This window comes from Bufo bufo, chromosome 7 (genome assembly GCF_905171765.1).
Source record: "Bufo bufo chromosome 7, aBufBuf1.1, whole genome shotgun sequence".
In the NCBI taxonomy this organism is placed as follows: domain Eukaryota; kingdom Metazoa; phylum Chordata; class Amphibia; order Anura; family Bufonidae; genus Bufo; species Bufo bufo.
The window spans coordinates 144,100,811-144,172,899 of NC_053395.1; the positions used below are offsets into that span (position 1 = coordinate 144,100,811).

Sequence of the window (72,089 nt, forward strand, 5' to 3'; positions counted from 1 at the left end):
GAGATCCAGGGGGTTATTAAAAGATTAGTGGTTAGTAAATGCCCGGGTCCGGACGGCTTTACCCCTCGCTTTTATAAGACATTTCTAGACTATATATCTAACCCCCTTACCGATATGTGCAATTCTATATCAAAAGGCTCTTGCTTGCTTCCCAAACAGGGGAGGGACCCTTTGGTGTGTAGCAACTACCGCCCAATCTCACTGATCAATATCGACATGAAGATATATGCCAAAATCCTTATCGACAGGCTGAAAGTTCATATGCCGTCCTTGATTCATGCGGATCAGGTGGGCTTTGTCCCTGGGCGGGAGGCAAGAGACAACACTATTAGAACTTTAGCACATATCGCGCGGTCCACCTCTTCCGGATCCCCCCTATGCCTCCTCTCGGTTGATGCCGAAAAAGCCTTTGACCGGGTAGATTGGGTATTTTTAGAGGGGGCTTTGGAGGCTTTTGGTCTAGGTCCCAATATGACACACTGGATTCTTGCCTTATACCACAACCCCAGTGCACAAGTTCGGGTGAACGGTGCTCTTTCTGACTCATTTCCGATTCTTAACGGTACGAGACAGGGATGTCCTTTATCCCCTCTACTGTATATTATGGTCATGGAATTCTTGGCCAGGGCCCTAAGGGCCAATCCATCCATTCAGGGTCTTAGCATTGAAGCCTTAGAATCTAAAATAGCCATTTACGCTGATGACCTCTTAATATATTGTTCCGATCCGGTAGTTAGTCTCCCCAACATATTGAAAGAGTTCTCACTCTTCGGGGACTTAAGCAATTTCAAAGTAAACCTCCACAAGTCCGAGATACTGAATGTTAATATACCGCCCGCTACAGTCTCGTCCTTAAGAGCGTCATTCTCTTTTCAATGGAAAAAGGACTACATTACATACCTAGGGACTGCCATCCCGTCTCACTTGGCCAGCCTGCATCGGAGGAATTTTGTTGCCCTGCTGGAGGACATTAAGAAAGACTTGGCATCCTGGAGGAAACTCCCTCTGTCGTTTTGTTTGGCACCAAAAATGACAGAAATTCAGGCGGATCCAGCATGCATGTGGAACCTGCACTTTCTGAATTATTTGGTAGCCGTCATGGCACATAACAGGTAAAATTTAGTGTTAGGAACCCGTCTAACTAGAGATCGCCTTGCATATGCTGTGGAAGTGCGAGAGGCTAGGGAGATACTGGAAAATGATAACTCAGACTATACATGACGTATACGAAGTACGGATACCGCTGGACCCTAGAGTGTGTGTGCTGGGTTATGTCTCTGAACTGTCCACTAGTCAGGTACATAAAATAGCGATAGGCAGAGTGCTATATGTAGCTAGGAAATTAATTGCCTTGCATTGGATACAGACAGCGCCGCCCACCTTAGGTGAATTCTTAGGTGCAGTAGACACGATGTTAAGTTATGAACGGGTGGTATACCAGAAGCATAGATGCCCATCAAAGTTTGAGAAATTATGGGAACCCTGGCTGTCGTTTCAACGTCTGAATAACAATGGCTAATATTGTATTTTTATACTTCTGTGCTATAGGGGGGCGGGAGGGGAAGGGTGAAAATTAGAGTATTGCTGATTGTTTGGTAGCCTGATGTCAGCATTATAAAAGTTATGTCTGTATATCCCTTTTTTTTGTAAGATCTGTACAACAATGTATTTACATGGTAAACGCTCAATAAAAAAGATCTGATTCAAACTAGAGATCGCCTTGACGTGCGACAGACGGGCTCAAATAATTTTGTACAAAACGATTTGCCAAGCATCTCTAACTTATTAGTATAGCATTTGCAATTATGATGCAATTTTGTACTTTATTTGGTTTGCAGTGAGCTGTTGCATTGTACGTTTTGTTTAACAGTCTTGTTCTCAGCCATAGCAACGTGCCCCTGCGCTTTGGGATGTGCTGACTGACCCCCTTTTTCTTTGCAGCTTGTGCTGGTGGTGTGGCTGCCTCCTTAGTCGTGCACTCCTGACCAGCTCGTCTGCCCCATTAGCTGATTTTAATTAGTGTTAGTACATAGCTTGGCCTGATCCCCCTCACTCACTGAAGCCATCTGGCACCAGGAGAGAGATAGTGTGTGGACTTTCATTGCAGTCTTTGGTGACCTTTTGGCGCCAGGGGGGGTGTGGTGTGGAGTGGGCCCAGGATGCATGCTGGTAACTGCTTTCAGTGGATATAATGGAGGCCATTTTGGCACCAAAAATGACAGAAATTCAGTCGGATCCAGCATGCATGTGGAACCTGCACTTTCTGAATTATATGGTAGCCGTCATGGCACATAACAGATAAAATTTTGTGTTAGCAACCCGTCTAACTAGAGATCACCTTGACGTGCGGCAGACGGGCTCAAATAATTTTGTACAAAACGATTTGCCAAGCATCTCTAACTTATTAGTATAGCATTTGCAATTATGATGCAATTTTGTACTTTATTTGGTTTGCAGTGAGCTGTTGCATTGCACGTTTTGTTTAACAAACTCCCTCTGTCGTGGTTTGGGAGATTGCACACTTTAAAGATGAACGTGCTGCCTCGAATCTTGTACATCTTCAGAACCATCCCCATACCTGTGCCATGTGCCTTCTTCAGGTCCCTCAGAACGCGGTTCTTGGAATTCATCTGGGCCGGCTCGTCTCCTAGATTAGGGATGCGTTTTCTAACTAGATCCAAATTAAGGGGGGGGGGGGGATTGGAGTCCCAGATATGCAGCTGTACCATAGAGCGTCGATCCTCTCCTATGTGTTGGACTGGTTTCACAATATCTCCTCCAAGAGGTGGGTCCAGCTTGAGAGGCAGGAGATGGGTTTCCCGGTTCAGGACCTATTGTGGACTTCCAAGTCACATAGACCTAAACACAAAAAACGAGGATGACAGGCTAATTTACAAGATTAGACAGAGAGAGGCCAAACAAGTTATAAGAGCTTCTAAAGTACAGACAGAAGAGAAATTAGCTCAGTCAGGGAAAAAAGGCGATAAGGCATTCTTCAGATACATAAATGAAAAAAGGAAACTAAAACAAGGAATTACAAAATTAAAAACAAAAAGGAAGGAAGGTATATGGAAGAAGATAAAGAACTAGCTGACTGCCTCAATGAATACTACTGTTCAGTCTTTACGAAGGAAAATGAAGGAAAAGGACCTCAGTTAGGAAAGAAGACTAATGAATCTTTTGATGCATGTGTCTTTACAGAGGAAGAGGTTAAGTCAGCTGTTTAAAATCAATACAAATAAGTCACAGGGGCCTGATGGGATAAACCCAAAGCTATTAAAAGAGCTCAGCGGTGAACTAGCAAAACCATTAACAGATTTATTTAACCAATCACTGGCAACAGGAGTCGTCCCAGAAGATTGGAAATTAGCAAATGTTGTGCCGATTCACAAGAAAGGTAGTATGGAGGAAATTGGGCAACTATAGGCCAGTAAGCCTGACATCAATAGTGGGGAAATTAATGGAAACCATACTTAAGGAGAGGATTGTGGAACATCTAAAATCCCATGGATTGAAAGATGAAAAACAGCATGGGTTTACTTCAGGGAGATCATGTCAAACTAATCTTATTGATTTCTTTGATTGGGTGACTAAAACAATAGATGGAGGAGGTCCAGTAGACATCGCTTACCTAGACTTCAGTAAGGCTTTCGATACTTTCCCACACAGAAGGCTTATCAATAAATTGCAGTCTTTGGGCTTGGACTCTCATATTATTGAATGGATTAGGCAGTGGCTGAGGGACAGGCAATAGAGGGTTGTAGTCAATGGAGTATATTCAGACCAAGGTCTTGTTACCAGTGGGGTACCTCAGGGATTTGTTCTGGGGATATTTTTATAGAGAAGATTTTTACGGACGCGGCGATACCTAATATGTCTACTTTTTTATTTAGGTTTTACACTATATTATCCTTTTATAAACAAAAAAAAAAACATTTTAGTATCTCCATAGTTTTTTGCGGGATGAGAGGACTGTTTAATTGGCACTATTTTGGGGGGGCATATGACTTTTTTATTGCTTGCTATTACACTATTTGTGATGTAAGGTAACAAAAAAAAATACCCTTTTTTGCACAGTTTTTTTTTTTTTTGACCGTGTTCCTCTGATGGGTTAGGTCATGTGGTATTTTTATAGAGCAGATTCTTACGGACGCAGCGATACCCAATATGTCTACTTTTTTATTAATTTAGTTTTACAAAATAATATTTTTGAAAAAATAAGTTTGTTTTAGTGTCTCAAGTCTGAGAACCATAGATTTTTTTTCCCCGATTTTCAGTGGCTAAATGGAATTAAAATTGGGGAAGGGGATTATAAATGTAGTACTTCATGGAAGTGTGGTACTCCCTGCAAGCAACCAATAATGCAGAGGCCCGGATGATCGGAGCACGTGTCACACTGAGTGGTGGTGTCCTTCCGTATCCCCCTCCTGTGACACACTCTGCATCTTTTTTGGGTCCGTCCCTTCTTTGCAGTATGGGGGACAACACCTGGAAGGTGTTGGCCAGGGACAATCCGGGCGCCTCCAGTTCCTGAGGTACTCCGGCCTGCTCTTTCCCGGTCAGAAAAGATCAGGGCCTTGAGGACTGCCTCATAGAACTGGAGGAATTACCCTGTGTTGTCAGCGCTCCGGGACATCACAAAAGAGTTGTACAAGGCAACCTGTACCAAGTAGACCACAACTTTTTTGTACCATGCCCGGGTTTTGCACATGGCATTATATGGCTTGAGGACTTGATCAGAGAGATCAACTCCTCCCAAATACCGATTGTAGTCGACGATACAATCGGGCTTGAGGACCGTTGCCACGGTACCTCGCACAGGGACAGGGGTGATGCAGTTACCATGAATTATGGACAGTACAAGGACATCCCTCTTGTCCTTATATCGGACCAGTAATAGGTTTCCACTGGTAAGGGCACGGGTCTCACCCCTGGGGATAGGTATCTGGAGGGGGTGGGTAGGGAGGCCGCATTGATTTTTTCGCTCAGTCCCACAAGCGGACGTGTATCTTGCGGCGAGGGACTGGAACAAGGTGATACTAGTATAAAAGTTATCCACGTACAGGTGGTAACCCTTATCTAGCAGTGGGTGCATAAGGTCCAAAACAAGTTTCCCGTTAACACCCAGAGTGGGGGGACATTCTGGGTGTTCAATACGGGAATCTAGCCCCTCGTACACACGAAACTTGTAAGTGTACCCTGAGGTACTCTGACAAAGTTTGTACAGCTTCACGCCATACCTTGCCTGCTTAGAGGGAACATACTGGCGGAAAATGAGTCTCCCCTTGAAAGCAATGAGAGACTCATCAACAGCGACCTCCCTTTCAGGTACATAGGCCTCCAAAAATTTGGCCCCAAATTGATCGATGACCGGCCTGATTTTGTCCAGGTGGTCATAGGCAGGATCACCTTGGGGGGGGAAGGAGACGACGACGACGACATGCTGCATTATATGCATAATGCAGGCATTTCCGGATGGCCTCAAACCAGGTACGTGTCATGGCCGTACTTGTAAAGTGGGGTCTGGTAGAGGACGTCCCCACTCCAGTAATGCCTGACACTAGGTTTTTTTGACTAAGCCCATGTGCAGCACAAGGCCCCAAAACGTCATCTCGGCTGCACTGACCGGAGTCCAGCCACCGGCCCTAGCCAAAAAGGAGGCCGGGTGTTAAGCAATGAACTGTTGGGCGAACACGTTAGTTTGCTCCACCATCAGATTCACAAAGTGGTCACTGAAAAAAATACTAAAATAGTCATATTCAGTGAAGCCCACTGTGGGAATCTGGATTCCTGGTTGACCAACAAAATCAGGAATCGCAGACTCAAAATGCTCTGGGGTACACCATGCAAGTTCACCGGTAGGGGGCTCTGGTGGAGTTAACTGGTGGGCCGGGAAACTAGTACGAGCCCCAGAGCTTCTCGTACTAGTGTGGGCCACAGGGTCTGTAGCATGGCGGTCCCCTTGCTCAGCCGCCTTGAGGGCTCATCATCATTGCTAGATGATGAGGAGGACGCGGATGACAAAAGGAAAGTGGGGTCATCCTTGTCCTCACTGGGGCTCTCGGAGTCGGAGGCAAGCTGGGCGTATGCCTCCTCAGCCGAGAACATCTGGCGGGCCATAGGGGAGTGTGTGTGTGTGTGTAAATCTTTATTTATTGTGTGTGTGGGCGCACGGGTGTCCGCAGACTTTGCCCTAAAACAAACAGAAAATAAATAAATAAATAAATGGCTAAAAAATGTGGAAAAAGAAAGAAAATTCGAACTCACTGATCAGCCGTCCGAAGCTGATCAGTGGTGGGGTGTGCGATGCGCTAACAGTGGCCGGACGCTAAGAGTGCCGGCCACAGTCAGCGTACGCAGGAAAAAAAAAAATGCTTGCTCCCCCCAAAAAAAAATGGGGGGGGGGGGGGGGGGGGGCAGGCTGCAGCACCCCTGGGGGGCCTAGAGTCGCACAGCTGTGCTGTAGACCCCAGATTAGGGTGATGCAACAGTTAAAACTCCCTGAATATCCCTGCCTAACTTAAGCTGTCCCTAAATACCTTTTAGTGCCAGATGGCACTGTGGAGGGTCAGAAGGGGGTGCTGGGCACAGATGGGGGTACTGGCTTTGGAGATCAGATAGCAGGCTCCTCTCTCCCGGACACAGAAAAGAGGAGGAGAGGAGCGCTGCAATAATTTGAACCTCCCGCCCACCCTGCAGCCAATCGGAAGCGATCCTGAGAGGTGATGTCACCATCACCTCTCAGGATCGCAAGATGGTGATTAGTGGTGTATTATCACACCACCGATCACCATCCTGTTCCGGGTTATTGGGTCCCCAGAGTGGGATGGTAGACTTTTTGAGCAGTTACTTTCTAAGCCAGGGGAGTGTTGCCTCAATCAGCAAGTTTTCTTTATATAGCTCATCTTTGGGGGTATCCAGATGTTTTTGCTATAAGAGAGAACAAGAAGTGCAAGAATGTTTTCCCCCTAAATCCAAAAGGACTCCCTAGAGAAGATAGATGCTCTCTCTCCCCCTTGGCCCAACTCTCTGTCTTATTCCTTCTCCCACTGAATCTCCTTCCCATAGGTATTCAGAACTTGAGGCAGGAACAAGTAAGAGTTATTCTAATGGCCCCTTTATGTTAAGGAGGACATGGTTCACCTGGAGGATGTCCATATCAGATCCTTGGTTTCTTCAGAGATAGATAGCCTTCACTAACCAGCCTGGAAGTTGAGAGGATTATCTGATCAGGTCATTTCTATCCTATTAGCTTATAGACAGGCAGTCACCTTAGGATCTGGGAACCCTCGCTCCTGGCTACCGTTTGGCCTCATACAGTTTTGTGGTTTCTGGGCAGCAGATTGCTGTTCACACAGCACAATTTGCTCCCCAGAAACAATGGCTGAGATGTCTGAATAAAAAATGATTTTACCCGATGAATGAGTACTTATCAGTTGATCTGCGGGACGTTTTGATTATCAGGAATGACCGTTCGGAAACTAACTTCGTTCCCAACAATATTTTAGAAATTTTACTATAAAAGTGGTCAAACCCTTTAAAAATCATTCAGTGCTGCATTCAATATTTTATTTATAGGAAAATACAGTGTTTAAAGGAAAACTGCTGTACAATATAAGAGAAAAAAAAGGGAGCTAATCTAGTACACCATAGTTATTTTATGAAAAACAAAATACAAAAATATTACCAGTTTTGTTTGATGCCGCCATGTAATGTACTTCCATACTTGGTATTTATTTTTATTTTGGCTTTTAGAAAACGCCATGAAATTCATTTGGCTTTTTACAAGCTTTTTTTGGAGGTAGAGTTTTCAGTCATAAAACTTACTAGCTTTTTTTCCTCCAGACCTTTTTTCTTTTCTTCTATAGAGAGGTCCATGGGATAACGTGTTAAAAAAAAAAAAAAAAAGAAGGGAACTAAATAAAGTAATATATAATGGAGCACATTTCTTGGACTGAATACGCTCCTCTAAAATTGATCTAAATAAAAGGTTAAAGGGATTTTCCGGGAGTAGAATATTGATGACCTATCCTCATGGTACGTTAATCGATATCAACTCCCAGCACCCCTGCCGATCGGCTGTTTGAAGCTGTAGTGTGGCGTCAGAGTGCTGCAGCCTCTTCCTAGGCCACTGATATCACGTTCCTTGGTCACCAGACCCATGTACAGCTCAATCCCATTTACATGAATGGGCCTGAATGCCAATACCATGCAGAGCTGCTATACAATGTACGGCGCTGTGCTTCGTATGCTGTGGGCGCCACGGCCTCTTCTAACAGCTGATCGGAGAGGGTGTCGGGAATCGAACGACAGCCGATCAGATATTGATGACCTATTCAGAGGATAGGTCATCAATATTCTACTCCCAGAAAACCCCTTTAATATTAGACTTTAGATTTCAGCTCATATTTACAAAAGTAACTTTGGAAAATACCAATCTGATTGCTACAACCAACTGCTCCACTTTTCCCTTGCGTTCATTTTGAAAACTGGTTGCTAATATTCTGACCTGATGCATTATAACATGCTCATAATCAATGTTAACTGTTTGCCGCACAGCAGCCAATAGTGAATGCGATTTTTATGCAATGTACATCTCTCAAGATGCAAAAACTTAGAGATGCTCAGTACTATAACATCCACTTATGCACGCCCATATATTTGTAAGCCACGTTCTCCTGTTGTGTCACTAGCCTCCAAACCGTGTATCTAAAAATCACCGAACAGGTCCTCAAGCACAGGCTACAATTGACGCTCTTGTATCAACAGCACGTTCTTATCCTTCTTTGTCTTCCATATCCAGAAAATCTGTTAAGGTCCCCAAATCCAGAGGAATTAACAAATATTCCACTCCATCTGGACCCTGTCAATGATAATAAGTTTTATTACAAATTCATAACAATTACCAATATTTTCATACCATGATAGCAAGAAATTGCCATACAATTCATATGGAACTTAATTTAAAGATATTGTCCACTTTTACAGGACAGCCTATCAGTAGCTGATCAGCAGGGCTCCCACACCCTGTATCTCTGTCAATAAGCTGTTCTGTAGTAGCTCTGAAAGTCTGTGCCAAAACTATACAGTTCCATCAATTGTGCAGTGGATGGAGTTGGTTATTACAGTGCATTCACGAGAGAGAGAGAGAGAGAGAGAGAGAGAGAGAGAGAGACAAAACCCTGCAGTATTGCAGAACAGCTGAATGGAGGGGTGTCAAACTACCTCAAATCAGAGAGCAATGGCCTATCCTGAGGACAGGCCATCACTTGCAGGACAGTGGATAACCTCTTTAAAAAAGGTACAGCTAGTTTGGTGAACAAAACATTGAAATTTTGGGCCCATGGCCAGGAAACTCCCAAGATCTCAATCCCATTGAGGACCTTAAAATTAAGAAGCGGGTGTACAAAGAAACAAAAACACAAACATTGTGATAAACTCCAAGCGCTGATTAGGCAACAATGGGTTGCCACCAGTCAGGATTTGGCCCAAACGCCAATATCCAGTGTAAATTGCAGACGGCTTGAAAAAGAAGGGTCAACTCTGAAAATAGTGTCTTTCCACAAATGTTATAAAAGGGTTTTTCCAATAGCCTCCACAACAGCACTCACAGTAAGGTGTCCCCTCCCCCAGGACAGGAAACAAAGCAGAAGCACAGGATTTAAAAAACCTCCTACCCTTACCTATTCAGTCAATAAGAGAGAGGACACTGCAGTGATGCAAGAAAAAAATAATATATTAGAACACAAATAAATTACATAATTCTGTAAAGAAATAGGGAGGGAAAAACCCAGTGCCGTTGTGGAGACTATTGGAAAATCCAATTACCGGTAAGACTAATTAAGCCTTTTCCCAGGCGCCTCCACAACAGCACTCACAGGAGGATTCACAGAAAAATCAACTTTTAAGGAGGGAGAACAGCAGATAGAATTTTGCGACAAGTCCTGGTTCTGGAGAACATCCAGTTTATAATGATTGAAAAAGGTCATAGGGTTTGCCCATGTGGAGACTGAAGTAGACTCTTCCCAGGAGGCTGATACAGCCCGAGTAGAGTGATCTCTTATTCCAGCAGGAGGTTGAAGATTTCTCTGGCTGTAGGCAAAGAAAATCATATTTCTGATCCATCTCACTATAGTTGACTTGCTGGCAGCCTGACCTTTGTTGTTAGGTGCCTGGTATTGGATGAAGAGATGATCCAATTTTCTGAGGTTACTGGTGGTGTTCAGGTAAGTCCAACACACTTCTTCTAACGTCCAGTTTGTGTAATTTCCTTTCCTTATCTGTAGCTGGAGATGAGCGAAATAAAAGGCAAAGAAACTTCCTGTTGACAATGAAACTGGGAAACTACTTTGGGGAAGGAAGGAAGGACGAGAATTATGCGGTCATCCAAAATCGTTAAAGGTATGGAAATTTACAAGAGAAGGCTTGGATTTCTCCAATTCTTCTGGCGGTCATTATTGTTTTGTAGGTGAGAAGTTTTAGTGAAATATGTTCAATTGGTTCAAATGGGGGTTTCATCAAGACTGAGAGGACTAAGTTTAAATCTCAGGGTGGAATAATGGAACGGAAGGTGGGCAAGGGTCACTTGCCCAACTTAAAAAAAACGTTTGATCAGTGGTGAGCCTGTTAATTTTATATCCAAGAAGGCACTTGAGGGTCACAGGTCAGAGACCCTTATCCAATCCTGTCTGTAAGAAACTTAGAATTAATAGAATGTCTGGTAGAAGCAGATTACCTGAAAAAGACAAAAAAAGCATTCCAGGTTCTTAAATTTTTTTTGGATGTTATAGACTTCTGACTTAATATCATCGTGGATATTACTGCGTCAGACAATCCTTTTTGTTTTAAGGCGAGGCGTTAAACTTCGAGGCTTTTAGACTGAGTTGGGTTACCTTGTGATGGAATACTGGGCCCTGGTGGAGAACATCCGGGATTGATGGAAGTATCCAGAATACTCCTGCAGACAGCCTGAGCAGGAGAGGGAACCAAGACCTTTTTGGCCAAAATGGGGCAATAAATATTACCTGAGCTCCTTCTGCCACCTACATCTTGGAATCAGACTGAAGGGAGGAAAGGCATAAAGAAGGGTCTTCGACCACGGCTGGGATAACGCATCTACCCACAACGGCTGAACCAGTCAGGAGAGGGAGCAACATTTTTTTACTTGTCTGTTGCTTTTGGTAGAAAACAGATCTAGATTCATTTGTCGCAGAACTGTCAGAATATCTGATGGTTGAGGAACTATTCTGCTTCCTTCAATTTCCGGTGGCTGAGGAAGTCGGCTAATACATTGTTTACTCCCTTCACATGAACTGCCAATAAGGATACAAGATTATTTTCTGCCCAACAGAAGATGTTTCGAGATACTGCCACTAGGGTACGGCTCAGAGTCCCTCCCTGCCTGTTCAGATAAGCTACCACCGTGGTATTGTCAGACAGCACCTCTACATGTTTTGGGAGATTAAGTCGTGTGAAGGGAGGTAAAAACATTGTAAACGGCTGAGAGTTCTCTCAGGTTGGAGAAAACATTCAACATATCCTTGTCCCATAGGCCCTGAACTACCTTTTCTTCCGAGTGACCGCCCCATCCTAGGCTGCTTGCGTCTGTTTTTTTTATTTTTTTGCGCCAACAGACCCCGGTCTGCAAATTCGTTTTTATTCTCCACCACATCAAAAATTATTTCACGGAATGGGGTATGGGAATTCTTTTCTCCTGAGTGGATAGAGTTCCGTCCCAGGAGGACAAGAGAAAAGATTTTAGGATTCTCGTGTGGCTTTGGGCCCATCTGAACGACGGGATTGCTGCTGTCAGTAGCCCCAGGATGGTCATGACATTTTTGACCTAGAATTTCCTGTTTTTCTAAAGGCAAAAAGGACATCAGCTGGCGAGAATCTAAGAGAACCCCTAGGAAGGGCTTTCTCTGATCTGGGGTCAGGTCTGATTTTTTTAAATTTGTGATCCAGCCTAAGCCCATAAAGCATTCCTGAACCTGGGCAATATGGGATCGGAGAACTTCTAAGGGTGAAGCAATTAGGAAGTTGTCTAAATATTGAATTATTAAAAATCCTCTTAGGTGAAGGTATTTTGTGACTTGACATAATTTATGAAAATACTCTTGGAGCCGAGGAGAGTCCGAAGAGAAAGAGCTCCGAACTGGAAATGACTTAATTGATCCTTTATATAGACAGCGATTCTCAAATATTTTTGATGGTTTTGATACACTGGTCCATTGTCACCATAAAGAAGACCTGAGGGAGTAGGTTTATGGTGCATTTTACGGTTTCCTGTCACAGCTGTCATGGTCTGGTGGTAGTGGACAGTGACACTTTTGCCGTGCATGCTTGTTGCTAATGGCAACGTGTTGTTAGCATGATTTTACACTTCCCCTTTAAGGCTGGTGTTTCTTCCCATTTTGGTTTGTTTAGGGTTAAAGGAGTGTGCAAGGTGGAACTGGGTGTGGCCTCATGGCTCTTCTTATACTGGAGTTGTGAGCGTGAGGTTTGTGGTATGTCTGCCTTTGTATGAGGAGCTTTGCTCCTCTCTGGATGTGTCACCTGTCTGTTAGGGCCTCCTTGTGGAAAATCAAGGTCTTTGGCAAAGTCATCCCTATGTTTCCCCGTGTCCCCTTACCCTTCCTCACCTGTTTATGATGTTTGGTGTGGGTTTATGTACAGGGTATTTGTTGTATGTCATTTGGTGTTCCATGTCTGGTCTATTTGGCATTTATAGTCCAGCATGGTTGTCTGACATTTCCCCTGTCTGTCTGTTCCTGCATAAGTGGGCTCCATGGTTTCCCGAAGGGGTGAACCACAAGTCAGCAAGCTGTAGTTGTTCCACCCAGTCGTTGTGGCAGGTAAGTGGTGGTTGTTCCAGTGCGTGTCATTTGCGCTGGGCTTTTACCTGCCATATGTGTTTATGCTTGCTCTCTGCTCCTTTTTTGTTGCTAGGCCTGTGGGAGACTCAGATTCTTCTGTGTCTTGGAGGAACAGGTTGTCTCTTTCTCCTTACATTACCATCAAGGATCTTCAGGGCGAATTAGGGTCCAAGGTTCTGGGTATGTGCCCTCCCACCATCAGGGTTGGCTCATTGAGTCAGGAGGTCAGGTGTAAGAGATGGTCGTATAAAATGTCGATATTGTCATATAGAATATCTTTTGCGTTCATATAAAATGTTTAGTTATTGTGTAATGAAATAAGTGGACTATATCAGATTGGTAAAGTCATGGATGTAGCAGCTGAAAAGGTTCCTAATAAATATTCTTGGGGTCAATTGTTGTAGAGAAGCCTTTTGTAGTCCTAATCAGGACGTCTTCAGGAATGTTTACAATTATTTACATTTCGAAGGCATCCTGAGGGCAGAAGGACTCTCCCATTCACAACCAGTCGTGACGTCTCCATTCAGTGTGATCTCATCACAAGTGCAAATGGCGGGAGAATACAGCTGTCATAAAATGCAGTGTGTGGGAACATGTGACACCTTTTGTTCTCCTGGTAGAGATCAAAACTGGTCTTTGAAGTAGAAAATATTTGGTAAGGAGAGGGGGTAGTGAGTTTGAGGAGTACAAAATTAGTATAAAACTTGGGCAGAATTTGTCAAGAGGGGGTCAGAGAGAGAGAGCCTTCTGGGGAGAAGGAGGCATTAGAGTTCCAAGGGAACCTTATTCTGGTAGCTATACCTCTATGACTTTACATTATTGAATGGTTATTATGTCTTGTTGTTAGGCTGCAGAATATTGATGTGTTAACAGGTTGTTATTGCAATGTACGTTTAGTATTCTTTTGGTCAGGAATTTCTGAAAGTTTGTGATTTAATTGTGGCTTTGTCCCTAAGATTTATGTGAGGTTATGGTTGGTTAATATCGGTTTTATTGTTTATTGTGGTCTTTATGGTATTATAATTGGTTTATTTGCGTCGTATCAATTCTAATGTTGCGCATTTGACTCTGTATATAATATATTTTCTTATTTTTTCTTTTTCAATATACACTTTTGTTTGTGTGCTTTCTTTGCCGACCGTCCCCTAGAACTTACGTGAAAATATTTTTATTGTTCAATGTTATTGGCAATATTAACATTAAATAAGATGACAATAATCATATTTCTACACAGGGATTGTATTTAGGGACGCATAGGAGGTGACCTGCTCCCTTATCCTGGCTTCCAGGCCTAGTGGCATGTTCTATATAGACATTGTGTGGTGGGGCTTTCCCCCACTCCCCACCGTGACATTTCCATCTTTAATTTTTTGTACATGATGAATCCGTTTAGAAATTTGAGATTTATTATGAGACGGAAAGATCCGTTTGGTTTCTGCACAAAGAATAGAAGAAGAATAGAATCCCTGGTCGCATCCATTTTTTGGAACTTGAAAGAGCACTTTTTTGTCGATCAGAGTAGATATTTCTAGCTCTAGATTCTTTAGTTTTATTTGTTGAGGAAGTTTTTTGCTGATGACAAACCGATCTGTGGGAGGAGAACAGAATTCCAGTTTCAAGCCCTCTTTTACGTTTGTTAATAACCACGGAGAGGTTCTTATTTCTTCCCAGGCAAATGTTAAGCGTTTTAACCTGCCTCTCACCTGACTTATGGCGACATTGTGTAGTACGGGAGGCATTTGCAGGATTTAAGAAGAATCCTCTCCCTCTTCCTTTAGATGGCTGCCAATTTCAAGATCCTTCTTTCATCATTTGGTCCAGTCTAGTCTTTTTCGGATTGTGAAAGGAACGACTTTCAGAAGGAAATACTTTTTTCTTATCAGAAGCCTTGTTGAGAATGTTGTCCAAGACAGAGCCAAACAACCTATCCCCTTCACAGGGGATCGAACACAGGCGATTGCTTCCATCGCCCGACCAGGTGCGAAGCCAAATAGTTCTGTGGGTAGCCTTTGAGATGGCGGCTAACCTGGCAGAAAACTTAACTAAGTCTGCAGAGGCATCTGCTAGGAAATTAAAATATATACGGAACTGAGAATGCCTTTATGTATTTAAATTAATATATAACTTTTATTTTGTCATATAAAATAAGTGAGACAATTAGGTGTAGTAGAAACCTGCACTATAGAAGGTTGCCACTGCCACAAGAAAATAACAGACGCACAGCCACTGCATCCGGTGCCCTGTTAACCAATATCCCTGATGAGCTGAGTCCACACTTGGTGAAACGCGTTGGATAAAAGGTACAATTGATAATTATTAGGGAGGTAAGAGCATAGGGCTGTACAGCACAGGCCCGAGGTTCCTGAGGCTGGGGGTCGCCCTTATAAGGACGAGTGCCCCGACTACAGCCACTGAGGTAATCACACTCAGTAGACTAGGCCAAGTAGGGCAAGCACCTAGGGAGAGTTAGGGTCCTCATTAGTAGGCTCCTCCCCAGCATTCCCCCCCAACAGACTAGGATACTGGGCCTTATTTGCAACTACAGACCCAGTGCGCCTCCTACCTTCTATAGTGCAGGTTTCTACTACACCTAACTGTCTCACTTATTTTATATGACAAAATAAAAGTTATATATTAATTTAAATACATAAAGGCATTCTCAGTTCCGTATATATTTTATTTTGAGACCACTGAGATTATACACTGCTCAAAAAAATTAAGGGAACACAAAAATAACACATCCTAGATCTGAATTAATTAAATATTCTTCTGAAATACTTTGTTCTTTACATAGTTGAATGTGCTGATAACAAAATCACACAAAAATAAAAAAATGGAAATCATATTTTTTAACCCTTGGAGGTCTGGATTTGGAGTCACACTCAAAAGTAAAGTGGAAAAACACACTACAGGCTGATCCAACTTTGATGTAATGTCCTTAAAACAAGTCAAAATGAGGGTCAGTGGTGTGTGTGGCTTCCACGTGCCTGTATGACCTCCCTAGAACGCCTGTGCATGCTCCTGATGAGGTGGCAGACGGTCTCCTGAGGGATCTCCTCCCAGACCTGGACTAAAGCATCTGCCAACTCCTGGACAGTCTGTGGTGCAACGTGACGTTGGTGGATAGAGTGAGACATGATGTCCCAGATGTGCTCAATTGGATTCAGGTCTGGGGAATGGGCGGGCCAGTCCATAGCAACAATGCCTTCGTCTTGCAGGAACTGCTGACACACTCCAGCCACATGAGGTCTAGTATTGTCTTGCATTAGGAGGAACCCAGGGCCAACCGCACCAGCATATGGTCTCACAAGGGGTCTGAGGATCTCATCTCGGTACCTAATGGCAGTCAGGCCACCTCTGGCGAGCACATGGAGGGCTGTGCGGCCCTCCAAAGAAATGCCACCCCACACCATTACTGACCCAATGACAAACCGGTCATGCTGGAGGATGTTGCAGGCAGCAGAACGTTCTCCACGGCGTCTCCAGACTCTGTCACGTCTGTCACATGTGCTCAGTGTGAACCTGCTTTCATCTGTGAAGAGCACAGGGCGCCAGTTGCGAATTTGCCAATCTTGGTGTTCTCTGGCAAATGCCAAACGTCCTGTGGACGTCGGGCCCTCATATCACCCTCATGGAGTCTGTTTCTGACCGTTTGAGCAGACACATGGCAGTGCTCCTACTGTTCCTCCTTGCACAAAGGCGGAGGTAGCGGTCCTGCTGTTGGGTTGTTGCCCTCCTACGGCCTCCTCCACATCTCCTGATGTACTGGCCTGTCTCCTGGTAGCGCCTCCATGCTCTGGACACTACGCTGACACACACAGCAAACCTTCTTGCCACAGCTCGCATTGATGTGCCATCCTGGATAAGCTGCACTACCTGAGCCACTTGTGTGGGTTGTAGACTCTGTCTCATGCTACCACTAGAGTGAAAGCACCGCCAGCATTCAAAAGTGACCAAAACATCAGCCAGGAAGCATAGGAACTGAGAAGTGGTCTGTGCTCACCACCTGCAGAACCACTCCTTTATTGGGGGTGTCTTGCTAATTGCCTATAATTTCCACCTGTTGTCTATCCCAGTTGCACAACAGCATGTGAAATTGATTGTCACTCAGTGTTGCTTCCTAAGTGGACAGTTTGATTTCACAGAAGTGTGATTGACTTGGAGTTACATTGTGTTGTTTAAGTGTTCCCTTTATTTTTTTGAGCAGTGTATAATAGGAGGTCCACTAACTATAGATCCCTATTACAAATACATGCTAGGAAATTAGATGCATTTTTTAACATAGGTGCTCTTCTAATTGACTCAGCCATACAGATAAAGTTCTGGCCGTGCAGATAGACACAATACTGGGACGTAACATGGCTGTGTTAGTCTCCCAAGCCTTTTTCAATAGGCTGTCGCATTTCTTGTCCATAGGATCTTACAGGAGACCCATATCCTTGAACGGGAGAGCGCTTTTTTTTTTTTAGAAATGCAGGCCACTGGGTCATCAATTTTGGCGTCTTGTCCCATAGATTAGATCCAGACTCTGCAAAGGGATATTTCCTTTTGAAAGAATTTGTCACGACCGTTCTTTCTTCAGGATCTTTCCATTCTTTGGATATCAGGGATTTGATATTATTATGGATAGGAAAGACCCTTTTCCTTCTTTCTCCTAATCCCTGAAACATCTGATCTTGGATGGAGTGGGTTTCCTTGACCTCCTCAATATCCATAGTGGCCCTTATGGTTTTTAAAAGACCCTATGTTTCTTCAGAGAGAAACAATGGTTTACCAGAACCATCATCTGAGGAATCAGAGTCCAAGTCAGATACAAGTTCCCCCTCATCCAAATCAAATGCATTATCAGAAGAAACGGATTTATGAGAAGTGGATGGACACAGGAATTGTGGCGTGATTCTAGAGTCCACCGCCGCGGTAACTTCTTCCTTAATGATGGATCTAACAGTGTCAAGGAAGGATGGTGATTCCTCTGTAACCACTTTCTCAGTGCATTTTGGGCATAAGGGCTTTTTAGTTTTTGAAGAGAAGGTTTTTCTGCAGATAGCGCATATTTTGCGTCCTGGATCTCCCCTGGCTGGTTTAGATGTGACGGTCTCTCTGCCCTTAAAATTAAATAAGACTTTATAGGGCCTGATAATACAAAATGACACCATCACCTACACCAGGGGTGGATTAACAGAACAACCACTGCCACCAAGTGAGGGGTACAAGATAGGACATAAAACCATAAATCTGTCGAACCCCTATTTCCCCAATACAGGCACATTAATAGCTAAGAGCATAGAAATCTTCATAGCAGAGGAGGCTTACCAGGCTGAGGGCTAAGGTAGCAGGAACCCCATGCTTCCGTGAGGAGTCAGCCGAGTCCACTGGAGTTAGCATGTTTGCTGAAGCTGAGGGAAGGGCACAAAATATCTCCCTGCTCAGTTTTAAGCTTCCCCCTCTTCACATGCCACGCCATCCAAGGTCTCGCCCCGGAAGTAGACCTGCAGCAGAGTACGAGATTCCCGTGCTCAAGGGGAATCTCGCTTGATGTCATCACATTGGATCCCGCGCGATCTCCCCTGGGAGTATCGCGGGCCCAGGGAAGCCTGAACACAGGGCTTACTCCTAGGAACAGGTAAGGGAGGAGACACGTCTCTGTTCCCTGCACTAGCCCTCCCACCTCGTGGGGAATGAAGACCGAGGCTGGGCGATGGTAAATCCAGAATTCCTTTAACTCCAGGAGAGGCTTCCACTCACACCCGAGGACAGTAAACAACAACTGAATAGGTAAGGGGAGGAGGCTTTTTAAATCCTGTGCTTCTGTGTTGTTTCCTGCCGTTGAGGAGGCGCCAGGGAAAATATATGAAATGATTATATTTGTACTTCCGACATGAATACTGCATGAAAAAATATTGTACATTAACTTTTAATCCTTCTCCAAGACAATACACTGAAGAAGAAAAACAATGCTCTAGTGCACTAAAACAAGGACATAAAATATACCTTTTTAGTTCGTATAAGCTTATGGTCTCTAAACTCAGTCAGCTGAGCTCTTAGCGTTAAGTCGCTGTTGACCAGAAAAGATTCACGGCATTGCTGATAAAAATCTTGAAATGAGAGACCTAAAGAAATTATGTACAAATCACTGAAGTATAAATTGTATCAATGGGGACACCAGATAGAAACTAAAAGCTGTTTAAACATGCAAGCTTATGACCTCATAAATGACAAGGGTCAGTTCTCCATGAGAAACTAAAGCAGTATTCCCATCATAGACATTTATGATATATCCACAGGACATGCACAGAAACCACATAGTACTTTGAGCGCGACTGTTAACCTGGCCACCTCTACATTCAAGCACAGCCTAAATCAGGGTCGTGGGACCTCCATTCTTGGAATGAGATGCAGATCCCAGTGGGACCTGCATTTTTCAGGCATTTATGGCATGTCCTGTGATTATGCCAGAAATGCCTAAGGTGAGAATTTAATAAAGATGGCCATCTGAGAGGTCACTGCCACCATTTTGAGCCATGAGGCGTACTCCACTGTATACTATGGAACTTCTCTAATTAATAATCAGGTCATCACAGTACATATTGTACAACCAAAATACATACCTGTATATGAAGGGTTGTCTTTGTTGGCCATCTGATACTCTGCAAGCAGACGGAAAATGCCCCTAAGAGTAACATATTTTACAGTTATTTACTAGCCTCGTGTATGAAAACTGTCTAAGTGGAAAAATTATTTTGAAGTGTAACTGTCATGTTTTCATAAAAAAAAAATCTGCATCAACATTATGCATAAAGCAATCTTTAGTTTCTTCACATACCACTGTCCACTGTTTTCCTTGAGTTTTTTTCCTTAGTTACGGCTATTTTAACCTCTACAATATGAGGATCTTCTGAGGGTGGCTCCTCTGCCAGTTCTCAGAGGCCAAAACTGCCTTCCCTCACTTCCCATACACACTTGCTGTAGCCAACAGCTTCATGCCAGCCAATTAGACTGGATTACTGAGAGACACGCTTCCTTACTCTGAAGCCTAAACAGGCATGCAGTGTGGAGGACTGCCCTCTGTCTTCTGTTTACATTAAAGGGGTTCTGCACTTTGTTTAAACTGATGATCTATCCTCCGGATAGATCATCAGCATCTGATCGGCAGGGCTCCGACACCCCCGCTGATCAGCTGTTTGAGAAGGCAGCGGCACTCCAGCAGCGCCGCAGCCTTCTCACTGTTTACCGCAGGCCCAGTGACGTCACGACTAGTATCACTGGCCTGGGCGCGGCTAAGCTCCGTACCCTTGAATGGAGCTTAGCCCCGCCCAGGCCAGCTGATACAAGTCGTGACGTCACTCGGCCAGCGGTAAACAGTGAGAAGGCCGCAGCGCTGCTGGAGCACCGCTGCCTTCTCAAACAGCTGATCGGCGGGGGTCCCAGTTGTCGGGTCCCCGCCGATCAGATGCTGATCTATCCAGAGGATAGATCATCAGTTTAAACAAAGTGCAGAACCCCTTTAAGCTGGAGACAGAAAAGCCCTAGCAACGGTCTTTTAAAGGGACCAGTAGAAAGGGACAGGGGACATTAATGAAGGCTGTTATTATAAGGTAGTTACAGATCTTTTGACAGTCATTGACAGACTAACTCAGGTATACAAGCCTAGCTCTAATAAACTAGCAAATACACTTTAAACTAGTATCGGGCAATATCCTTTCCCTCACTGTTTGGACATGATCCATTATATATATATATATATATATATATATATATATATATAAATGACATGGACAAAAAGGACAGAGGCTGGTCGTATCTTGAACTATGTATACTACACCAGAAAAACTGGGATATTCCAGACAGGTCACACACACCGCATCTCCACCGGTCAAGCTGTTTGCATCAGCAACCGGTGTCAGAAACACAATGATGGATGGAGTCAGAAGCAGAAATCTCGTCAACAGTGTGGAGGCCATGCTGGCGTACTACAGCTCAGATCCAAACCAGGTCATTAAAAGCTGGAAAACCCTTTTAGCCATAATTAAGAATTAAAGCGATGGTCTTTCCAACAGAGAGAAAAAAAAAAAAGAAATCTTTGCAACAGGTTCCATTGCGAGCGGATTGTCACTTATTAGTAAACATCCGAAGAGACAGACTATTTCAGACAGCAAATTTTGATGAGAAAGAAGTTCTCTGTACCTGGCATTGGGTGTGAGACTGCGGAGTACATGAGTGAGCGAGCTGAGGGCCAGTGCTCCAGAGCGTTTCACCAGCAATGAATTTTCATAGGATGTCTCTTCTATGTAGGAACTATAAGTAGTCGTTTCATACCACAGCCAGTTATAGAGGCTTTGCTTTGACTGGTCCCACACTGGAGAGAGAGAAAAATAAAAAATAAAATAAAATATTTTATAGATAATAAGGCTGTCAGAACTAAAGCGGACCATGATTTATAAAAAAGCAACACATGTCCATCTATAGAACTCAGTATACTCCGCATGCAGCTTCTCCAGGATGTGGATTTATATGGAAATTAGAAGGACCTGTTCACATACGGCTTATTTGTCAAATGACACATGGCAGGAAAAAAAAGATCTGCGCTGATTGGGGGCTAGTCAAATCTTCCTTGCAGATATGGATGTAGGCTATGTACCGCAATGGTTTAGGGTGTAGTTTTATACCATACTCAACACCAGCCGTGTCCTAAAAAGAAAACAGTAGGGTGAATATTGGAAACTAGTATAACTTAAATGAAACCTGCCGCCAGCAGGCAAAACGCCTTGTAGGAATAGCTCAGCTGAATGTAGTTACACCTTTCACTTAGCAATCTGTTGGTTCATTTTGGAGAAAAAGTATTTTTAATCTATATGCAAATGAGCAGTTAAGAGCACAGAGGGTGGGCCAAAGCTTGGACCCTGCACCGCTTGGCTCCTTGAACTTCCTTTGCGAACCCCCATCCTCTCCTTGACAGACAGGATCAGGCTCCAACAGAAGAAGCAAAAAGGAGCAAGAGTGCACGGAGTGGCTTGGGCCTGATTGAAAATTTCAATCTTGTATAACTATAGCCTTATGGTCCTTTTACATGGACTGAAAATCAGGCCAATTATTGGAGATGAGCATTTGTAGAAAAAAAAAAGGTGCTGGCGACCAACCAATAGTCTCCGGTAGTCACCGTTTCTGTGCAGCAGATTGTCTTGCCTAAACAGGGATCTGCTGTCCAGAAACAATGATTTGTGATAAGGGATCTCGCAGCCGTAATACAGAAGCTAAAACGTGGTCACCTTACATCCAGCCTAAGGCCCTATGCATACAACCGTATTTTTGTTTCACTTTTGATCCGCATTTTTTGTAGATTGGATACAGACCCATATATTTCAATAGGACTGCAAAAAACGTGGTCACCGTGTGCTGTCCACATCCGTATGTCCTGTCTGTCCATTTTGCAGACAAGGATAAGACATTTCTATAGAAGGGAAAAAGAAAATGGCAGCACACACACAACCAGTTCCGACGTTTGTGGACTGCAAAACACACGATCGTGTACATGAGGCTTAAGGATGCTGCCACATGGTAGGTTTTTTTGATGCAGTTTTTGAAACCAAAACCAGGAATGGAATGAAAAAAGTGGAGCAGTTGTATCTGTCCTTAATACGGTTCTCTCCTCTTACAATCCATACCTGATTTTGGCTTCAAAAACTGCATCAAAAAGCCTGAACGTGGGGGGCGTGGCCAACTGCCGGCATGACCGCACGCACTTGAGAGCGGCTCCGGTCCCTAGAATCTATCCTGACTAATCCTGCCAAGCTGCATTCCTCAAACTCAGACTGGCAAGTGCAGAGGAGAAGGAGGAAACCCAGGCACCACGATATGGGTCCCAGTAAGGCGCAGTCTGCAGCCGATAAACTTAAAGAATATGCCCGCCAGGAAAACCAACATGGCGCCGCGGCTCCCGCCACTCCACGTGCAGCGGTGACGCGTGGGCAGGCCGCACAGCAGATAGAGAACGAAGATGCTGGCGAACCGGAGATAACGCTGAAAGCGGTCTCTGAGCAGCTCCTTACAGCTATATCCTCCTGCCAATCCTCCCTTACCTGCAAGATAGAAGTGCGCGTCGACCTGGGCCTCCTGAGACAGGACGTGCAACAGTTGAGGGAGAGAGTCAAGCACACTGAGGACCGGGTGTCGGAGCTGGAGGACTACACCAGACCGCTGGATTCGAGGCTGACGGAGGTGGAAAGAGCTGTTGGATTATGGCGGCAGAAGTGCGACAGCCTAGAGAATCGGGCCCGACGCAATAATGTGAGCATCCTGGGGATGCCAGAGAGAGCGGAGGGGAGAGATCCTGCCAGCTTTCTGGAATTATGGTTTAAGGCCCAGTTTCCTGCAGCCACGTTCTCTGCGGCCTATGCAGTGGAAAGGGCGCACAGAGTCCCCGCCAGACAACCGCCTCCAGGCGCACCACCGAGGCCCCTGCTCGCCCGCCAATTAAACTGGAGGGATAGGGATCTAATTCTCAGCCAAGCGAGGAGCAAGGGGGTACTGACGCACGAAAACGCCAATGTGTCGCTTTTCCCGGACTATTCTGCGGATCTGCAGAAGAAGAGGGCCACCATTGTTTTGGTCAAGAGGCGCCTCAGGGAATTGAACTTGCAGTACTCTATGGCTTACCCGGCGCGACTACGTGAAGTAGATGGTGTCCGGCCTATTTTTTTCACCGATCCGAAGGAAGCTGAGGAATGGGTCGCCAGACGTCCAAGGCTGCACTGACCTGAAACATCGGGACTGAGTTGCAAGTATTGTTGGTCCTGGAAAGGCACGATATGGATGCCTTGTCACTGAGTTAATTATCCTTATTATACGGTGCAATATTTAGCCTTACCTGCATGCAATGAGATGTTCTTTTGGATAACAGATTATTGTGTTCACAGATATAGTTCAGTTGCTGATATTGATCTATAGGAGGGCTGGATATACATATATGCACCTTATGAGGCTTAGTTGCATCTGCAGCTGCAATATTTACATTGACCGGGGAGTGTTCGGCTACCTGTGTGGGCATTACATCTTTTTCCCGCACTGGTCCTCGAATATATTGCCACGTTGTTAACACTATGTTGCATACACTGAATGTTTGTTCAGAGGTATTAGGAGTATACCTGTTATGTTATATGTTCATTAAGTTATTGAAAGCATGGTCACATCAATTGTTCAATAGGAGTGTGGTTGGGAGGCGAACCATTAAACTAAGTGAGGCCCCATCTCAATTGCCGGATGGCATCCGGCACTACTGGAGAGATAACCCTATGCTTGAATCATGGGACCTCTAGTGGTGATGTCCTGGAACGTGAGAGGCCTGGGAGATCCGAATAAGAGGATAGCGGTATTCTCGCATGTGCGACGCTATTGCCCTCACGTTCTGGGACTTCAGGAGACTCATCTGACGGCTGACACAGGGCATAGAATTGCTAAACAATGGGTGCAGTGGTCACTTCAATCATACGGTACATCAAATTCTAGAGGTACGGCCATATTAGTGCGCAAGGGACTCCTATGGGAACCGCAGCAGTCAATTGCTGACCCAGAGGGACAATAGTGTATGGCTTTATTGTTCACATCCCGTATGTTATAATTAACATATATAACCCAACCCCCCCCAGTTAGCCATTCATGATATACCATCTGGGAAGGCACCGGGCCCGGATGGGATCCCGATTGAAGTTTACTCCAGGTATAGTGAAATTCTCAGTCCCCAACTCCTTAAGCTGTACTCAGCATCATTCCAGCGCCATCAGCTACCTGAGACCTTATATGATGCCACTATTGTTGTCATATTAAAACCGCGTGTGGCTCTAACAGGCCGATTTCATTGCTTAATTTAGACTACAAAATTCTAACTAGGCTGTTAGCTTCCCGTTTAAATAAAGTAATTACGTCTATAGTTCATCAGGATCAGGCAGGGTTCATGCCGGGGAGGACCACCTCTGATAATATTAGGAGAGCCCAGGTCATTGCCCCAGATAGGAGTAGCGGAGGGTCGTGAATGGGCCATGGCGTCACTTGACACGGCCAAGGCCTTTGACTCTGTGGAGTGGCCTTTCCTGTTACGGATACTGAAGGAATTTGGATTTGGCCCGGGGTTCATCCGGTGGGTTGAGATTCTGTACCAGACCTAAGGCAAATATACTAGTAAATGGAACCCTGTCAGATTCATTTACTTTGCATAGAGGCACCAGGCAGGGATGCCCCCTCTCCCCCCTCTTGTTTGCGGTGGTAATCGAGCATTTAGCATTGCGGGTCAGACAGGATAGGACCTACATGGGGATTTCTAAAGGAGATAGGGAATAAAAGATAGGTCTGTATGCGGACGATCTCCTCCTGTTTATGGACGAGCCTGAGCGGACCCTCCCCAGAGCAATTGAGGCAATAGAGAAATTTGGCACATACTCGGGCTTGCTCATAAACTGGGCGAAATCAGCTATTATGCCTCTTTGGGATCATGGATGGCCGGAGTGTATACATAATTTACCGGTAGTAGACCAGTTTAAGTATCTTGGCATTGTGATCACAAAGGACCCTAGTGTGTCTGGGGCGAGGAATATAGAACCGATAGAGTCCCTATTCATTGATAAATTTAAGACATGGAGGCATTACCGATCTCGGTGATGGGGAGACTGAATTTAGTTAAAATGATTTTGCTCCCCAAGGGTTTGTACCTCCTGTCGCACGCATGCGCCCCGGTACCAAAGGCCTTTTTTGATAGGCTGCATTCCCTGGTTACGGCTTTTGTGTGGGGAAAAGCTAGGAGGAAGCTTTCACAGAAAGTGCTACAGAGGTCTAAGACAGGGGGGGGGGGCGGCTTTACCAGATTTTTTTCTATATTATCTGGCCGGCCAGCTGAAATATGTTGCGGCATGGGTTAAACAGGGGGAACTACCAGGGCCAGAATATTGGCTGAAGGAATATCTTGGTCTTTATACTCTGTGGCCTGTGCTGGAATCTCCAGGTTTGGTCCACGGGAGGTTACTTCCTGCTCATAGATTGCCTAATCAAGTGTGGAAAGCAGCCAAATTCAACTCATATGTAGACTTGCCAGATGCAACTCCGCTCTGGGATAATCCCATGCTGCCGCACTTGATAGCCTTGGAGGGCGCCGAGACATGGAAAGGATGTGGGGTGCTGACACTGGCTGAGCTGTATGTTGGGGGTGTACTGCGGACTCTACAGCAATTACAGGAGAAATTTGAGATTCCCCACTCTTTGTTTTATAGGTACCTTCAATTACGGCACGCCCTGAATGCTCAGTTTAGGGGGACGAATCGTAGTATTTCTAAATACCCATTGATAGGGGTGTTGAGATCACAGGGACCTAAAGGCATTATTTCTATATTGTATACATATTTATTGGGCGACCGCATGATTCTTCAACCATTGGAGGTAGAAGCGAAATGGAAGGCTAATATTCCAACTCTGGATGCTGAAGAATGGGAGGAGGCCATGTTGGTACCTACTAAGGTTTCCCCATCGGTAAATAATAAACTGATACAATTGTTCATACTGCATAGAAGCTATCTGTCCCCTCTTAGGTTGTATAAGATGGGGAGATTGCCTAGCACCAGGTGTCATAGATGTCAAGAGGAGGGTGCCGATTTCTGGCATTTAATGTGGGGATGTAGATATTTACAAGCTTTTTGGGGTCAAATTGTAGATGTTCTCTCCACAATGGTACCTGTTCCGATAGAAGTCTGCCCTAAAATATGTATCCTTGGGATATTAGAGGAGGAACAGTGGACACACTATCAGAGAGTATTTTTAGGGGAGGCTCTCTTCTTGGCTAGGAAGGCTGTAGCGATAAGGTGGATGGCGGAAAGACTCCCTACGGTGGGCCAATGGAAGACCTTGATGAATCATGCAATGAATATGGAAAAAGTGGTATATATACATAGAAAGTGCCCAAGGAAATTTCAGAAAGTGTGGGGAGAGTGGTGTTCCTCAACTCACTCCTTACAATCTAGGCATATGCACTCCGTGTTGGAAGACCCCACTGCGCTGGGTGTCTGAGTATTGAAAGGTAGGTCTGTAGTATCTTTGATGCCAAGCTGTTGAAATATTGCTGATAATTATCCAACGCACTTTATACCATGACTGAATTGTGTGGAGCTAGGGGCTCCCCTGCGTGGGATGCCACTGCTCCGAAATGTGATGAACCATGCTTGTTGTTAAACTTCAATAAAACGAGTTTAAAAAAAAAAAAAGCCTGAACGTGTGTCAGCAGCCTAAGGCCTAGTTTATAATTCAGTGTTTGGTCAAAGATTTCCATCAGTGATTGCGGGCCAAAACCAGGAGTATAGGCTATACAGAAAGAAGGTATAATGGGAAGATCTGCACCTATGTTTCTGACTCACAACTGTTTTTGCCTCACAATCACTGATGGAAATCACTGACCAAATCATTGAAGTGTGAACTAGGCCTAAGGTCACCTTTTAATAGTGACCCCTCCCTCTATTAAAAAGACAATTATGTATTCTTACAAATAATAATAATAATAATAATAATTTTTTTTTTTTTTTAAAGTGTCAGACAAGAACTGCTGTCCCAGTTACAGATATTGGGGGAGATTTATCAAGACCAGCGTTTTTTACTGCAGAAACTGGCATGAGCTATGATAAATCTGCTGAGGCCGATGACCTCGCCAACACCACACCCCTTTGGGAAAGTGAGGATAGAGGAACATCCCTCGGCGCAAGAAACCAACCAGAAGATCCAGATGAATGTAGATTTCCAATATTTATTTTGCAGATATATACAGGCTGAGGGATGTTCCTCTAGATGCAGATGAATGTTTTTACCTGATGAAGGGGAGGTAACTCCCCGAAACGTTGTATATATCTGCAAAATAAATATTGGAAATCTACATTCATCTGGATCACCTGAGGGGTTAACTACCGCAGATCGCAGCTACCGCTCATATAGGTCAGGAGCTGGCTATGTGATTCTGCAGCCAGCTCCCGCCTCCTGTATATGAGTAAGGCTACTTTCACACTTGCGTTCGGGGTTCCGCTTGTGAGTTCCGTGTGAAGGCTCTCACAAGCGGCCCCGAACGGATCCGTACAGCCCCAATGAATTCTGAGTGGTTGCGGATCTGCTCAGAATGCCTCAGTTTGGCCTCCGTTCCGCTCAGCAGGCGGACACCCGAACGCAGCTTGCAGCGTTCAGGGTGTCCGCCTGGCCGCGCGGAGCCAAACGGATCCGTCCAGACTTACAATGTAAGTCAATAGGGACGGATCCGTTTGAAGTTGACACAATATGGTGCAATTTCAAACGGATCCGTCCCCCATTGACTTTCAATGCAAAGTCTGGATGGATCCGTCTGACTAACTTTTACACTTAGAGTTTTTTCTGAAATATAATGCAGACGGATCCCATTGTTTGCATTATAGGAGCGGATCCGTCTGGGCAGACACGCAAGTGTGAAAGTAGCCTTAATGAGAGAGGTATCTTCATTGGTGGTGCAGTGGCCACAGCCCTTCTCCTTCTCTTCTCCTCCCTCCACTCATTGGTGGCAGCGGCCACAGCCCCTCCCCTTCTCTTCTCCTCCCTCCTCTCATTGGTGGCAGCAGCAGCACAGGGGGGAGGGAGACACTGCTTCCTTCTCCCCTGTGCTGCTGAGGGAACACAGAGCGCTGTCAGCAGCGAGATCCTTATTCCCCATATGTTATCGGAATATCGACAAAATAGATGCCGATAACGTCCAAAATCCTGAATATCGGCCGATAATATCGGTAAAACCGATAATCAGTCGATCCCTAGCCTGCATCACTGACCCTTTGGGAAAGTGGAAAAGGTGGCATGAAACTAACATTTGTGTAAAAATTATTGCACAAATGACATTTTAAAAGTTGCATATGGTGCTTGATAAATCTTTCCCATTGAGGACAACAGATTCTCAATATATCATGGGACCAGTATCCTACAGAACATAAACAGTTATGGCTGCCCATTAGCTGTTTCTGCTCATACAACTCATATATAGTACATCAAAGAAGAGGTAACAATGCCTGTGAAAACATCACACTTACTTAAGGGGGCGTTCATGTGGTCAATGGAAGCCAGAACATGGATATTGGCGATAGAAGCCAGCTGCCCTAGTACTTGTTGACTTTTGTCTCCTCTTAGCATATGACTGTCCAGATTATGGATAAGAAGATAAAGTTCTAGAGATGGTTCTGGAAAAAAATTGCAAGAGAACAGCCCATTAGCCACAGAACATACACAACATATCCATAAACTGCAAATCATCTCAATCCTTACTGCAGCACTTCATCTGAAGACCCCCTGCTGCCCATGGACTACCCATGTAAACAATGGACACGGTTGTCTCCATGTCCACGGCTCACCAGATGGGGCAGTCATGTCATTTATCCATGTGGTTGCTTTCCTAGCTGAGTGAATGTATTCAGCCCCTGAGCAGAGAAGGACACAGCTGTAAATTGTGTGCCAGCCACCATGTGGCGAGTTATGGATGCACAGACCACCAGTGTTTACATGCGGTATATTGTTATAGTTGGAACTTTATTTATGCATGAGATTTGGAGCTGTGTATCAGGACATAAAATAGATTTAAAGGGGTTGATCCAGCTGTATTACATTTTAATATATGGCTCACAGTGGATAAAAAATTAGCCAGCTTTCCACTTCCTGTTTCACATGTAGAAAGATGCCTGGAGAGGCTTGTTCAGCCAATCACTGGCCGCAGTAGTAACCAGTCTCCACCAGGAATTGGCTGAGCGGGCCTTTCCTGGCAATTTCTCTTAAACCTGGTGTGAGCCATATATAGAAATGTAATACTGCTGGAGAACCTCTTTAAACATAAAAAAATGTTGGCTGCCTCCAGCCACCACTAGAGCGTGCTTACTGCACACAATTGTAATATTCAATGCAGTATATAACAGTAAGTGAGCTCCCGGTTGTGGTTTTTGCATTAAGAAAGAATTCTATCTTCTAGCCATGTCTATGCAGGAAATTTGGAGCCGTATTCTCATTTGACGCTCCTTTGACTGGTCACAAGCTGGTGTCTGTAAAAACCAACCTCCTGCAATGACATTTTATCCCATGTAATCGGAGGTAAAGTTATGTAGGAAAATATTCCACAACGTGTAAATGACATTCTGAAAGCTACAGTATTATGCTGGGGATTTACCACACCGAAGTCCACAGGGAACTCTGCATGTAATATACAACGAACGCATGTGGCCTAAAGGGGCTTTCACTATGATAATGAGCGAAGCCATACTGATTAGTCCACTTGGTAAATTACTGAGCCCTCACACGAAGCATCCATATTGCTTTCTAAGGGTAGGCGGTGATGGTGAATTCACTAAAAGAGTTCAAGAGGGGTCTGGATGTATTTCTGGAGTGTAATAATATTGCAGGCTATAGCTAGATAGTAAATTACCTCCTGTTACTATGTTTTCTTTAGGCCCCATGTACACGACAGTATAATTTTTCTGCATCTGGTATGCATTTTTTTTCACATTCATTTCAATGGAGCAGCAAAAGATTAGGAAAGCACACAGTGTGCTGTCCACATTGGTTTGTCCATTCCGCAGCCCTGCAAAAAAATAAAATAAAAAAATAGAACATGCCCTATTCTTGTCCGTTTTGCGGACAAGAATAAGGCAATTCTATAGAAGGAAAAAAGAAAAAAAAAAAAAAAAAGACGGCATGCACACGATTGGACTGGCCATGGATCCTACAGGGAAATTTGCTTGTTGACTGGTGCCCAGGGGGCCACCATCCTCATGGCCACCAGCCAGGTACATTAATCAATGTAGGAGCATCAGGTACTTATGCACCTAGCCGGTGGCCACAAGTGGCCTCCTGAACTCAACTGCATTGCCGTCCTCCGGATGATGATATAGTTGAATACTGCGAGGGCGGCGGTATTTTGTGCTGCACTATGGGATTGCTGGCCCTGCCTACTCATGTTGTACCGTCTGACAATTTGGACCCCAGTGCTCCAGACTAAAAAAAAAAAAAAAAATACCTAGTAGCCATTGGCTCCTGAACTGAAAAATGTAGGAGCCAAATAAAATTTTTACTCGCCAAATCGAAACCAATTAAAAAATTTTGTATCGTGACAACGCTACGCCGATCAGATTGGCGTAGGGTTGTTTCGATACCAAAATTTGGATTCGCTTTCGACACCATAAAAACAAGATTTTTGTATAACTTACCAGTAAAATCTCTTTCTCGCTCTTCCTTGGGGGACACAGGAAACCTTGGGTATAGCTCAACTCCCTAGGAGGCGTGACACTAAGTGAAAACTGTTAAGCCCCTCCTCCAGCAGATATACCCTCAGCCTGGAGAGAGAGACTACCAGTTGCGTGTCCAAGTAGTGAAAGAAAGGCAATGACCAACCATATAAAACCAAACAAGTCAACTACCCGACAGGGGCAACTAAACCGTAACGGTAAACCAGAACAATGGGTGGATGCTGTGTCCCCAAAGGAAGAGCGAGAAAGAGATTTTACTGGCAAGTTATACAAAAATCTTGTTTTCTCGCCCAACTCCTTGGGGAACACAGGAAACCTTGGGACGTTCAAGAGCAGTCTAAGAGGGGAGGGACTACAGCCCAAGGCGAAAACCACCGGAGGTATCAAGAAACCACCACCTGCAAGACCAGGCGGCCCAAAGCAGCATCCGCCGATGCATAGGTGTTCACCCTGTACAACTTGGTGAAGGTGTGCAAGGAAGACCAGGTGGCCGCCTTACACAGTTGCTCAGCCGAAGCCCGATGCCTCTGAGCCCAAGAAGCACCAACCGCTCTGGTAGAATGAGCCGTAACACCAAAAGGCGTCTCCTTGTCCTTGACGCGGTAAGCCTCGGCAATAGCCATCTTGATGAAGCGGGCAATAGACACCCTGGACGCCGCCAACCCCTTGCGCGGACCTTCCGGAACCACAAACAGTCCGTGCGCCGAAAGGGTCCGGTGACTTCCAGGTAAATCTTCATGGCCCTAACAACATCCAGCCGGTGAAGCTCCCGTTCTAGAGGATGAGAAGGAGACGGACAAAGGGAAGGGAGGACGATGTCCTCATTGAGGTGAAAGGCGGAGAACACCTTCGGAAGGAAGGAACCGGACGGAGAACCGCCTTATCCTGCGCAAGAAAGTGCAGCAAATTCAGACACCCGTCGAAGGGACGTGATGGCCACAAGGAAAATGACCTTGCAGGACAAAAGGCGAAGAGAAACCCTCCGCAAGGGCTCGAAGGGGGTAGACTGGAGTGCTGTCAGCACAACATTAAGGTCCCAGGGTGGAATGGGAGAGCGAAACGGGGGAACAGAATGAGCGACTCCCTGGATAAAGGTTTTGACAGGCCCGAGAGGGGCCAGAGGACGCTGGAAGAGGATGGAAAGCACCGAGACCTGAACCTTTAACGAGCTGAGACCCAAACCCAGGTCCAGAGTTTCGCAAAAACCCAGGTAAGACCGCCAGGTCCAGTAATAAATCCTGGACAAGGCCGGCTTTCGTGCGCGGATCATGGTACGAACCAAATCCGCCGAAAAACCCTGTCTCGTTAAAACTGCGGTCTCAATAGCCATGCCGTTAAACGTAGCGACCCTAAATGCCGGTGGAAGATCGGCCCTTGAGAGAGGAGGTCTTATCTTAGAGGCAGCGGCCAAGGCATGTCTCCCAGGAGCAGCATTAGGTCGGCGTACCAAGGCCGGTGAGGCCAATCCAGGGCTATGAGAACCGTAGGCACGCCCTCTGACGCGATTTTCCGGAGAACCCGTGGCAGAAGATGGAGGGGCGGAAACACGTACAGGAGGGAAAATTCTGTCCACGGAAGAACGAGAGCGTTGGCACGGTACACCCCCGGGTCCTTGGACCTGGACAGAAAGGTGGGGAGCTTGTGGTTGAACCTGGAGGCCATGAGATCCACATCCGGACAAACCCAAGGAGGCAAATGGACTTGAACACGTCGGGATGCAGAGACCACTCGCCCGGGTTGATCGTCGTCCGACTGAGAAAGTCCGCCGCCCAGTTGTCCACCCCCGGAATGTAAATGGCCGACAGGGCCGGAACATGAGTTTCCGCCCAATGGAGGATGCGAGATGCCTCCCGCATAGCCGCTGCACTGCGAGTGCCCCTTGATGATTTATATACGCCACAGCCGTGGCGTTGTCCGACTGGACACGAACGGGATGACCCCGAAGTAGTGGAGTCCAATGCCGGAGCGATAGGAGAATCGCCCTCAGTTCCAGAATGTTTATCGGCAGTTTGGACTTCGATGGAGACCAAGTGCCCTGGACGGACCGGGGAGGAAACACCCCCACACCCCTGCAGACTGGAATCGGTGGTAACCACCAACCAGGTCATCGGCAGAAAGGATTTTCCCTGGAGGGGGGTCCGTAACGACCAGAGGAGGGAAGTCCGAGCATGGGAAGGAAGGGGGAAGGGCCGGTCCAGACTCTCCAGGGACTTGTCCCAAGCAGACAGAATTGCCGTCTGGAAGATGCGGGAGTGATATTGCGCGAAGGGAATCGCTTTGAAACAGGACACCATCTGTCCCAATACCCACATGCTGGACCGGAAGGACGGACGGCGGTGGAGAAGCAGGGTCCGAGGAGGAGCTGGCGCTTTTCCGGTGGGAGCCGAACCTCCGCCGCTTCTGTATCCAGTAACATCCCCAGAAGACAAGTTGTCTGGATGGGGTAAGCGAGGACTTGGGAAGGTTGATAATCCAACCGAACTGCTCCAAGGTTTGCAGCGTGAGGTTCACGCTGGTGGATGTCTGGGAACAGGAGGGCGCCTTGATGAGCAGATCGTCCAAGTAGGGAAGTAGAAAAACATCCCTGGAGCGGAGCAAGGCCTGGACAGGGGCAAGGATCTTGGTGAACACCCGAGGAGCCGTCGCCAGGCCGAAGGGGAGGGCGACAAATTGATAAAGGTCGTTCCCCACCGCAAAGCGAAGGAAACGCTGGTGACACTGAGCGATCGGGACGTGGAGGTAAGAGTCCTGGATGTCGATAGACGACAGAAACTCCCCTCTTTCCAGAGAGGCCACCACGGATCTGAGGGACCCCATCCTGAACCGCCGAAGACGGAGGAAACAGTTGAACCGCTTGAGGTCCAATATTGGTCTTACCGAACCTTCTTTTTTGGGGACCACAAAAAGGTTAGAGTAGAACCCCTTGAAATCGGTCCCTTAGAGGAACTGGAGTGATCACTCCTTTTTCCAGAAGGGTGCAAATGGCTTCGGAGAAGTCGGCCGCACACTGGGGGTCCCTCGGGACACGGGAGAGAAAAAAGCGAACCGGAGGGAAGGACACGAATTTGATTTTGTATCCGGAAGATACAACTTCGAGAGCCCAGGCGTCGGAGACGTGCGCCTGCCAGATGTCCCTGAACAGGAGGAGGAGTCCCCCCACCCCCACTAGGGGCGCACCCTCAGGCGGGGGTCTGCTTGGCCGTGGGAGGGCGAGCAGGCTGGGACTTACGCCAGGAGGGTTGAGTCCGAAAAAAGGGCTTTTTGCGCCTATCCTGGGAAGAGTTAGACGACGGACCGGACGCGGATCGAGGACCAGAGGCCCTGCGGGAGGACCTAAAGCGAGAGAAACCAGGACGGCCTCGAATGGCGCTCTTGGTCCTAGGCTGGGGAAGATGGGTGCTCTTCCCACCCCATCCTCCCCCCCCCACCTTTGTAAGACCGTGCTTTTGGACAAGCGGGCCACGGGAGGGTCAACCTTAGGCGAAGACGCCCAAGTGGAGATGCAATCCGCCGGGAAGGGATAACAGATATCCAACTTCTTAGGGGGGTAAAACGGGCATCAGGGCGAGACCAGGCCTTAGAAACTACCGACGAGAAGTCGGCATGGAGAGGGAATACTGTGGACGCCTGCTTGGGGCAGAAAAAGGACACACCGGCCTTGTCAGAGCTCGGAGGGTCATCGTGAATTTTAAAGGTGTCACGAATGTTGGTAATGAGATGGCCCACAGCAGAGGCCAGCTTGGACGGTAAAGCAGAGTCCATATCCCAATCCGAATCCACTAATTCTCCCTCTGAAGGCATGTCCTGTGAGGAGGAGGGGCCCGACTGAGACCGTACCCTTGGAGGTGGCAGGGATGCATCCGAGGATGACACGCACTCCGCCCTGGACCGCTTCTGGGGGTGCCGGGCCCTGGAGGCGTCGCTAGGAGCGAGGGACCCAGACGGGTCGGCCGAAGTAGCGGACCCGGAGGGTACGGCAGGGGGTGTATCAGGCTGCGTGGCAGGCTGTGTATTCGCAAGGCGGCCCACTACATTAGTGAGGCTTTCCACGGCCTGGGACAGGGATCTTGCCCATTCAGGAGGATCCAAGAGAACAGGGGGCGGCACAGCAAGTGGCGGACCCTGTATTGGGACCTGGCATGCAGAGCAATGCGGGTCTGATTGCCCCCGTGGGAAGGGTGCATCACAGGCGGTGCAGGTGTGATACCAGGGCCCAGAGGCCCCTGAGGGATCGGACATGTTGGCTAGAATGGTATGGCCGTCCAGGCTAGGGGCTGCTGGCACTAGGAAGGGGTTAGCAGTCCTACCAGACCGAAGACTTCAGGGCTGGAAGCACAGTAGACAGCAGGGACCGGAGCAGGAGTAGGCGCACAAGCACGATCTCTCCTCAGGGAAGGAGTTGCAGCAGAGATTGCTGGTCTCCTAGAATGACCGGAAGGCGGGAATAGAGAGGAGCGGGAAGCGAAGCTCCGCCCCCCCGCTAGCTTCGTTCGCGCGATTTAAATATAAATATAGATAGGCCGGAAGTGACGGCCTGCGACGCCGAAGTTTGCCGATTATTTCCATTCTTCCCCCCTCTATCTTATGGAAAAGGGGGCGGTATGCGGCGTAGCAATGAAAAGGTCGCCGCAGAGAGGTACTGGCCGTACCAGCACAAGAGAGACGCCGCGATCTCTGTGCGGCCGTCACGCTGCCGGTCGTCCGGTGCAGAGGCAGGCTTAGCCTGCCGGTGCTTTTTGGGTGCCGCTGCTGCAGTCCTTGCAGAGAGTACAGGGGACACTATCCCCCTGCGGGTTGCTCCGGGGATCTCAGTATTAACCCTTTAGTTATCCCCGCTGCAGAAGGAGCCTGGAGAGCGGGGGATTCGAACTCATGGCGCTGCGCCACCAATGAAGATAACTGACCTGTTAATACAAATACAGGCGGCGGGTGCCGGAATCAAATAGCCAGCACCCGACCTTTATGACAGGGAGATGCGATCCGCTGAAGTTAACCCCTCAGGTGCCGCACCTGGGGGGTTAACTGCAACGGATCACATCTCCCTGTCATAGAGGTCGGATGCTGGTTATTTGATTCCGGCACCCGCCTTCTGTTTTTGTATTACCAGGTCAGTTATCTTCATTGGTGGTACAGTGGCCACAGCCATTCCCCTCCTCCTCCCGTCTCTCCTCTTATTGGCGGCGGCGGCAGCAGCACAGGGGGGAGGAAGAGACTCCTTCTCCACTGCGCTGCTGAGAAGAACATCGGCGGTGGGGCAGAGAACTATCATCTCCTGTGCCCGACTAAAGACTAAAAAGTCTTGTCGCCATTTGTAAATTCTACCATTTTGGTCACCATCTGGAGCCCTGGACCCGGCAACAACATGGGGTCACTTTTAGTTTTTTTTCCAGGGCCACTTTAAGTATCCGATCAGGGACAGACTGGGAACTTAATTGGCTAAACCGGTTAAGGCCATGCTTAGCAAACCAAGGACTCCCTAGTGAATAGGGATTGCAGAATAAATAATTACAATATAAATACTCCTGTTTTACCTACATATCGGAAGGGATTTAAACATGCATGACTTGAGTAATAGCATTGCTCCAACACTGAAGCCAGAAGTACAGCTGCCTCACAGGCCAACAGCTCATTAAAGGGAACCTGTCACCGGGATTTTGGGTATAGAGCTGAGGACATGGGTTGCTAGATCGCCGCTAGCACATCCGCAATACCCAGTCCCCATAGGTCTGTGTGCTTTTATTGTGTAAAAAAAACTATTTAATACATATGCAAATTAACCTGAGATAAGTCCTGTATGTGAGATGAGTCGGGGACAGGACTCATCTCAGGTTAATTTGCATATGTATCAAATCGGGTTTTTTACACAATAAAAGCACACAGAGCTATGGGGACTGGGTATTGTGGATGTGCTAGCGGCCATCTAGCAACCCATGTCCTCAGCTCTATACACAAAATACCGGTGACAGGTTCCCTTTAAGCATCAATTCACTGTAAGTACAAAATGAACACTCATTATGGAAATGCCACTGATCACACAGGCAGCTGCCGTGGTTATGTAACTCCAAATGCTCTAAAAAAAAAAGTTGGTAACTATTAGGGGGATAAATTGCTTCTTGTACTGATTGTGCAATCACATCTGCAATGCAGATTAAATACCCTATATACACTGAGGCTGGAAAACAAAATGATCTTTGAGACTCATCCATCTGACTGCAACCAAACAACTCTAACACAGTCACAGGGTAAAAAAAAAACAACAAAAAAAAAACACCAGAACAAACAGAAGACCCTCTCTGGAGGTGATCAACAAGACACTCCATGTGCCATATCAATGAGTTCTGGGTGGTGCAGAAACAATTCTAATCGGTTTTCCATGAGTACAATATTAAAGAGAATCCATCACCCAGATGATGTACCATTACCTACAGTAATACATGAGTAGTACTGCAGATATGGAGCACAGGTCCCTATTTTTTATTTTCTTACTGCCCTCTGTTGCTCCGCTGTCAGCGCTGCGTTGAAATACGTTGTCATGACTGCCCTGCATGCGCACACGAGTCAGCACTGCAGCCCGCACTGTGTATTTCAGTGCAGTTCTGAGCACTGACAGCAGGGGAACCCGGGGGGATCTCGACTCCTTATCTGCACTACTATGCATGTATTACTGTAAATAATAGTCCACAACCAGGGTGACAGATTCCCTTCAATGACCCATCCCCGGGATAGGTCAATATCTAACTGGCCAACTCCCAGGACCCCTACCAATCAATTTTTTAAAGAGGCTGTGGCACTTGGTGAGCACTGCAGTCTCTTCCTTCGCTGGAGACATCACATTCATCAGTCTTGGTATTGTGTGCGGAGGCCTCTTCATACAGCTGATCGGCAGTGGTCCCGGGAGTCGAAAAAAAACCACAATTCTGATATTGATGACCTACCCTGAGGATAGTTCTTCAATATTATACTCCTGGAAAACCCTTTCAAAACACTGTCACCACTCCTCACAGCAAGACATGCAGTACAGTTATCTGGTATACTTTGCACAATATTGTGTATGGAGCGCTAATCTTCTAAGCTTCTGAGAAATGGAGGACATGCACTTATATTTAAATAAAGGAAACTGTCTGGCCACTGTGTTCTTGGCAGCTGAAGACATCTGTGTTGGTCCCATGTTCATACGTGTCCTCATTGCTGAGAAAAATGAAGTTTTAATATATGCAAATGAGCCTCTAGGAACAATGGCAACACCCACTTGTTCTTAAAGGCTCATTTGCATATGTTAAAACGTCATTTCTCAGCAATGTGGACACATATGAACATAGGACCAACACAGATGCCTTCAGCTGCCAAGTGCACATGTAAAAGGTCAGCCAGTGTCATAGGTACAAATCCCCTGTGGTAGTCTGCTTGGGTCACCTGGTAACAAAACTTAAAAAAAGTTTCACCCAATTGGGGCCTGTGCCAGACTGTAGAAATGACACTTTGTGATACTGTTATCTAGGTTTATCCAGCTATCAGTGGCCTAAAAAGCGGCATAAAATGTATATGGGTTAAATGAGCCAGATGCATCCGTTAAGAAAAAGCACCACTGGAGCTACAATACATGTAGTCCTGATCCATCTGAAGGCCTTCTGAAGAGGCCACCTATGGTCAAGCTTATCTTGGGTTTATATTTTCACTCCTTTCTAGGTCGGTTCTGTGTCCCATTCAAGCCACATAAATTAAGGCTCACTTCATTTACCCTCTTTGAACTTCTGAGCTATAAAGTTCATTTGATCCAATGGACTACGAAAAGTTCCAGAGTAACCAAGTGCCTCTTCTGTGATGGAGTTCAAGATCTGGATAGAAACACAAAGAATAGTTAATCTACATAGAATAAATACTAAATATTTCCATCCTATGCAACAACTCGTCGGAAGAGTAATGCCAGTTTCATCCACCTTTCCCACAAACAGCTACTGTTTGACAATGTGACCATTCATTAGGAACCATTAAGGGATATGGGCAGATTTATAAACTATTTTTTATTTGCTCTAATGCAGCTGAAATAAAAAATGAAGTGACTATTGTTTTGTGTACTTCCACTGTGTCTCCATGGATTACTAATATACCCCTGTGTGTAGTCATCAGCAACATGCAGGGTCAGACTACACACAGGGTTTGTTTGCAATCTGTAAACTCATCCCCTATCTGGCCATCCCCAAGAGTAATAATAGAAAACACAATATAAGGGTCCATTCACACAACCGTAGGCAGTCTGTGCATGTGCTGCAGACCGCAAATTGCGGTCCACAATGCACGGGCACCGGCCAAGTGAATCCCATATTACAGCGCGGACCCATTGACTTGAGTGAATCAGTGATCCGCAATATACAGCAAAACATAGGACATGGACCAAAATGCCCACGGAAGTTCTTCCGGGTGCTCCCATAGGCTTCCGATCCATGCCACCACTCTGCACTGTATCTTGCAGAATGCGGACCCATTCAAGTCAATGGAGCAGACGGCCTACAGTCATGTGAATGATCCATAACAGTAATACATGTACGGCGCAGGCTGATCGGGCGGGTGCAGGAGCTGCGCCCGCCCGATCAGCGGCACAGACCCGGCAGTCACTGACCTCCGCGCCCTGCTGCATACTCCGGCATCGGTCAAAACACAGATGCCAGCGTATTAACCCCTTGTATGCTGCAGTCAAAGCTGATTGCAGCATACAGAGGGTAAGGGTTCCCTCAGCTTCCCCATTGGATCCCCGCGCGGTAGAGAACGCAGCCCGATGCATTCCATAGGCATCAGGGCTTGCCTTCTAGCCTGTGAGATCCAGCCCCTTATGCTGGGTCTCACAGGCAGGCTCTCAGCATACAAGCAATACAGGATGTATTGTAATGCATTGCAGAGGGGAATCAGACCCCAGAAGTTGAAGTCCCAGAGTGGGACAAAAATAAAAAGTTAAAAAAAGAAGTGTTTTTCATAATAAAAAAATTATTTTAAATTTTTTTATTTTATTATTTTTTCCTTGAAACTAAAAGATATTGGGTATTGCCGCGTCCGTAACGATCGGCTCTATAAAAATATCACATGACCCACCCCCTCACCTTAACGCCGTAGAAAAAAATAAAATAAAAACTGTGCTAAAACAACCATTTTTTTGTCACCTTACAAAAAGTGCAACAACAAATGATCAAAAAGGCATATGCCCCCTAAAATAGTACCAAACTGTCATCTCATCCCGAAAAAAAAATGAGACCCCACTTAAGACAGTCGCCCAAAAAAAAAAAAAAAAGGCTTTCAGAATATGGAGACTGTAAAAAAAAAATATTAAGTTTCAAATATGCTTTATTTTGAACTACTGAAACAAACAAACAAAAAATCATATTTGGTATTGTCGTGTCCGTAACATCCTGCTCTATAAAAATAGCACATGATCTAACATTGAACATTGTAAATAACAAAAAATAAAAACTTTGCCAAAACAGCTATTTTTTGTTACCTTGCCTCACAAAGAGTGTAATACAGAGCAACCAAAAATCATATGTACCCTAAAATAGTACAACAAACCTGCCACTATATCAAGTAGTTTCCAAAATGGGGTAACTTTTTTGGAGTTTCTACTCTAGGGGTGCATCAGGGGGGTCTTCAAATGTGACATGGCAACTTAAAATTATCCCGGTGAAATCTGCCCTCCAAAAACCATATGGCGTTCCTTTCCTTCTGCGCCCTGCCGTGTACCCATACAGTTGTTTACGATCACAAATGGGGTGTTTCTGTAAACTACAAAATCAGGGCAATAAATATTGAGTTTTGTTTGGCTGCTAACCCTTGCTTTGTTACTGGGGAAAAAAAATTGGATTATAATGGAAAATCTGCCCAAAATATGAAATTCTGAAATATCATCTACATTTTTCTTTAAAGGGGTTGTCAGAGTTATGGGAAAAAAAAAAAAAAGATAGCACTGTAAATCTGATGGTCAGCAATATATAACTAAGCTAAGCAAGTTTTAGGCAAAAAAATATCTATTTCCTCATTTGCCTGGTTCTCTTCTGGGCCTGGCCCTTTGTTTGCTTGCAATAAAAACAATCTCTGGCCCTCCCCCTGCTCCGCTAAGGGAGTGAATACAAGTGCTGCCCTGAGTGACATGTCTGCCTGCTGGGAGACTCTGCAGCATGTTGTATGTGTAGGACTACAAGTCCCAGCTGTATAATGACACTGCTAAGGGAGTGAATACAAGTGCTGCCCCGAGTGACGTGACATGTCTGCCTGCTGGGAGACTCAGCAGCATGTTGTATGTGTAGAATTACAATTCCTAGCTGTATAATGACACTGCTAATACACACAGGATCTTCCCCCTACCTGCAATGCTCTGCAGAACTTCTCTTTCAGCTCCTGTGCCCAGCATTTGTCTCCTCACTGCCTGCAGCTACACCGTAAACACTTCAGCCCTGAGTCTGTGCAGCTGAAGGGGTTAAGATTCCTGGGAGAGAGCAAAAAGCAGCAGCCAGCAGTGCAGGGGGGCGTGGCCAGCACAGTGACGTCTGGTGTACAGGTTTCTCAGGCTTGTGCACGAACATTATCAGAGCAGGGAGAGAAGCTGACATCACAGGTCATGTAACCCTCTGAAATCTGATAAACTAGCCACTGGAGATAGTGAGTTAATTGGAAAGCGGTTATATTTGCCTAGTTAGAAACATAGAAAGAATAAAAAAATAACTCGGACAACCCCTTTAATTCTTGTGGAACACCTAAAGCGCTAAAAAAGTTTGTAAAACCCGTTTTGAATACCTTAAGGGGTGTAGTTTCTAAAATGGGGGCATTTATGGGTGGTTTCTATTATGCAAGCCCAACAGTGACTTCATAACTGAACTAGTCCTTAACCCCTTAAGAACTCAGCCCTATTTCACCTTAAGGACTTGGCCATTTTTTGCCAACTTTAAAACGCTTTGACTTATCCAGGCCATTCTGAGACAGTTTTTTTGTCACATATTGTACTTCATGACACTGGTAAAATGAAGTAAAAAAAAAATAATAATAATCATTTATAAAAAAAAAATACCAAATTTACAAAAAATGTGTAAAAAATTGCAAATTTCAAAGTTTCAATTTCTCTACTTCTATAATATATAGTAATACCTCCAAAAATAGTTATTACTTTACATTCCCCATATGTCTACTTCATGTTTGGATCATTTTGGGAATGATATTTTATTTTTTGGGGAGGTTACAAGGCTTAGAAGTTTAGAAGCAAATCTTGAAATTTTTCAGAAATTTTCAAAAACCCAATTTTTAGGGACCAGTTCAGGTCTGAAGTCACTTTGCGAGGCTGACATAATAGAAACCTCCCAAAAATGACCCCATTCTATAAACTACACCCCTCAAGGTATTCAAAACTGATTTTACAAACTTTGTTAACCCTTTAGGTGTTCCACAAGAATTAATGGAAAATAGAGATACAATTTCAAAATTGCACTTTTTTGGCAGATTTTCCATTTTAATAATTTTTTTCCAGTTACAAAGCAAGGGTTAACAGCCAAACCAAACAATAGTTATGGCCCTGATTCTGTAGTTTACAGAAACACCTTATATGTGGTCGTAAACCGCTGTACGGGCACACGCCAGGGCACAGAAGGAAAGGAATGCCATATGGTTTTTGGAAGGCAGGTTTTGCTGGACTGTTTTTTTTTTTACACCATGTCCCATTTGAAGCCCCCCTGATGCACCCCTAGAGTAGAAACTCCCAAAAAGTGACCCCATTTTAGAAACTACGGAATAGGGTGGCAGTATTGCTGGTACTAGTTTAGGGTACATATGATTTTTGGTTGCTCTATATTACACTTTTTGTGAGGCAAGGTAACAAGAAATAGCAGTTTTGGCACAGTTTTTATTTTTTGTTATTTACAACATTCGTCTGACAGGTTAGATCATGTGATTTTTTTATAGACCAGGTTGTCACGGACGCTGCGATACCTAATATGTATACTTTTTTTTTTATTTATGTAAGTTTTACACAATGATTTCATTTTTGAAGCAAAAAAAAAATAATCATGTTTTAGTGTTTCCATAGTCTGAGAGACATAAATTTTTTCAGTTTTTGGGCGATTACCTTGGGTAGGGTATGATTTTTGCGGGATGAGATGACGGTTTTATTGCCACTATTTTGGGGTGCGTGTGACTTTTTGATCGCTTGCTATTACACTTTTTGTGATGTAAGGTGACAAAAAATGGTTTATTTAGCACAGTTTTTATTTTTTACGGTGTTCATCTCAGGGGTTAGGTCATGTGATATTTGTATAGAGCCGGTCGATACGGACACGGCGATACCTAATATGTACACTTTTTTTTTATTTATGCAAGTTTTACACAATAACAGCTTTTTTAAAACAAAAAAAAAAGATGTTTTTAGTGCCTCCATATTCTGAGCCATAGTTTTTTTATTTTTTGGGCGATTGTCTCAGGTAGGGGCTCATTTTTTGCGGGATGAGGTGACGGTTAGATTGGTATTATTTTGGTGGGCAAACGCCTTTTTGATCGCTTGCTGTTGTACTTTTTGTGATGTAAGGTGACAAAAAAATTGTTTATTTAGCACAGTTTTTATTTTTTATGGTGTTCATCTGAGGGGTTAAGTCATGTGATATGTTTATAGAGTCGGTCGATACGGATACCCAATATGTATACTTTTTTTTCCCCTACTTTTTTCCAATTTTTTTTTTTACTTTATTTGGGGAAAATGACGTTTTTGTTTATTTTTACTTGAAACTTTAATTTTTTTGAGGGGAAAACTTTAATTTTTTCACTTTATTTTTTTGAGCTTTTGGAGGTCTAATCCCCTTTACAATGCATTCCAATACTTCTGTATTGGAATGCATTGGCGGCCTGTGAGATCCAGGGGGCTGGATCTCACAGGCACGTCACAGGAGGGGAGCGGCGATGCCTCAGGAAGGCATCGCGCTGCCTTCCATGCCATCAGGTCCCCCCTACAGCCGCATGGGGACCTGATGGCACCGCCGCCCGCCGGATAAGGTAAAACCGCAGGTCTGAATTGACCTGCGGTTTGGGACGATCGCCGATGCAGGGGGGGTCACATGACCCCCCCCCCCCCCCCCCGGCGTTGTGACAGGATGCCCGCTGAATGATTTCAGCGAACATCCTGTTGCGATTAACCCCCGCCGCACCGCAATGCCGTTTTAAAGTTAGGACGTACCGGTACATCCTGGGTCCTTAGGACGTACCGGTACGCCATGTTTGCCGAGTCCTTAAGTCCCTAAGGGGTTAAAAAAGTGGGTTTTGGAAATTTTCTCTAAAATTTCTAGATTTGCTTCTAAACCTCTAAGACTTCTAAAATCCCCAAAAAATAAACAGGCATTCACTAAATGATCCAAACAAAGTAGACATATGGGAAATGTAAAGTAACAAGTATTATATGAGGTATCACTATCTTTTTAAAAGCATAGAAATTGAAATTTGGAAAGTTGCGAATTTTTCCAACTTTCTGGTAAATTTGGGATAAAAAATAAATAGGAAAAATATTGACTGAAATTGACCACGAACATGAAGTACAATGTGTCACGAGAAAAAAAATCTCAGAATGGCTTGGATGAGTAAAAGCGTTCCAAAGATATTACCACATAAAATGACACGTCAAATTTCCAAAAAACGGCCTGGTCCTTAAGGAGGAATATGGCAGGGTCCTGAAAGGGTAAAAGCAGTTGTCCAAAGAAAAATATTGTACATTTTTCCAACCCTGAATATTTTTGTCATTGGATGTAATTAAAAATTTAATGTAGCCAAGGAGTTATTCTATAAAATGTATATGCATAGCACCACCTGCTGTTTGTTATTTTCCTTCTCTGTCCACCTCAGCAACATCGCGGAGGTGGATGCACATGCTCAGTTCCATCATTCAACTGCGACTTGCCCTATCTTGATAGAAGCTGTGACAGTTACAAAGAGAGCAGAAAGGCCGCGCACTCTGAGAAAGGCCACATCCCCTGGGCAAGAAAGACTCTGGATCCATGTGAGGTACAGGGATGGTTCTAGCATTATTAGAGATTCTCATGTGCTATAAGATCTGATTTTTTTTATTTTTTTACATACCCCTTTAATTACTTTTCTGTATCCTTGATTGTAATGAAAGGGTACCTCCAGTGACATCGCCCGCAGTAAGTGTAACACTGACCACAGGAGAACTGGCAATTCAGTTGTCTAAGTTACTGTAAATCTCCAAAAGCTTCTTCTGCAAAACTCCTTTGCACAAGAGACTATCTGTAGGTTGCCAAGGCAAAAACTACTCGCCCTCCTGCTGTAGCTTAATTCTGGTAGTAGATGCTGCTGCATTCATCTATGAATCCCTTCTTTGATAAAACCTTGATAAATGAAGAGTAAGCAGCTCAAAGTCCTGGGATGAACAATACAAAGAAAGCTACTTACAGATTTGATTGTGATGCTTGGGAAAAACCCATTGACAACAATGTGAAGAGAGTCTTGCAGTAACGTAGTCCGGAACTGTTCGATGAGGTTCCGTTTGGAGCCCAGACCAAAAAGGACAATGTTAAAGCCCAAGCTGAAAAACAGTAAGAAAAAGAAGCACAAAACAGTGAGTGAGACATTAGTTAAAGGGGTTTTATCATCTCAGACATTGGTACACCTATCTACAGAACGGACCGCCAATAGTGAAGGAGAGCACACCACGCATGTTCTTCATTCATTTATATAGGAGTTCCAAAAGCAGCCAAGCTAGCGCACTCAGCTATTTTCACAAGTCCCATAAAAAATAAACCGAGAGCACACAGGGTGTGTGCCGCTCCATTCACCTCTACAGGACTGCTGGGTGTAGCCAAACCAGTGCTCGGCTATTTTTGGAACACCATTACCTGCATGGGTCCCATTCTGGAGATAGGAGTGGTTCTCAGTGGTGGGACCAGCACCTATCGGACATTGATCCTAGTGATACTACACCAATGTCTGAGGCGAGACAACCCCTTTAAATCAATCCAAACCTAAAATGTGACTATACATGTCACATATAGTCAACGTATCTGCTGCACTCCATTTCTCCCATTATTCCTCCATTCTAGACTCACATTAATAGTGCTTGTCTATCCAAGGGCAGTGCAGGGAATACCTTAGACTTTCATACAGCAATCTGCATGCAGAAGTCCGACAGGGTGGTGGGCATCTTAAAAAGCAAACCAACGGGGGACCAGAGCAGAGGTAGCATGTGAGTAACAGAAGGCACCAGGTATGGTGACTATGCATGTGTCATGTATAGTCAAAATTTAGGTTTGGACAGAGGGTAACTTTAAAATAGTTTTTTCCCCACTTACTGAAGCTGCAGCATCCACTTATAGAAGAACGCCTCATGTTTTTCATTAAGATTGTGAAGATCATTGGCAAACACTGAGGGAGACTGGACCAGGAGCTTCCGCAATGTCTCCTATAGAAGTAACACAACAGAACACTGCAATATCCCCAAAAAACTGGCATATATGTCACTGTAAAAACCTTCATGACTAATTCAGGCCATGGAACCAACAGACTTTCTCTGAGCCAAGCAGTCGGTATTTGATAACTAGTCTTGCTGTGTTCTGCTTTAATCTATTCACTGCAGAGTGCCCTTGTCGAACCACTGCATTATTTGATAGACTGAATTGATGAAGATGATAGTATGCAAACTAAATTAGTGCTGTGCCTAAAGCTGTCCACATACATGATCTTGTCACAATCTGAGGTGCCAGGCACCCTTTGAACAGTCTAAGTAATAGATGTCTAGGGAAACGAGGATTAGAAATGTCAGATTTTAATGATTTTCCCTCCACTGCAAAAAACTTGAGTGCTTGGTGGAAATAGGCAGATTGGTGTAGACAGCCATTAGCTATTGTATGTGTATGGCCAGCTTAAAAGGCTATGTACACCTTTGGCGGCAATTTTTTTAAATTATTGCATTGTACTCATTTTCAACTAAAAATCTTTTTTTTCAGTTGGTCTTTATTAAAAATAGTGAGCCGTTTTCCCTGCACAGCTTTGAGTTTATTTAGTAGCTGGCTCAGATTTTTCTCTCTGCTCCATCAGGGAGCTAACAGGCTTCTTATCTGTGATCTTACAAACACTCATTATAGCTCAGTTCTTATCTTACTGATAAGAATTTGGCTTAAATAAGTGCTTATGACCCTTTAGTAATTTACAGATGACCAGCACAAAGTGAAAGTACTATTCACACAGCTAGAAAACTAGATTTTTGTACTCACCGTAAAATCTGTTTCTCTTCCGTTCATTGGGGGACACAGGCCTTGACCATGGGTATAGCTGTTGCTGCTAGGAGGCGGACACTAAACACACAAAGTGGAAGCTCCTCCCTCTTCAGCTATATCCCTTCATGCAGGGACCAAGCTAATCAGTTTAGTGCAAAAGCAGTAGGAGAAGCCAGACATAAGAAAATCACATTATGTGCAAACCCAGAACCACAAAGGCCCGAAAAGGCCCATAAACATTGAACGGAAGAGAAACAGATTTTACGGTGAGTACAAAAATTGAGTGCTCATCTGTTTTATTGGGGGACACAGGTCTTGACCCTGGGACATTCCAGAGCAGTCCCTGAGGGTGGGCTTAACTTCAACCCCCCTGTCAATCAGAGAACCGCTGTCTGCAAAACTGTACGCCCCAAAGAAGCGTCAGAAGATGCAAAGGTGTGCACTCTGTAAAACTTGGAAAAAGTATGCAAAGACAACCAGGTCGCCGCCTTGCACACCTGAAGGGCTGAAGCCCCATGATGCACCGCCCAAGAGGCCCCCACTGCCCGAGCCGAATGAGCAGTCACCTGGAAGTGCAGAGACTCGATCCGTAATGTTGTACGCTTGCACAATAGCCAAACGAACCCATCCGGAAATGGAAGTCTTTGACGCTGCCAGCCCTAGTCTCGGCCCCTCTGGAAACACGAACAGGGAATCCGTCCGCCTGAAAGATGCCGTCTGGGACAGATAGGAAGGGCGACCGACATGACAGAGCCGCGAGTTCCGACACTCTACGGACAGAAGTAATTGCAACCAAAAAAAGCCACCTTATAAGACAGGAAGCACAGCAACACCTGCTGCAAAGGCTCAAAGCAGAGAAGATTGGAGAGCGTTGAGCACTAGATTAAGATCCCAAGGATCCGATGGAGGACAGAAAGAGGGCGCCGAAAGTGAAGCTAAATTTCGCCTAAAAAAAATATAAAAAATAATGGAGAGAGCCGACACTTGCCCTTTGAGGGAGCTGAGAGCCAGCCCCAAGTCCATGCCAGACTGCTGGAAAGCCAAAAGTCGTGGCAAAGAAAAAAGAACGGGAGACAGCTGTCTCCACTCGCACCAACTAAAGTAGGACTTCCAGGTCCGGTGGTAGATTCTGGAAGACGCCGGCTTCCTGGCCCGAATCATGGTCTGGGCCACCGCATCCAAAAACCCACAAGCTTTCAGTAAGGCAGCCATGCCGTTCAATGTAGCAACCCTAAATTTAAGTGGAAGATCAGCCTTTGCGACAGCAGGTCCTCCCGGAGCGGAAGACGCCAAGGTTAGTCAGCGAGAAGGGCGACTAGGGACGGAATGAGAGGAAGAGGCGGGAACACGTAAGGAAACGTGAACAGTCTCCACGGGATCACCAGCGCGACACATGCCAGGGCCATGGGGTCCCTGGACTGCGCAACAAAGTCCTCGACCTTGTTGTTAAAGCGTGAGGCCATGAGATCCATATCCGGCTGACCCCACCTCTTGCAGATGGCCGAAAGACCTGCAGGTGAAGAGCCCACTCGCCGGGATCAAGATGCTCCCGACTGAGGAAGTCTGCGATCCAGTTGTATGTGAACTGCCGACAGTGCCGGAAAATGTTTCTCTGCCCAGCTGAGAATCAGCGCAGACGAAGAGCGGATAGTTTTTCTGGAGGCAAGAACACCTTGGCCTGTCAAGTGTCCAGTACCATGCCCAGATAAGTCAACCGCTGCGAAGACAAGACTTCTACCTGTTCAGGATCTATCTTAAGTGCTCCAGGGTGTCTAGAACAATGTTCAAGCTGTCCGCCGTCCCTGGAACAACGGACCCTTCACCATGAAATCGTCTAAGTACGGGATCGCCATGAACCCCCCAGCATGGAGCAAGGCCATGACTGCCACCAGAACCTTCGTAAAGACCCTGGGAACCGTGGCCAGACCCAACAGGAGGGCCACAAAAAAAGTAAAAATGGACCCACTGCGAACTGGAGAAACCTCTGATGACTGACGCATATAGGCACGTCAAGATAAGAGTCCTTGATGCCCATCGAGGACAGGTACTCCCCCAGTTCCATGGACGCAATGACCAACCTCAGTTTACTCCATCCAGAATCTGCGGATGCGAAGGAAACGGTTGCGCGCCTTGAGGACCATAACGGGAAGGACTGTCCCCTTTTTTTTGGGAACCACACAGAGATTGTAGTAAAACCCCTGAAAACGGTCTTGCGCAGGAACCGGAACAATCAAACCTTGCTTCAGCAGCGTGTGAATTGCCAGGAAAAAAAAAAAAAGGATCTGCAGCTGCGAGAGAGGCCAGAGGAGACGACCGAAAAAAACGGGACGGAGGGGAGGACTTGAAGTCCAGCTTGTAGCCCTCTGTAATAATCTCCATCACCCACACATCTGATACGTGAGCCAGCCAAACATGCCGAAACACATGAAGCCGGCCACCCACCTGAACAGAGGGCGCCCGGGAGCTGCCACTCATGCAGCGGAGCTATTAGGGTTAAAGGACTTGGAGCACTGTTGACGGAAATGCCAGGAAGGCTTGCGCTTCTGGCCTGCGGCCGACTTATCGGACGCTCCCTTGGGGCCGGAATCCGCTTTTTTGACCGCCCTCTGTTCTGTGGTAAATGGGTGCTCTTACCACCTGTAGCGTCTGAAATGATCTCATCCAGGCGTTTACCAAAAATCCTACGCCAGTAAAGGGAAGGGCCGTCAGGGTCCACTTTTGAAGCATTATTTGCCGCCCAGCATGAGAGCCATAGAATACGGCAAATAGCCACCAACAGGGCTGACGAGCGAGCCATAAACCTGGCCGCGTCCAAAGATGCTTCACAAATATATGCACTGGCATGCGAGAGCTGAAGGGCCACATCTGCAAGTTCCCCCGAGGGGACTCCCGAGTCGAGGCCCTGATGTAAATTCCTTGTCCACTCTCCCATATCCTTGCTCACCCATGTAGAGGCAAACACCGGCTGCGGCTCTGTGCCCACTGCTTCAAAGACAGATTTTGCAAACGTTTCCAGCTTCTTATCTTTGATATCAGAAAAAGAAGCCCCATCCGCCATTGGCACGGTAGTATGTTTAGCCAAGCGCGAAACTGGCGGGTCCACTATAGGTGGAGCCGACCATTTTGTTCGTCAAATCCTCTGGAAAAGGATATTCAAGCGTTTCACAAAAATCTCGTTTTCTCGCTGGTATCATTGGGGGACACAGGACCGTGGGATGTCCTAAAGCAGCCCACGGGGAGGGAAAAAAGTCCACGCCCATAGAGTAACACTCTCGAGAATGCTTAATGCACTACTGCCTGCGAGACCCGGCGGGCCGGAGCAGCACTGGCAATGCCTAGGAATCACCTAGCAAAAAAACTTGTGAACGCTCGCCAGGAAGTTAAAGTTACCAGATGAAGAGTCCAGGGCACCAAAAGAAGCTAGAGCATCTAGAGCACTGGCACAGTGGAGGTGCAGCATCTCAAGATGCTTAGTCATCCACCCATTAGCGATCACTAACGAAAGGGTAAAATAACAGTAAGCATGGAGATGTCAATGTGATTAAAGAAACAACCTCCAGTGGAAGTGCAACATTTCGCTCAAGGAAGGGGGTAGCGCAACCGTCAGAACCGTATCCAACGGTACAGGAAGTACCCCATCAATGGGGTTTGACAATGCCTACGTCGAGCACTGCCTCAGTGGTAGTGCAACAATTCCGCCCAAAAGGGGGAACAACGCATACTGCAAGAACTGTATCTCGAGGAAGTGTAAGCACCCCTCCTAAGGAAAAGAGTGATGCATGCTGCAGGAACGGAATCCAGTGGCAGAGAGATTATGCCACTTAAGGAAAGGGGTAATGCATATCGCGAGTCTAGTACCCGGAGAGAGTGCAATTACTCCACCTAGAGAGGGGTAATGCATACGGGAACACTGTGCCCTAACGCCACCTATGGAAGAGGCTAATGCATACGGTAAGTCTGGTACCCGTGGAACTGCAATTCCGCCACCAACAGAAGGGGGAACGCCTACCGCTGAAGTCAGCGCTAGTGCCGTTAGTCCACCTATGGAAGGAGGTAATGTCTAAGGCAAGTACCATATCCAGAAATAGTGCAAAAACTCTGCCTAAGGAAGGGAGTAATGCATACGACAATACTGCTGCCTACCGTGAACGCAAACTGGGAAGATTGCGCTGGGTAATGACAGAGTCCGAATCAGTGATCCCCCCACCCCCTCAGACGGAACCTTCCCAGAGAGGAAGGGTGTGTCTGAGCGTGACCCCTGGGAGGAAGGTTGGGGGTGCAGGAGTGACCAAGGAGGAATACATCCTGCTCTGGTCCGCTTGTGTGCAATCTTTACTCTCAGAGTCTTGTCCATGGCAGCCGCAGACTGTCCTGGTGGGATTTATCGACCAAACTACCCGGGGGGTGGAATGGGAACTTCCAGAGGATAACTTACCGGACTGCATAGGCAGTGTCTTATCAACCAAACTATCCCAGAGGGTGGATTGGGAAGGTACGGAGATCCTCCATTGGACTGAGCAGGCGGTGCTTTATCAACCAAACGACCCCGGAGGGCGAGTGGGAAGGTCCGGAGATGCTCCACTGGAGTGCGCAGGTAGTGCTTATTAACCAAGCAACCCAGGGGGTGATTGGGAAGGTCCGGAGGTCCTCCATTGGATTGCGCAGGCACAGCTATCAACCAAGCGACCCAGGAGGGTGATTGGGAATGACCGGAGATGCTCCACTGTAGTGCGCAGACGGAGGATATCAACCACACTGGAGGGTGAGTGGGAAGGACCTGCGCAGTTGGTGCTCATCAATCAACAACTCATAATGGTGGATTGGGAAAACACAGAGGTACTCCCCTATCCGGGATGCACTTAGTGTACATTATATTTATTTATGATAGCATAGCCGATTGCGTTCTTTTTCTCACTCTCTGCGCATTATTTTTATTTATTCAATTTAAAATGGATGCTCAGCCTTAAGTGGTCAAGAGGCAGGGAGGGGTTAAAATGACCAGTAATAGAATCCCTTGCACTGCAGACAGGATAATCATGTGCCAGCCTAAATGCAGTGGCTGGTCATTAAGGGTTAACATCCTGGAGGACCGGGAGCGGGACTCAGCGAGGTACTGGGGAAGGGGGGGCAGGCGGGAAGGATTCTGCCGGCCGGCCGGAGTACAGAGCGATTCAGAGACGCTGGGACCGGAAACCGAAGGGAGGTAGGGCAAAGTGAAGCCAGTGTCCGGTCTACCTGTGACTGCTTTAACCCTTCCGGAGCGGCGCCTGCTGCCTAGAGGGGTGGATACCAGTGCCTCCGCTCCCCTCCCTGCATAACGGTGGCCGCAAGGTCTGGGCTGCAGCAGCGCGAACAGCCGCCCACCCGCTGTGCCCGGCAGTGTGGGACGTGGCCATTAACCCCCTATGCGCCGTGAGGGGTAGTGGAGGGATGCCATCAGAAATCCTGGGCACAAAAGCTGGAGCCCGGCGTCTGCCAAGATAAAGTGGGAGTGGGGGTGAAGAGAGAGAAAAGGGAGCCGGTATTCGTCCAAAGAGGGGGGAGGGGGCAGGGAGAGGGTTAACCTACTTACCTAGTCCCGTGTACTCACCCCATCTTCCTCCTCTTCTCTTCACCCTCCGTAGCGGACCGGCAGGTCAGCTTTTCCAGCAGGGTCACCTCCTCAGTTGCTGGCGCCGGAGTGGCAGGAGACTGGCATGGCGGGAGGGTCTTCTTCTTTGGTGGACCTAGGTGACCCCTTGGCTGGCGGGAGCAGGGGAGCGAGGCTGCCCTGGTCCTCCTTTATCTTCTGTGGGGAGGTATGCGGTGGATTTTCTCACCGGTCTTGCTCCTTGGGATAACGGAGAGGCTGAGCAACTCTGTTTCCCAACCTAAAAGGAAAAATATAAAATAAAAAAAGAATCAAATAAGAAAGCCGCCCTGCATAAAGCAGGGAGGTCTGCCTCCTACGACACTAAGCTAAAAACTGACATGCTCTCTCCAGGCTGGAGGGGGGTATAGCCTGCAGGGGAGGAGCTAAGTCTTTTTTTCAGCCTAGTGTCGCCTCCTAGTGGCAGCAGCAAGCTATACCCACGGTCCTGTGTCCCCCAATGATACCAGCGAGAAAGGTATTTATTCACTAAACCTAATACTCCAGCCATGGAATTGCTTTGATAAATCTGCCACTAGTCACATGATTTATGACAAATACTGCATCTAGGGCATTTTGTCATTTTAGACCATCCATTTTTGGAAAATGCTGACTGTCTGCTTCATACCTGGTCTAACTTTGGCGTTTGTAACTTTTGTAATGTTCTGTCTGATGTCAAGACCTTGGAACTGCTGTGGGCTTCAAAGTACTCTTCTACCAAATTGCTCTGCTAAGGACAAAAAAGAAGACAGACATTCAAGTCACTGTAGTCTATCAATCTAGGCATTATATCTGTGCCAACAGCACAAAACAATTTGACGCTCCGGAGTCCGGGAAAGCTGGGTAACAACCTCTTTTGGACCTGTAATGGCACCCAAGTTGGTTGAAAAAAAAAGGATTTTCAATAAATACATATACAGATTTTTTTTACATCTAGCTAGGTGAGACTCTTACTTTTTTCTTCCCTCTTTTGGATGGTGTTTTACCAGGGGTCTGAGAAGGTTCACTCGGCATCTGTGACGATTTACTTGGTGTTTTAGCTGTAGCTGGCCTATCGTCCATATCATCATCAGAGTTAGAGGCAGAGTAGTCGCTCTCGCTGTCAGATCTTAGATCCGGTGCTGGAGGTATAAAATGCAGATCCTTTTATATAGTTACATAGGTTTATAAAAGACATTGGTCCATTACGTTCAACCTTTCTCGATTGATTATACAACATTAATGATAACCCTCAATATTGTTTGCTACTAGATAAGCATCTAGCCTTTTTTCCAATGCTGACATAGTATCTGCCATTACTACCTTACCTTAGGGCATTCCATAATTCGATTGCTCGAACTGTATAGAATCCTTTCCTGTATGGATGTCTAACTCGCATTTCCTATACATGTAATAAATGTCTCCTGGTCCTAAGTCCTTGGAATTAATAAGCCATGTACCAGTTCTTTGTAGTGACCACACATGCATTTGTAGATGAATATGAGATCACCTCTAAGGAGCCTTTTTCACAAGCTGAACAAGTCCAATTATTTATTTTTCTCATTCTACAGATGTAGCTAGCGGTATCTTCACATCAGCAACAGGATTTGTCACTTTAACACAAATTGTTGGATTACTGTAATGAGTTTTTGTTGCGTTACAATAACAGCGACTAGAACTGTTAGAGAGACCTTCCATCCCCTTTAGTAATCTGGTTACCTGCCTCAAAATCATTTCTAGCTCTCCTATACCCTTTATAGCAGGGGTGCAGAACATTTTTTGGTCTGAAGTGCCCAAAAAAAAAAAAAAAGTTGATCGGCGGTTGTTTGCATCGGTCTATTACGCAGGTCAATGCAAACTAAAGGGGAAGGAATGATCACTACCACAGTCATTCCTCCCTCATTCAGTTCTATTGATTATGGGTGGCACATCCATGATTACACAGGGAGATGTGCTGACGATAATCATACATCTTTCATTCTATAGAATGATTGCTCATTTATCAGATGATTGGCAGCACAATTATACATGCCAGTTTTCAGGAAAGAGTGCTCCTATGAAGACTTGTTCCTAGTAATTGGCCCAAAAATTGTGCAGTGTAATAGGGGCTTAAGTGGCGACATTTCCTTCTATCCTGCCTCCTATTCATAAATGGTCGCCTTCCTTCTCTGCAGAGGATGACAACTGGTTGTTACTGCCTCCATCCCCTGTCATAGGTTATATCTGTGTGACTGGTGCCCTGCAATAAGCACCTTCCCTTACTAGCCGGAAAAGCACTCATTTTCTGGAAACCCTACAGCTCTGTTGTGTCCGATAGACACACGGCGACCATGTGATTGCCAGATCCAATAGAGGATGTGGAGTAGCTGCTTCCTGTATTCACTGCATACACTTACCGAGCGCTGTGCACCCAGAATTAGTAATAAACCACTTCTGTCTTCTCCTCAGGTCCCTGGCTGTCATTGACATTGGGGGACCCAAACTACTCCTGCCAGCGCCCAGGAGCTGGACCTTTAATACAGCGCTATGCTGTGCTCCGGTCAGAAACACAGTTGATCGCACAATCAGCTGCGTTTCTGTCCAACCACACAGGGGCCGCAAATATGTGTATGCAGCCATATGAGTGGTCTGGGTGCATTACTTTACATTTAGCAACATTAAAATTTATTTGCCATGTTCTTGCACCTGCAGCTTTTATCTAGGTCTTTCTGTAATATCTGACAATAAATCAACAGATACTCTACCTGATAGCCTCTTCCTCAGTCTGTGGGGAGTAGTAGAAATGAATTCCGGTTTCCTTCCCTTAACAAATATAATAATATAATGAAATTAATAATACCAAACTGCAGAAACAATAAGTGAGCCATGCTGCAGGCACTCTTTAACCACCTCCGGACCGCCTAACGCAGGATTGCGTTCCGGAGGTGGCAGCCCTGCGCAGAGTCACGCATATATGCGTCATCTCGCGATGGGCGAGATTTCCTGTGAACGCGCGCACACAGGCGCGCGCGCTCACAGGAACGGAAGGTAAGAGAGTTGATCTCCAGCCTGCCAGCGGCGATCGTTCGCTGGCAGGCTGGAGATGTGTTTTTTTTAACCCCTAACAGGTATATTAGACGCTGTTTTGATAACAGCGTCTAATATACCTGCTACCTGGTCCTCTGGTGGTCCCATTTGTTTGGATCGACCACCAGAGGACACAGGTAGCTCAGTAAAGTCCCACCAAGCACCACTACACTACACTACACCCCCCCCCCCGTCACTTATTAACCCCTTATTAGCCCCTGATCACCCCTGATCACCCCATATAGACTCCCTGATCACCCCCCTGTCATTGATCACCCCCCTGTCATTGATTACCCCCCTGTAAAGCTCCATTCAGATGTCCGCATGATTTTTACGGATCCACTGATAGATGGATCAGATCCGCAAAACGCATCCGGACGTCTGAATGAAGCCTTACAGGGGCGTGATCAATGACTGTGGTTATCACCCCATATAGACTCCCTGATCACCCCCCCTGTCATTGATTACACCCCTGTCATTGATCAACCCCCTGTAAAGCTCCATTCAGACGTCCGCATGATTTTTACGGATGCACTGATAGATGGATCCGATCCTCAAAACGCATCCGGACGTCTGAATGAAGCCTTACAGGGGCATGATCAATGACTGTGGTGATCACCCCATATAGACTCCCTGATCACCCCCCTGTAAAGCTCCATTCAGATGTCCGCATGATTTTTACGGATGCACTGATAGATGGATCCGATCCGCAAAACGCATCCGGACGTCTGAATGAAGCCTTACAGGGGCATGATCAATGACTGTGGTGATCACCCCATATAGACTCCCTGATCACCCCCCTGTAAAGCTCCATTCAGATGTCCGCATGATTTTTACGGATGCACTGATAGATGGATCCGATCCTCAAAACGCATCCGGACGTCTGAATGAAGCCTTACAGGGGCATGATCAATGACTGTGGTGATCACCCCATATAGACTCCCTGATCACCCCCCTGTAAAGCTCCATTCAGATGTCCGCATGATTTTTACGGATGCACTGATAGATGGATCCGATCCGCAAAACGCATCCGGACGTCTGAATGAAGCCTTACAGGGGCATGATCAATGACTGTGGTGATCACCCCATATAGACTCCCTGATCACCCCCCTGTCATTGATCACCCCCCTGTAAAGCTCCATTCAGATGTCCGCATGATTTTTACGGATGCACTGATAGATGGATCCGATCCGCAAAACGCATCCGGACGTCTGAATGAAGCCTTACAGGGGCATGATCAATGACTGTGGTGATCACCCCATATAGACTCCCTGATCACCCCCCTGTCATTGATCACCCCCCTGTAAAGCTCCATTCAGATGTCCGCATGATTTTTACGGATGCACTGATAGATGGATCCGATCCGCAAAACGCATCCGGACGTCTGAATGAAGCCTTACAGGGGCATGATCAATGACTGTGGTGATCACCCCATATAGACTCCCTGATCACCCCCCTGTCATTGATTACCCCCCTGTAAAGCTCCATTCAGATGTCCGCATGATTTTTACGGATGCACTGATAGATGGATCGGATCCGCAAAACGCATCCGGACGTCTGAATGAAGCCTTACAGGGGCGTGATCAATGACTGTGGTGATCACCCCATATAGACTCCCTGATCACCCCCCTGTCATTGATCAACCCCCCTGTCATTGATCACCCCCCCTGTCATTGATCACCCCCCTGCCATTGATCCCCCCCCCCCCCCCCCCCCCCCTCTGTAAGGCTCCATTCAGATATTTTTTTGGCCCAAGTTAGCAGAATTTTTTTTTTTTTTTCTTACAAAGTCTCATATTCCACTAACTTGTGTCAAAAAATAAAATCTCACATGAACTCACCATACCCCTCACGGAATCCAAATGCGTAAAATTTTTTAGACATTTATATTCCAGACTTCTTCTCACGCTTTAGGGCCCCTAGAATGCCAGGGCAGTATAAATACCCCACATGTGACCCCATTTCGGAAAGAAGACACCCCCAGGTATTCCGTGAGGGGCATATTGAGTCCATGAAAGATTGAATTTTTTGTCCCAAGTTAGCGGAACGGGAGACTTTGTGAGAAAAAAATTAAAAATATCAATTTCCGCTAACTTGTCCTGTCCATCACCATTATAGGTGATATTTCTACCATTTAGGTAGAAAGAATCTTTTACCAATTTGCTAATAATTTAGGCAAAGTAGCAGAACAAACTCTATATTTCTGGATTATACACAATAAATTGCATTTGACTTAAAACCTTGCTATTTCACTACCATAAGATTTTTCTAAGCATATCCCCATATTTGCTTTTCTATCTAAAAAGTAACAGCTATAGATCTATAGGAACTCATCCTTCAGTTGGAATGGGTCCCAGGAACTTAAAGCAGTTGTCTCACTTCTGCATCTGATATTTATTATTTAGATAAAGGCAATACTACTCCTAATATGTTACAATTAATTCTATTGCTTCCTTTGCTGGTTGCATTCATTTTCCTATCATATTATACACTGCGTGTTTCCACGGTTACAAACACCCTGCTATCCATCAGCAATGGTCTTGCTTGCACACTATAGGAAAAAGCTGTGGCCTCTCTAGTGGACGGGACTATGGGAGCTCAACTAGGCCAGTGTATTGTCCTATATTGTGCAAGCATGGTCACTGCTGCTGGATTGTAGGGTGGTCATAACTATGGAAATGAGCAATGCATAGTGTTCTGGAAAAATGAATCAAGCTAGCAAATGTGGCAACTAAAAAAGTGACAATAAAATAGTAAATGCCTGTAATTAACTTTACACTGCATGATAAGTGCTCTTTGCTAAAGTGAGGCAACCTAGATAAACACATATGTCATAAGATAATGATGTTGTCTTTACCCCTAGGAATACATTCTTTACTTTCACTGGGCCCAAGGAACCTAAGCATGTTTCTAGAAAGTTATTGACACAATCTTTACTTATAGAACTTATTCTCCTCTTTGATTTAGCCTCCATTAATTAAACATATCCGTTTTACCTCTAAAAAGAAGGTCTGTCAAGTATATCAAGTGTATTTAAAGATAATAAATATATATCTCAACAGCAGAGATAATTTTTAGTACTATAAATTTATTGGAAGAAACAAGCGCTGTCAATGTTCAGCTATAAAACCTTGATATTGTTCAAGGATTGAAGTCATTGAAAAATATCGACTTATGAGCTACTTTCCTTAAATTATAAATAAAAAGGTTAAAGTTCACCTATAAAAAAAAAGCATAGCCTCCTCACACGCCCCTACAGCTATCCTGTCCATCACCATTATAGGTGATATTTCTACCATTTAGGTAGAAAGAATCTTTTACCAATTTGCTTATAATTTAGGCAAAGTAGAAGAACAAACTCTATATTTCTGGATTATACACAATAAATTGCATTTGACTTAAAACCTTGCTATTTCACTACCATAAGATTTTTCTAACCATATCCCCATATTTGCTTTTCTATCTAAAAAGTAACAGCTATAGATCTATAGGAACTCATCCTTCAGTTGGAATGGGTCCCAGGAACTTAAAGCAGTTGTCTCACTTCTGCATCTGATATTTATTATTTAGATAAAGGCAATACTACTCCTAATATATTACAATTAATTCTATTGCTTCCTTTGCTGGTTGCATTCATTTTCCTATCATATTATACACTGCGTGTTTCCACGGTTACAAACACCCTGCTATCCATCAGCAATGGTCTTGCTTGCACACTATAGGAAAAAGCAATGGCCTCTCTAGTGGACGGGACTATGGGAGCTCACTTTGGCCAGTGTATTGTCCGATATTGTGCAAGCATGGCCACTGCTGCTGGATTGTAGGGTGGTCATAACTATGGAAATGAGCAATGCATAGTGTTCTGGAAAAATGAATCAAGCTAGCAAATGTGGCAACTAAAAAAGTGACCATAAAATAGTAAATGCCTGTAATTAACTTTACACTGCATGATAAGTGCTCTTTGCTAAAGTGAGGCAACCTAGATAAACACATATGTCATAAGATAATGATGTCTTTACCCCTAGGAATACATTCTTTACTTTCACTGGGCCCAAGGAACCTAAGCATGTTTCTAGAAAGTTATTGACACAATCTTTACTTATAGAACTTATTCTCCTCTTTGATTTAGCCTCCATTAATTAAACATATCCGTTTTACCTCTAAAGAGAAGGTCTGTCAAGTATATCAAGTGTATTTAAAGATAATAAATATATATCTCAACAGCAGAGATAATTTTTAGTACTATAAATTTATTGGAAGAAACAAGCGCTGTCAATGTTCAGCTATAAAACCTTGATATTGTTCAAGGATTGAAGTCATTGAAAAATATCGACTTATGAGCTACTTTCCTTAAATTATAAATAAAAAGGTTAAAGTTCACCTATAAAAAAAAGCATAGCCTCCTCACACGCCCCTACAGCTATCCTGTCCATCACCATTATAGGTGATATTTCTACCATTTAGGTAGAAAGAATCTTTTACCAATTTGCTTATAATTTAGGCAAAGTAGCAGAACAAACTCTATATTTCTGGATTATACACAATAAATTGCATTTGACTTAAAACCTTGCTATTTCACTACCATAAGATTTTTCTAAGCATATCCCCATATTTGCTTTTCTATCTAAAAAGTAACAGCTATAGATCTATAGGAACTCATCCTTCAGTTGGAATGGGTCCCAGGAACTTAAAGCAGTTGTCTCACTTCTGCATCTGATATTTATTATTTAGATAAAGGCAATACTACTCCTAATATATTACAATTAATTCTATTGCTTCCTTTGCTGGTTGCATTCATTTTCCTATCATATTATACACTGCGTGTTTCCACGGTTACAAACACCCTGCTATCCATCAGCAATGGTCTTGCTTGCACACTATAGGAAAAAGCAATGGCCTCTCTAGTGGACGGGACTATGGGAGCTCACTTTGGCCAGTGTATTGTCCGATATTGTGCAAGCATGGCCACTGCTGCTGGATTGTAGGGTGGTCATAACTATGGAAATGAGCAATGCATAGTGTTCTGGAAAAATGAATCAAGCTAGCAAATGTGGCAACTAAAAAAGTGACCATAAAATAGTAAATGCCTGTAATTAACTTTACACTGCATGATAAGTGCTCTTTGCTAAAGTGAGGCAACCTAGATAAACACATATGTCATAAGATAATGATGTCTTTACCCCTAGGAATACATTCTTTACTTTCACTGGGCCCAAGGAACCTAAGCATGTTTCTAGAAAGTTATTGACACAATCTTTACTTATAGAACTTATTCTCCTCTTTGATTAAGCCTCCATTAATTAAACATATCCGTTTTACCTCTAAAGAGAAGGTCTGTCAAGTATATCAAGTGTATTTAAAGATAATAAATATATATCTCAACAGCAGAGATAATTTTTAGTACTATAAATTTATTGGAAGAAACAAGCGCTGTCAATGTTCAGCTATAAAACCTTGATATTGTTCAAGGATTGAAGTCATTGAAAAATATCGACTTATGAGCTACTTTCCTTAAATTATAAATAAAAAGGTTAAAGTTCACCTATAAAAAAAAGCATAGCCTCCTCACACGCCCCTACAGCTATCCTGTCCATCACCATTATAGGTGATATTTCTACCATTTAGGTAGAAAGAATCTTTTACCAATTTGCTTATAATTTAGGCAAAGTAGCAGAACAAACTCTATATTTCTGGATTATACACAATAAATTGCATTTGACTTAAAACCTTGCTATTTCACTACCATAAGATTTTTCTAAGCATATCCCCATATTTGCTTTTCTATCTAAAAAGTAACAGCTATAGATCTATAGGAACTCATCCTTCAGTTGGAATGGGTCCCAGGAACTTAAAGCAGTTGTCTCACTTCTGCATCTGATATTTATTATTTAGATAAAGGCAATACTACTCCTAATATATTACAATTAATTCTATTGCTTCCTTTGCTGGTTGCATTCATTTTCCTATCATATTATACACTGCGTGTTTCCACGGTTACAAACACCCTGCTATCCATCAGCAATGGTCTTGCTTGCACACTATAGGAAAAAGCAATGGCCTCTCTAGTGGACGGGACTATGGGAGCTCACTTTGGCCAGTGTATTGTCCGATATTGTGCAAGCATGGCCACTGCTGCTGGATTGTAGGGTGGTCATAACTATGGAAATGAGCAATGCATAGTGTTCTGGAAAAATGAATCAAGCTAGCAAATGTGGCAACTAAAAAAGTGACCATAAAATAGTAAATGCCTGTAATTAACTTTACACTGCATGATAAGTGCTCTTTGCTAAAGTGAGGCAACCTAGATAAACACATATGTCATAAGATAATGATGTCTTTACCCCTAGGAATACATTCTTTACTTTCACTGGGCCCAAGGAACCTAAGCATGTTTCTAGAAAGTTATTGACACAATCTTTACTTATAGAACTTATTCTCCTCTTTGATTAAGCCTCCATTAATTAAACATATCCGTTTTACCTCTAAAGAGAAGGTCTGTCAAGTATATCAAGTGTATTTAAAGATAATAAATATATATCTCAACAGCAGAGATAATTTTTAGTACTATAAATTTATTGGAAGAAACAAGCGCTGTCAATGTTCAGCTATAAAACCTTGATATTGTTCAAGGATTGAAGTCATTGAAAAATATCGACTTATGAGCTACTTTCCTTAAATTATAAATAAAAAGGTTAAAGTTCACCTATAAAAAAAAAGCATAGCCTCCTCACACGCCCCTACAGCTATCCTGTCCATCACCATTATAGGTGATATTTCTACCATTTAGGTAGAAAGAATCTTTTACCAATTTGCTTATAATTTAGGCAAAGTAGCAGAACAAACTCTATATTTCTGGATTATACACAATAAATTGCATTTGACTTAAAACCTTGCTATTTCACTACCATAAAATTTTTCTAAGCATATCCCCATATTTGCTTTTCTATCTAAAAAGTAACAGCTATAGATCTATAGGAACTCATCCTTCAGTTAGAATGGGTCCCAGGAACTTAAAGCAGTTGTCTCACTTCTGCATTTGATATTTATTATTTAGATAAAGGCAATACTACTCCTAATATATTACAATTAATTCTATTGCTTCCTTTGCTGGTTGCATTCATTTTCCTATCATATTATACACTGCGTGTTTCCACGGTTACAAACACCCTGCAATCCATCAGCAATGGTCTTGCTTGCACACTATAGGAAAAAGCAATGGCCTCTCTAGTGGACGGGACTATGGGAGCTCACTTTGGCCAGTGTATTGTCCGATATTGTGCAAGCATGGCCATTGCTGCTGGATTGTAGGGTGGTCATAACTATGGAAATGAGCAATGCATAGTGTTCTGGAAAAATGAATCAAGCTAGCAAATGTGGCAACTAAAAAAGTGACCATAAAATAGTAAATGCCTGTAATTAACTTTACACTGCATGATAAGTGCTCTTTGCTAAAGTGAGGCAACCTAGATAAACACATATGTCATAAGATAATAATGTCTTTACCCCTAGGAATCCATTCTTTACTTTCACTGGGCCCAAGGAACCTAAGCATGTTTCTAGAAAGTTATTGACACAATCTTTACTTATAGAACTTATTCTCCTCTTTGATTTAGCCTCCATTAATTAAACATATCCGTTTTACTTTTAAAGAGAAGGTCTGTCAAGTATATCAAGTGTATTTAAAGATAATAAATATATATCTCAACAGCAGAGATAATTTTTAGTACTATAAATTTATTGGAAGAAACAAGCGCTGTCAATGTTCAGCTATAAAACCTTGATATTGTTCAAGGATTGAAGTCATTGAAAAATATCGACTTATGAGCTACTTTCCTTAAATTATAAATAAAAAGGTTAAAGTTCACCTATAAAAAAAAAGCATAGCCTCCTCACACGCCCCTACAGCTATCCTGTCCATCACCATTATAGGTGATATTTCTACCATTTAGGTAGAAAGAATATTTTACCAATTTGCTTATAATTTAGGCAAAGTAGCAGAACAAACTATATATTTCTGGATTATACACAATAAATTGCATTTGACTTAAAACCTTGCTATTTCACTACCATAAGATTTTTCTAAGCATATCCCCATATTTGCTTTTCTATCTAAAAAGTAACAGCTATAGATCTATAGGAACTCATCCTTCAGTTGGAATGGGTCCTAGGAACTTAAAGCAGTTGTCTCACTTCTGCATCTGATATTTATTATTTAGATAAAGGCAATACTACTCCTAATATATTACAATTAATTCTATTGCTTCCTTTGCTGGTTGCATTCATTTTCCTATCATATTATACACTGCGTGTTTCCACGGTTACAAACACCCTGCTATCCATCAGCAATGGTCTTGCTTGCACACTATAGGAAAAAGCAATGGCCTCTCTAGTGGACGGGACTATGGGAGCTCACTTTGGCCAGTGTATTGTCCGATATTGTGCAAGCATGGCCACTGCTGCTGGATTGTAGGGTGGTCATAACTATGGAAATGAGCAATGCATAGTGTTCTGGAAAAATGAATCAAGCTAGCAAATGTGGCAACTAAAAAAGTGACCATAAAATAGTAAATGCCTGTAATTAACTTTACACTGCATGATAAGTGCTCTTTGCTAAAGTGAGGCAACCTAGATAAACACATATGTCATAAGATAATGATGTCTTTACCCCTAGGAATACATTCTTTACTTTCACTGGGCCCAAGGAACCTAAGCATGTTTCTAGAAAGTTATTGACACAATCTTTACTTATAGAACTTATTCTCCTCTTTGATTTAGCCTCCATTAATTAAACATATCCGTTTTACCTCTAAAGAGAAGGTCTGTCAAGTATATCAAGTGTATTTAAAGATAATAAATATATATCTCAACAGCAGAGATAATTTTTAGTACTATAAATTTATTGGAAGAAACAAGCGCTGTCAATGTTCAGCTATAAAACCTTGATTTTGTTCAAGGATTGAAGTCATTGAAAAATATCGACTTATGAGCTACTTTCCTTAAATTATAAATAAAAAGGTTAAAGTTCACCTATAAAAAAAAGCATAGCCTCCTCACACGCCCCTACAGCTATCCTGTCCATCACCATTATAGGTGATATTTCTACCATTTAGGTAGAAAGAATCTTTTACCAATTTGCTTATAATTTAGGCAAAGTAGCAGAACAAACTCTATATTTCTGGATTATACACAATAAATTGCATTTGACTTAAAACCTTGCTATTTCACTACCATAAGATTTTTCTAAGCATATCCCCATATTTGCTTTTCTATCTAAAAAGTAACAGCTATAGATCTATAGGAACTCATCCTTCAGTTGGAATGGGTCCCAGGAACTTAAAGCAGTTGTCTCACTTCTGCATCTGATATTTATTATTTAGATAAAGGCAATACTACTCCTAATATATTACAATTAATTCTATTGCTTCCTTTGCTGGTTGCATTCATTTTCCTATCATATTATACACTGCGTGTTTCCACGGTTACAAACACCCTGCTATCCATCAGCAATGGTCTTGCTTGCACACTATAGGAAAAAGCAATGGCCTCTCTAGTGGACGGGACTATGGGAGCTCACTTTGGCCAGTGTATTGTCCGATATTGTGCAAGCATGGCCACTGCTGCTGGATTGTAGGGTGGTCATAACTATGGAAATGAGCAATGCATAGTGTTCTGGAAAAATGAATCAAGCTAGCAAATGTGGCAACTAAAAAAGTGACCATAAAATAGTAAATGCCTGTAATTAACTTTACACTGCATGATAAGTGCTCTTTGCTAAAGTGAGGCAACCTAGATAAACACATATGTCATAAGATAATGATGTCTTTACCCCTAGGAATACATTCTTTACTTTCACTGGGCCCAAGGAACCTAAGCATGTTTCTAGAAAGTTATTGACACAATCTTTACTTATAGAACTTATTCTCCTCTTTGATTTAGCCTCCATTAATTAAACATATCCGTTTTACCTCTAAAGAGAAGGTCTGTCAAGTATATCAAGTGTATTTAAAGCTAATAAATATATATCTCAACAGCAGAGATAATTTTTAGTACTATAAATTTATTGGAAGAAACAAGCGCTGTCAATGTTCAGCTATAAAACCTTGATATTGTTCAAGGATTGAAGTCATTGAAAAATATCGACTTATGAGCTACTTTCCTTAAATTATAAATAAAAAGGTTAAAGTTCACCTATAAAAAAAAAGCATAGCCTCCTCACACGCCCCTACAGCTATCCTGTCCATCACCATTATAGGTGATATTTCTACCATTTAGGTAGAAAGAATCTTTTACCAATTTGCTAATAATTTAGGCAAAGTAGCAGAACAAACTCTATATTTCTGGATTATACACAATAAATTGCATTTGACTTAAAACCTTGCTATTTCACTACCATAAGATTTTTCTAAGCATATCCCCATATTTGCTTTTCTATCTAAAAAGTAACAGCTATAGATCTATAGGAACTCATCCTTCAGTTGGAATGGGTCCCAGGAACTTAAAGCAGTTGTCTCACTTCTGCATCTGATATTTATTATTTAGATAAAGGCAATACTACTCCTAATATATTACAATTAATTCTATTGCTTCCTTTGCTGGTTGCATTCATTTTCCTATCATATTATACACTGCGTGTTTCCACGGTTACAAACACCCTGCTATCCATCAGCAATGGTCTTGCTTGCACACTATAGGAAAAAGCTGTGGCCTCTCTAGTGGACGGGACTATGGGAGCTCAACTAGGCCAGTGTATTGTCCTATATTGTGCAAGCATGGTCACTGCTGCTGGATTGTAGGGTGGTCATAACTATGGAAATGAGCAATGCATAGTGTTCTGGAAAAATGAATCAAGCTAGCAAATGTGGCAACTAAAAAAGTGACAATAAAATAGTAAATGCCTGTAATTAAGTTTACACTGCATGATAAGTGCTCTTTGCTAAAGTGAGGCAACCTAGATAAACACATATGTCATAAGATAATGATGTTGTCTTTACCCCTAGGAATACATTCTTTACTTTCACTGGGCCCAAGGAACCTAAGCATGTTTCTAGAAAGTTATTGACACAATCTTTACTTATAGAACTTATTCTCCTCTTTGATTTAGCCTCCATTAATTAAACATATCCGTTTTACCTCTAAAGAGAAGGTCTGTCAAGTATATCAAGTGTATTTAAAGATAATAAATATATATCTCAACAGCAGAGATAATTTTTAGTACTATAAATTTATTGGAAGAAACAAGCGCTGTCAATGTTCAGCTATAAAACCTTGATATTGTTCAAGGATTGAAGTCATTGAAAAATATCGACTTATGAGCTACTTTCCTTAAATTATAAATAAAAAGGTTAAAGTTCACCTATAAAAAAAAAAGCATAGCCTCCTCACACGCCCCTACAGCTATCCTATCCATCACCATTATAGGTGATATTTCTACCATTTAGGTAGAAAGAATCTTTTACCAATTTGCTTATAATTTAGGCAAAGTAGCAGAACAAACTCTATATTTCTGGATTATACACAATAAATTACATTTGACTTAAAACCTTGCTATTTCACTACCATAAGATTTTTCTAAGCATATCCCCATATTTGCTTTTCTATCTAAAAAGTAACAGCTATAGATCTATAGGAACTCATCCTTCAGTTGGAATGGGTCCTAGGAACTTAAAGCAGTTGTCTCACTTCTGCATCTGATATTTATTATTTAGATAAAGGCAATACTACTCCTAATATATTACAATTAATTATATTGCTTCCTTTGCTGGTTGCATTCATTTTCCTATCATATTATACACTGCGTGTTTCCACGGTTACAAACACCCTGCTATCCATCAGCAATGGTCTTGCTTGCACACTATAGGAAAAAGCTGTGGCCTCTCTAGTGGACGGGACTATGGGAGCTCAACTAGGCCAGTGTATTGTCCTATATTGTGCAAGCATGGCCACTGCTGCTGGATTGTAGGGTGGTCATAACTATGGAAATGAGCAATGCATAGTGTTCTGGAAAAATGAATCAAGCTAGCAAATGTGGCAACTAAAAAAGTGACCATAAAATAGTAAATGCCTGTAATTAACTTTACACTGCATGATAAGTGCTCTTTGCTAAAGTGAGGCAACCTAGATAAACACATATGTCATAAGATAATGATGTCTTTACCCCTAGGAATACATTCTTTACTTTCACTGGGCCCAAGGAACCTAAGCATGTTTCTAGAAAGTTATTGACACAATCTTTACTTATAGAACTTATTCTCCTCTTTGATTTTGCCTCCATTAATTAAACATATCCGTTTTACCTCTAAAGAGAAGGTCTGTCAAGTATATCAAGTGTATTTAAAGATAATAAATATATATCTCAACAGCAGAGATAATTTTTAGTACTATAAATTTATTGGAAGAAACAAGCGCTGTCAATGTTCAGCTATAAAACCTTGATATTGTTCAAGGATTGAAGTCATTGAAAAATATCGACTTATGAGCTACTTTCCTTAAATTATAAATAAAAAGGTTAAAGTTCACCTATAAAAAAAAAGCATAGCCTCCTCACACGCCCCTACAGCTATCCTGTCCATCACCATTATAGGTGATATTTCTACCATTTAGGTAGAAAGAATCTTTTACCAATTTGCTAATAATTTAGGCAAAGTAGCAGAACAAAATCTATCTTTCTGGATTATACACAATAAATTGCATTTGACTTAAAACCTTGCTATTTCACTACCATAAGATTTTTCTAAGCATATCCCCATATTTGCTTTTCTATCTAAAAAGTAACAGCTATAGATCTATAGGAACTCATCCTTCAGTTGGAATGGGTCCCAGGAACTTAAAGCAGTTGTCTCACTTCTGCATCTGATATTTATTATTTAGATAAAGGCAATACTACTCCTAATATATTACAATTAATTCTATTGCTTCCTTTGCTGGTTGCATTCATTTTCCTATCATATTATACACTGCGTGTTTCCACGGTTACAAACACCCTGCTATCCATCAGCAATGGTCTTGCTTGCACACTATAGGAAAAAGCTGTGGCCTCTCTAGTGGACGGGACTATGGGAGCTCAACTAGGCCAGTGTATTGTCCTATATTGTGCAAGCATGGCCACTGCTGCTGGATTGTAGGGTGGTCATAACTATGGAAATGAGCAATGCATAGTGTTCTGGAAAAATGAATCAAGCTAGCAAATGTGGCAACTAAAAAAGTGACCATAAAATAGTAAATGCCTGTAATTAACTTTACACTGCATGATAAGTGCTCTTTGCTAAAGTGAGGCAACCTAGATAAACACATATGTCATAAGATAATGATGTCTTTACCCCTAGGAATACATTCTTTACTTTCACTGGGCCCAAGGAACCTAAGCATGTTTCTAGAAAGTTATTGACACAATCTTTACTTATAGAACTTATTCTCCTCTTTGATTTTGCCTCCATTAATTAAACATATCCGTTTTACCTCTAAAGAGAAGGTCTGTCAAGTATATCAAGTGTATTTAAAGATAATAAATATATATCTCAACAGCAGAGATAATTTTTAGTACTATAAATTTATTGGAAGAAACAAGCGCTGTCAATGTTCAGCTATAAAACCTTGATATTGTTCAAGGATTGAAGTCATTGAAAAATATCGACTTATGAGCTACTTTCCTTAAATTATAAATAAAAAGGTTAAAGTTCACCTATAAAAAAAAAGCATAGCCTCCTCACACGCCCCTACAGCTATCCTGTCCATCACCATTATAGGTGATATTTCTACCATTTAGGTAGAAAGAATCTTTTACCAATTTGCTTATAATTTAGGCAAAGTAGCAGAACAAACTCTATATTTCTGGATTATACACAATAAATTACATTTGACTTAAAACCTTGCTATTTCACTACCATAAGATTTTTCTAAGCATATCCCAATATTTGCTTTTCTATCTAAAAAGTAACAGCTATAGATCTATAGGAACTCATCCTTCAGTTGGAATGAGTCCTAGGAACTTAAAGCAGTTGTCTCACTTCTGCATCTGATATTTATTATTTAGATAAAGTCAATACTACTCCTAATATATTACAATTAATTCTATTGCTTCCTTTGCTGGTTGCATTCATTTTCCTATCATATTATACACTGCGTGTTTCCACGGTTACAAACACCCTGCTATCCATCAGCAATGGTCTTGCTTGCACACTATAGGAAAAAGCTGTGGCCTCTCTAGTAGACGGGACTATGGGAGCTCAACTAGGCCAGTGTATTGTCCTATATTGTGCAAGCATGGCCACTGCTGCTGGATTGTAGGGTGGTCATAACTATGGAAATGAGCAATGCATAGTGTTCTGGAAAAATGAATCAAGCTAGCAAATGTGGCAACTAAAAAAGTGACCATAAAATAGTAAATGCCTGTAATTAACTTTACACTGCATGATAAGTGCTCTTTGCTAAAGTGAGGCAACCTAGATAAACACATATGTCATAAGATAATGATGTTGTCTTTACCCCTAGGAATACATTCTTTACTTTCACTGGGCCCAAGGAACCTAAGCATGTTTCTAGAAAGTTATTGACACAATCTTTACTTATAGAACTTATTCTCCTCTTTGATTTAGCCTCCATTAATTAAACATATCCGTTTTACCTCTAAAGAGAAGGCCTGTCAAGTATATCAAGTGTATTTAAAGATAATAAATATATATCTCAACAGCAGAGATAATTTTTAGTACTATAAATTTATTGGAAGAAACAAGCGCTGTCAATGTTCAGCTATAAAACCTTGATATTGTTCAAGGATTGAAGTCATTGAAAAATATCGACTTATAAGCTAGTTTCCGTAAATTATAAATAAAAAGGTTAAAGTTCACCTATAAAAAAAAAAGCATAGCCTCCTCACACGCCCCTACAGCTATCCTGTCCATCACCATTATAGGTGATATTTCTACCATTTAGGTAGAAAGAATCTTTTACCAATTTGCTTATAATTTAGGCAAAGTAGCAGAACAAACTCTATATTTCTGGATTATACACAATAAATTACATTTGACTTAAAACCTTGCTATTTCACTACCATAAGATTTTTCTAAGCATATCCCCATATTTGATTTTCTATCTAAAAAGTAACAGCTATAGATCTATAGGAACTCATCCTTCAGTTGGAATGGGTCCTAGGAACTTAAAGCAGTTGTCTCACTTCTGCATCTGATATTTATTATTTAGATAAAGGCAATACTACTCCTAATATATTACAATTAATTATATTGCTTCCTTTGCTGGTTGCATTCATTTTCCTATCATATTATACACTGCGTGTTTCCACGGTTACAAACACCCTGCTATCCATCAGCAATGGTCTTGCTTGCACACTATAGGAAAAAGCTGTGGCCTCTCTAGTGGACGGGACTATGGGAGCTCAACTAGGCCAGTGTATTGTCCTATATTGTGCAAGCATGGCAACTGCTGCTGGATTGTAGGGTGGTCATAACTATGGAAATGAGCAATGCATAGTGTTCTGGAAAAATGAATCAAGCTAGCAAATGTGGCAACTAAAAAAGTGACCATAAAATAGTAAATGCCTGTAATTAACTTTACACTGCATGATAAGTGCTCTTTGCTAAAGTGAGGCAACCTAGATAAACACATATGTCATAAGATAATGATGTCTTTACCCCTAGGAATACATTCTTTACTTTCACTGGGCCCAAGGAACCTAAGCATGTTTCTAGAAAGTTATTGACACAATCTTTACTTATAGAACTTATTCTCCTCTTTGATTTTGCCTCCATTAATTAAACATATCCGTTTTACCTCTAAAGAGAAGGTCTGTCAAGTATATCAAGTGTATTTAAAGATAATAAATATATATCTCAACAGCAGAGATAATTTTTAGTACTATAAATTTATTGGAAGAAACAAGCGCTGTCAATGTTCAGCTATAAAACCTTGATATTGTTCAAGGATTGAAGTCATTGAAAAATATCGACTTATGAGCTACTTTCCTTAAATTATAAATAAAAAGGTTAAAGTTCACCTATAAAAAAAAAGCATAGCCTCCTCACACGCCCCTACAG

The 72,089-nt window shown here is 43.8% G+C and overlaps 1 protein-coding gene across 1 annotated transcript; it reads right to left on the minus strand.

The window, feature by feature from the left end:
• Positions 1–7,871: 7,871 nt before the first annotated feature.
• On the minus strand, positions 7,872–55,777 carry LOC121007847 (origin recognition complex subunit 2-like). Its single transcript, XM_040440092.1, has 11 exons — positions 55,723–55,777; positions 53,954–54,120; positions 53,628–53,729; positions 46,447–46,556; positions 45,551–45,683; positions 38,871–38,967; positions 28,937–29,083; positions 21,060–21,231; positions 19,484–19,545; positions 18,867–18,985; positions 7,872–8,863 (listed from the first exon to the last, which is right to left on the minus strand). Exons 2-11 carry the CDS (start codon positions 54,059–54,061, stop codon positions 8,777–8,779), a joined length of 1,137 nt encoding a protein of 378 aa, XP_040296026.1. The 5' UTR covers positions 54,062–54,120; positions 55,723–55,777; the 3' UTR covers positions 7,872–8,776.
• Positions 55,778–72,089: the final 16,312 nt, after the last annotated feature.

Excerpts from the sequence above, each read along its gene's own strand:
- LOC121007847 (XM_040440092.1), bottom strand. The coding sequence starts at position 54,061 with ATGGACGATAGGCCAGCTACAGCTAAAACACCAAGTAAATCGTCACAG. Across the intron at positions 46,557-53,627 it reads AAACGCCAAAGTTAGACCAG|GAGACATTGCGGAAGCTCCT; the intron begins GTATGAAGCAGA and ends TTACTTCTATAG. Across the intron at positions 29,084-38,870 it reads AGCTCAGAAGTTCAAAGAGG|AACCATCTCTAGAACTTTAT; the intron begins GTAAATGAAGTG and ends ATTTTTTTCCAG.